Consider the following 72,018-nt stretch of genomic DNA (forward strand, 5'->3'; position numbering starts at 1 on the left):
ATGAACTTAATGATTCAATTATGACAAAAATATTCTCAAGTGCAATAGAAATTAAAAATAAATGCATAGGTAGTTATGTTTGCTACAAAAAGTACTTACCTAAAATGTTGTTAATTACGTCCTTCCGAACAGAATTGCTTCTGCCAGATCCTCTTTCATTGAAGCCCTTAAATCTGATTTAATTATGTTCAGTGCGGAGAAGAGTCTCTCTCTCCACGCTGACCTGGGTGGGTGGTATGGCTGTTACTATCATAGCTGGCAATTATACTATTTCAGTTTGCAGGGATGACGGGGAATTATAGACCAGTTAGCCTGAAATCGGTGCTGGGAAAGATGCTGGAGTCAAATATTATAGTAGTAACTAGACTGAGTGGAACCTGTTGGGTCCCATGTTCACACGGAAGGTCTGGGCTCCCAACGCAATATTCCACCTTTCCACAAATTCCAATAATGGTGGCCAGTGGGAGGGGGGGGGGGGGGATTTCTGGAGCACTAGTATGGGTGTTGTGGGCTGAAGGGACTGGTTTCCAGAGGGCTAGTATGGGCTTTGTGGGCCAAATAACTGGGAGACAGTTGCCAGTGATGTGCTGTGCCGCCTTCACCACTCTGTGTAGTGATTTGCGGCTGTGGGCAGAACAGTTCCCGCACCAGACTGTGATGTAGCCCGTCAGCAGGCTCTCGATGGTGCAACTGTGAACGTTTGTGAGGATGCTGGCGTTCATGCCAAACTTCCTCAGTCTTCTAGGGAAAAATAACCTTTGGCGGGTTTTCTTCGTTATTGTGTCCGTATGCAGTGACCAAGAGAGGTCATCAGTGATGTGCACACCGAGGAACTTGAAGCTACTGACGCTTTCAACCTCAGCATCACCGATGTGGATGGGGAGGTGTCCACTCCGCTGCTGTCTCCTGTAGTCAACGATCATCTCTTTAGTTTAGCTGACATTGAGAGAGAGGTTATTTTCCTGATACCAGCTGTTTAGTGTCTTTTCCTCCTCTTTATAGTCCATCGCATTATTGTCTGTGTTGGGGTCCAGGATGGTCATGTCGACAGCAAACTTTAGGATGATGTTTGAGCTGTGCTTAGCAGTACAGTCGTGCGTGAAGCGGGAGTACAGGAGAGGACTGAGCACACACCCCTGTGGTGCAACTATGTTGAGGATCAGTGAGGAAGAGTTGTGGATGCCAATTCTCACAACCTGGGGCATGCCCGTCAGGAAGTCGAATATCCAGCCGCATATGGGGGTCTCCAGTCCAAGATCAAGGAGCTTGGGGACGAGTTTTGAAGGAATGATAGTGTTGAATGCTGAGCTGTAGTCAATGAAGAGCATTCTCACATATGTATTCCCATTGGCCAGGTGGATGAGCGCAGTGTGAGTTGCCATGGCGATGGCATCGTCCGTGGCCCTGTTTGGTCTATACACAAACTGTAGAGCTGTCAGGCAGAGAGGAGCAGATGTGAGTTTTGACTCGAATCACTTCATGATGACTAATGTCAGTGCGACAGGACGGTAGTCATTTAAACAGGAGATTAATGGTTTCTTTGGAACATGAACAATGGAGGATGCTTTGAACGGGGTGGGAACCACAGACTGACTCGATAGCCTGAAAGCCAGCTAGCTAGACAGATAACGAGCTGGCTCGTTTGCTACAGGTCGTAATGACTAAATGTTTGGAAAGGCAAATGCCTGGGCGGGTATATGGTACAGAATTATATGGGGAGGTGTCTAGCTGGCGTTCGGGCAAGATGGCTGGTCGGCTGGCTGGCTAATTGTCTAGATGACTAGATGGATCGACGGGTTAATGGATAGATAACCTGGTATGTATTTATCTAGCTACATAGACAGCTGGATGGACATAAATGCTGGAGAAACTCAGCGGATGAGGCAGCATCTTTGGAGCGAAGGTATGGGTGACGTTTCGGGTCGAGACCCTTCTTCAGACTGATGGGATGGGGGGGGGGGGCGGGAAGAATAAAGGAAGTGGCAGAGATAGTGGGCTGTGAGCTGGGAAGTGTAGGGGAAAGAGGGAGAAAGCAAGGACTACCTGAATTTAGAGAAGTCAGAGGAGGCCCAGGTCAGAAAGGTCGCATTCGGAATGGGAGGCGGAGGGGGAGTTGAAGTGCCGAGCCACCGGGAGAACAGGTTGATTAATGCAAACTGATCGGAGGTTTTGGGCGAAGCGATCGTCAACCCTATGCTTGGTCACAGCGATGTAGAGCAGCTGACACCTAGAGCAGCAGATGCAATAGATGAGGTCGGAGGAGGTGCAGGTGAACCTCTGCCACACCTGGAAAGACTGCTTAGCTAGAAAGCCTGATAGATAGAAAGATACATAGCTAGATTGCTAGATTGTTTATAGCTAGATAGAACAAATAGCAAATAGCTACCTTAATAGCTAAATATGAAAATAACTGGATATCTATAAGCTAGTGTACAGTTCCGTTCACCTCTATCGCAGTGTGGGCATGTACCTCAGGTTCACCACTATCGCAGTGTGGGCATGTACCTCAGGTTCACCACTATCCCAGTGTGGGCATGTACCTCAGGTTCACCACTATCCCAGTGTGGGCATGTACTTCAGGTTCACCTCTATCCCAGTGTGGGCATGTAGCTCAGAGAGATATGACCATGGCGGATTTGAAATTAAGACATAAATACATATTAAACACGGCAATCATCGACGTGATGGTTCCCACTACGTTTCGTCAATATCATGGCGTTTAATGCTTACAATTAATAAGCTAAGGCATTCGTAACTAATTTCGATGCAGGCTGTCGTTGTGTGAGACTCAGAGCTCAGTGTTTGTGTGCAAGCTCCTGCCTGTCCACGGGACGGATTCCAACATCGACATTCCTTAGAACAGGGAGCGGCTTTTCTGCTGAAAACAAATCCAACCGGTTCGGCAACACAGTGTTATTCAGCTGTAAATAAAATTGTTTTAAATATGTTCTTTCACATTCCTGAAGGACTGACTTGGTGCCATTAACCACGTTTATTAGAGAGAGTAAATTTACGATGGGCGATTTCTTTAAATTTCCGCAGTAATGCGGTTCTATGTCGTGTTACAGGTGAGGGATGTTTGAGCTGAAACTTGTACTGCGGTGGCAGCACCATTCACACACAGGGCAGTGCTGACAACCTCCCAGTGCATGGGGCGGATCGGATTCACAGCTTGGGATTCGTTGAAGTAAAACAAAGACACCAGCCCTATTGGTGCGAATGGAATAGTAAAGACAGAAGTTATGAGAACTACACGGAAATCCAGGCAGAAAATACATGCGATGTTGAGGTAAGGTTTGTCGTTGATGTTGCTGCCGATGTGTCCCCGTTTGGCCCGCTCCCCTTCGTGCCGCTTTCTGATCTGTACTAGACCAGTGGCCCGGTAGCTCTGTGAGGATGGATGGAACCGGGACTGTTGTAGTCCACCTTTACCTCGGGCAAGAGTAAATTCTAATTAACCCTTCCTGCTACTGAGAATGCAGGGACTGATCCGGATTTTAACATAACCGGTAGGAATTCTGTCTGCGGCATCCCAGGCAACATTCCCAGTGTCTTTCTGCCCGCTGTTCCTCTCCGTAGACAGCAGTCAGCCAAGACTGGGTCTCCCCCGGCTCCCACCGACACCTTACAGATCAGCCACTGGACACCGTGAGACTAGGATCACTGGAATTTAACCCATTCTGGTCCAGCGGCATTTCCCAATTATACTGTAATGCCCAGCTGACCAGGTTGAGACCCGGCTCCTACAGTTTCCCGAAGATGAGAGGAGACCGAATTGTTCAGCTCATGGTCGGTGAACACGTTCCGCGGGCCTATTGTCGGTCTTCATCCCGCACCCGAGAAATCTGATCGAGATTACTCGACCGAAACTAAACCAACCTACAAAGAGAAACGCGTTCTCTGATTCATCAGAACAGTTCATGGATGTGGCTTTAGCTGGTATCTGACGTGAACACTGAGGGAGAAGTGAACCGCGATAGATTCACGTTAATGAGACCATAAAAAAATGGAGAAAAAAAACAATAAAAATAAAAATGGAAGAAGATTGCTGTTCGCTTAAAGTGTATCCATGTAGCAATATTTCCTCGCGCGGGTCGACACGTCTAAACTGACCTCTGGAGAGGAGAGTTTTGTCACCAGACCTCACATAATAAATAACCATAATGAGTGACAGCGGGTAGGAGAACGACGGATATTTTCCCAGGAATGCCGCAAACAGAATTCCTGCAGGTTATATTTAAATCCTATCCATGTTACTGTATTCCTACCAGCAGAAAGGGTTAACATGAATTTAAAAATAACTTTTGCACACGATATATTAGTATTGGTCTTGGTTTCAGCAGCAAGACCGCTCCCTGTTCTGAGGAATGTGAGGGTTGGGATCCACGCTGTTGCCAGGCAGCTGCTTGCCCGCAGATACCGAGCGCTGCATCTCACAGAAAGAACAACCGCACCTCGCAAATCAATATTCACCTGACTAGCCGAATGAAGCAAAGAGGAAACAATTTTAAAACATATCCGTGCGCAGTCAAGACATCGTTGTGGAATTAAGGTGAGACTATCGCAGCTCAGATTTATGTCTGGTGTTTGTTTCCAATCAATATTTAAAACATAAATACCAAATATCAGCGGCCCAGGCATCAGTAGCGTGAGGTTATAATTGTGCTTGCACTGGTGACATGTATGTTGATGGTGCTGTCTGTTACAACGGGATGATTCTCCGCACCTTTACTCAGGATTAAGGGCACGGCACTGTGGCTGGGAAAGAAGAGAGGTTTACGTGGATAGGTCAATGGCAGTAAATAACATGGTGTTTGTAGCAAAGTGGGAATATTGGAATGTGTTTTGGGAGTCACGGTTCAATTATAATCATATACTCCGTCAGTTAATAATGTATCCAAAAGTGGATGCAGAACTCACTTCATTGTTCCACTTCTGAAACCACCCGATAATTAAATTAAATTGCCACTTCCTCACTGCAACTTCTCGCTCCCGTCTAAAACCTGGATGCTTCTAACATAACGTAAAGCAGACAGACAATGAAGAGTTTATAAAGCTCCGTGAGTAATTGGCAGAGGAATTAAACATTCACTTTCTATCGTTTTTCAGGCAAAAAAATGTAATCATTTTCCAGGTTTCTGAGGAGATAAGTGTAGAATGGCAACTCTGGAATTAGTTAGTGCGTTGAAGTTGGACTTTCAGATGGCTCGGTCGGACGTTGTGTGAGCCCAAATAGTCTATGACCTTGGAAGGACGGGTTGATTGGATCAGATATTGTGTGTGTGGGTTCGCCTGGTAGCGTTTTCCTTCACATTCAATTGTTGCTTGATGGTTATCTTAATATTGTTGATTCCAGAATCACAGAAATTTGGAACGCTTGTCCTCATCATGGCTGAAGATGCAGATTGGGGAGGGGATTCAGTGACATCTACATCAAGTAAACAGAAAGGTTTGTAGAGTCTTCTGTGAAATATAAATGTTACCATGACAATGGGTGTGGAGCTTTTGCAAATACTTAGGTTAATAAAAGAAATGCAAATAGGGAAGAGGCTGAGCACAGAACATTTGCATCTGCAGGGACAGCACAGTCTCGTGTGGACGGATGCAGGTAATGTGTGATACATCGCTACATTACAAAAGTTAAGTCAGAATTTCAGTGACCAGAATCATGGGTCATGCTGCGTAGAAATGGGCATTTTACCCACGATGGATCTGTCAGCCGCCAATCGCTCTATACTCTCACCAACGTCTGCAGATAGTAAGCATTTTTTATCTAGATTCATCACATCATTGTTTTGTAAGAAGGAACTGCAGATGCTGGTCTAAACAGAAGATAGATGCAAAAAACTGAATTAACCGCGGGACAGGCAGCATATCTGGAGAGAAGGAATGGGTGACGTTTCGGGTCAAGAATAAGGGTCTCGACCCGAAACATCACCTATTCCTTCTCTACAGAGATACTGCCTGTCCAGCTTTTTTTTGTCTATCTATTCTTTCTAAGCGTTCCATTCAATAACTAAAAAAGTTACATCGAGTTGTGAATATAGCTAGATCATCAGGCAAATCAACATCCCTCCCATTGACTCTATCTACACTTCCCGCTGCCTTGGCGAGGCCACCGGTATTATGAAGGATGAGCCTCACGCCGATCACCCCCTCTTGTCCCTTCTCCCACCAGGCAAGAGATATACGTGTGGAAACACATGCCTCCAGATTCATTGAGAGTTCCTTCCTGGCTATAATCAGACAACTGAACCACCCACTCACCAGTTAGCGAATGGTTCCATCCGCCCAATGGAAGACCACCGGACTATCATTAATCGCACTTTACTGGAATTAATTTACACTGAATGCCACTCCCATTGTCTTGTAGAGTGCCTTGTGGCTGACTAGATTTATTGTATAGTATTTTCTCTATCTCGTTAGTAAGCGACAAAAACATGTTTCATTGTACCCTGGTACACGTGACAACATCAAACTAAAGTATCCCATTTCGCATCACTCCTAGGTTTGTTGCCAACTACCCATCAACAATTTGAATGCTTAACCAGGTGCTGCCAAAATAATGTGAGAGTACTGCCTCCACTATCTCAGGTGGTGTGTCCCAATGTGGCAATCGTCTGGTGAAATATTCTTCTCAAGAGATCACCCAATAAACCCCTGACCTAAATCTATGCCCCCCCCCCCCCCCCCCCCCCCCCCCCCCCCCCCCCCCCCCCCAGGTCGTGGACCCGTCTGCAATACAGAAAAATATGTTTTTGCCATCGAGTTTTCTCATTGCTTTTAATGATCGCTGCATGTCCGCCACAACTTAAATGAACACGAATTCAAGCACTCCAGTCTCTGTTGATAATTGAAATATTCATTTCCGAGCAATACCCTGATGGATCTCCTCTGCATCCTTCCCAATGTATGGAGATCAGAATTGCACGCATTCCTCCAACTTAAGACGTAATCAACTGCGTATACATTTGTACATATAAAAAGTGCTTCCCTGCACTTGCATTCTATGCTGCAGCTAATGACAAGAATGCTAAATGTTGTCTCTGTGTGTGCTGCTGACGTATGGATCTATGGATTTGTACTGGTGTTTCTCAGTGGACTCTGGGCCCTTGTCGATCATGGTGAATATCCTGGTTTTATGTGTCCCTCCAACGTGATTAAATTAAAAATGTCATTTCTCCGCCTAGCATGTTGACTAATCATCAACACATACTGGTTCAAATCCAGTTGCGGCGGTAGAAGTGTATAGTCAAGTGATCACAATGTTGGCAGATAACTAAAGGGCCAAAATCAGGAATACTTAGAACAAAATTATCAAGTTATCTCAAAATAACAAGCATTCAAATTGTAATGGCAATTTCTTTATTTTCCAATGTCCAACTTTCCGTTGCCATTACGACACCGGCAGGTATGGGTGATCTTAAGCAGATTAAAATGACGACCCTTCCACTCGTTATTTCCAGAAAACAAAGAACATTGATTCTTTAATCAAGTAGTTGTACAAACAAAGAGATGATTCATACCAGGTACACCTAATTCTTGTACAATAACTTTTCGTTCTTTCTCCGCTGTTCTTTCCCCTCTGGTAAGAACCGTGTACTCTCCGTCTCCTGTGACCGATCTGATGTGGTCACTCCCTGGCGATGTTATATGTAACGTCCTTCTAAGCATAAATAGCCCGCCCCAAAGTGTTTAAAATAATACTGCTAGAAATATCTAGACAAAATAATGTAATTTGCCAACAGCAGCTAGCCTAAATCTAAATGGCTCCGACACACATTTTATTTTGAATACCTGGAGATATAATAGCACCAGATTCCAAGGCAGTTTCTTCCACACCGAATTAGTGAACGAACCGCTCAGAAGCTAGGAATGTATTCATGTGCTCTCATTTTACCGTTTAATTGCACTATGCTGCATTGTGTGAATGTTGTTTTGTACTATTATACAATTATCACGATGCCTTGCTGTTGCAGCACCAGTATTAGATAGCATTTATTCACATAAATAAGGAATAATATTACATCGTTTCATCAGACTGGTGTTGCTGTGTGTCGCGAGACAGATGCTCAGCCTCTGTTCTTTAGTGTTTAGAGGAATGAGAGGTGACCTGAATGAAATGTCCATAGATTTGATGTATTCCGGGTGTTATGTTATGCTGCATGTAAGAATTTAATTGTTCCATTGTACGTGTGAGAATGTAACACTCATGACTACTTGTTTTCCCCCTAAGTGAAGAGTCCAGTTCTACGGCTCAGAATCTGTGACTGGGATGGTGGTCGGTGTGTTTCTGGGTGGCTTGTTTCTGACTCGGAGGAACGGTAGAACAATTAATGCCCAGCTCTACCCATGTGTAAATGAGCTGGGGGTTCCTGTCTTCATCACTCTGTTTACCTATGGTACCTCCAGCCCCCAGCTACCGATGGTCATTTGCGGTTTCAATAAATTGAGGACAGCGTAAGCCAATTATTCGACTCACAGTGCATTTGCCGGTTGCGCACGAGTTCATCGGTCAGATCCCACCTTCTGGTAACCAGTCTTCAAGCACACATTTTAGTGTATAGGTTTCTTCAAATGTAATTTTGGCTGAGTTCAAGATCTGTACTGATCCTGTGGTGGGAGAAATGTTTCACCAGGGCTACAATCTTTCAGCTAATTCCTGTATCATCGTGCTACCATGTATTCGACCGAATTGCTCAGGGAAACTGCTCCTCCTCCTCCTTTTGTCCCTCATCTCATTACTCTACACAGCTCAAATGATGCTCTCGTGAAATTTAGTTCTTCTAATAATTTATCAATGTTCCTAATACAGTTAAAAATGCCCACACTTATTCCAATGAACCACCTAACAGCCCGTGACTTTCGCAATCGTAACCTTTGTTGGAATTAGAAATGTGTGGTAAATGTTTGAGTTGTGTTAATGTGTTGGAACAGCATTTGTTTTATTTGAGCGGAAGTCATGAGCAGCCAGCCAATTCCACCTATGACATGTGAGTAGGTCTGTTGGGGGAGAGAGTTCACCATTTGGACTCATCGTTATTTTAAAGTAGAGGTGGTGTGCAACCTAAATGGGAACTTGAGGTTGTGTTTTCCAGTTTGATTTCACACCTGCAGCCTGCGAGTCTTTATATCAGATTTGCAACATCTGCGGGTCTTTGTTCCAGACCTGCAACAGCCGTGGGTATTTCAGGTTTGCAGCATCTGCTGGTCTTTATTTCAGGTCTGCAGGTTCTGCAGGTCTTTATTTCAGATGTGCAGCATCTACGGGTTTGATAGAACTGCAGATGCTGGAAAAATCGAAGGTAGACAAAAATGTTGGAGAAACTCAGCGGGTGAGGCAGCATGGATGGAATAAGCGACATTTCTGGTAGAGACCCTTCTTCAGACTGATGTGGGGGTGGGAGGCAGAAAGAAGAGGCGGAGACAGTAGGCTGTGGGAGAGCTGGGAAGGATAGCGGAAGGAGGGAGAAGCAAGGACTACCTGAAATTGGAGGTCATTGTTCATATCACTGGGGTGTAAACTACTCAAGCAACATATGAGGAGCTGCTCCTTCAATTTGTGGTGGGACTCACTCTGGCCAAGAGGAGGCACAGGACAGAAATATCCCACCACTGGCCACATTTTCCATCTCCTCCACTCTCGGCTTTCCGCAGGGATGACTCCCTTCGTAACTCCCTGGTCAATTCGTCCCTTCCCACCCAAACCACCCCCTCCCCTGGTGCTTTCCCTTGCAACCACAGGAAATGCTACACTCACACTTTACCTTCCACCTCGACTCCATCCAAGGACCCAAGCAGTCTTTCCAGTCTTTCCAGAGGTTCACCTGCACCTCCTCCAACCTCATATATTGCATCCACTGCTCTAGGTGTCGGCTGCTCTACATCGGTGAGACCAAGCGTAGGCTTGGCGATCGCTTCGCCCAACACCTCCACTCACTTCGTATTAACAAACCTGATCTCCAGGTGGCTCAGCACTTCTACACCCCCTCCCATTCTGAATTCGACCTTTCTGCCTGGGCCTGTCCATGGTCAGAGTGAGTCCCACCGCAAATTGGAGCATCGCCTCATATTTCGCTTGGGTAGCTTACACCCCAGGGGAACGAATATTGACCTCCAATTTCAGGATGTCCTTGCTCCTTCGCTCCTTCTCCTCCCCTTTCCAGCAAAGATTATAGAGGAGATCCTCTATTGCTTCCCAGCTCTCACACAGCCCACGTGTCTCCGCCTCTTCTTTTCTTTTTCCTGCATCCCCCCCAACATCAGTGTCGACCTGACGGGTCTCGACCTGAAACGTCGCCTATTCCTTCGCTCCATCGACGCCGCCTCACCCGCTAAATTTCTCCAGTATTGTCCTGGTGGGAGACCGCTATTCGGAGTCAAAGCAAATGTCCCAGTTTATTTTACAGTTACAAAATGGCGGAATGTTCAGGTTACTATTTCATAATGAAACAGTGATCTTCTTATTTCCGGTTTCAGTTAATTTTGCTGATAAAACGTCCTCAATTGCCACAATAAAGGCTTTTCTAAGCCTTCTGTAAGGAGAGTTACACATGTTTATCGCCCTCTGGTCACAGCTAAGACTGAGTGATCCTCGGTGAAGTTGCAGCAGAATGATAGTAAGATGATAGGATACTGTGATGTTTTCAGATTTGCAACACAGAATGCATTTTGTACATATCCGTTCTCATTTCATTATTCAAATAAGTTGGGACTATTGGGTATGTGAGTGGTAATATGAAATTTACACAAATCTGTTGACCACCGCAGAATGACTGGTGATTTGCAAACAGTTTTTTTGGCATGTAATTTTAAAAAAATATTGCTATTCCAGAACATCTGAAGAGAAAAGAAAATGCCGACATGGTAGCAACACTCAGCAGTTTGAGCAACATTTGATACAGTCCCAGTTCAGATAATGGATCATATACACTTGCACTTCCACTGTTTTCTGCATGCACTATTTTAATCAATAAAGTAAATACATTGTCTTTATTACACAGGTAACAAATGGTAGTCAATTATACTTGGCCAGATTACTCGCAACGGTAAGATAAACAAATATGTTTGATTTAGATGCTAGTGGTTGTTTAAAGGCAGAAAGATATCACCTGTCCACGGTTGGGATAGCTCAGGACCAGAAGTAGTACCATTTAATGCAGAATTGTATCTTTCAGCTATGATAATAGAGAATGCCTGCAAGATAGCAAAGGATAATCCCTGCTTGTTGAGGATGAATTAGTTGGAGAGCTGAGTGCTGAGAGGAACAGATGTTGTGTCAACAATTCAGTTTTTCAATAAGCAACTGTACAGTGACATTCTTTTAGCACATATTACACATTCAGGCTTCGCCATTTTCAATATCCAAATCAGATCCGCCTGCGAGCTCGATGCCCTGGTGCAGTTCCTGTGAACAGACCTCCCCCTCCTCATCTATCTTTGTGTCCCGCGGGGCGCTCAACCTACCTTGAAGGGCTGTAGGCATGAACCCAGTTCACCCTCCTACTGGGCCACTCCTAGCGCCTGATGTCTCCAGCACTCTCCCGGTAACGCCGTCCGATGAACCTTTGTGCGGGTTTGGGCTGCGTCCTGTGGATATGAGACGGATGATTCTCCTGTGAAGTGGTGGTGGTACTGCAGATATCATCTGACATCATGGATACCATGCAGAGTGCAGTCCTGGGATATAATCCTTCTATTCTGGAATGGAAACTCCAGGGATGTGGTGGAATGTGCCATGGGAGCGGTGGGGCCTACAATTTCAAGTAGAGGTGGGATGCTTGTAGGTTATTTCCTGTTCCAGTTAGTGGGGAATAGGGCAATGGGTAACATGGGGGTATGGAAGCTTTTATCCTGGATGGCAAGGTTGTGGTGAGAATAGGGCCAGCATAGTGTGACAGTAATTCACCACCAGTGGGTATTTTTCCTCTTTCTGTTGAAGTGTCCAAACAGGTGAGGCGTGGATGTTGGGGATTGACCGAGTTTGGTCTGGAATAGTGACACGGTGATCAGGGAGTTTGACAACTTCAGGTTCTGGCACAACTGATAAATTGCTGCCTTGGATACATCAGACAAAGTTTTATGGATGACAGGGCAGATATGAAGAGCTAGGTAGTCTATTCCTGCTTTTATTTTTTGCTAATTTGCAGGGGTATACCTTGTTTGGATGGGGTGTTTTCCACATCTCTGCTGCACTGTAATGCTGTGTGTTGGTTCACAAGGCAATGTCTTCCTTCACATTCAATTGTCACCTGATTGTTCTGTTAATATTGTTTATTCCAGAGCTACAGTGTTTGTGATCGTCTGTCGACATCATGGCTGAAGGTGGTAACTGGGGAGGTGATTCAGTGGCCTCTACATCAAAGAAACAAAAAGGTTTGTGAACCTTCTGTGACATATATATGATGCCCTGACAGTGGGTGTACACCTGATGCAAGAAATGAGGTTCACACAGAAGTGGCAATAGGGAAGGGGGTGAGCCCAGAGAGTTGACATCTACAGGGACAACACTGTCACACGTGGACGGATGCAGGAATTGTCTGATAAATCGGCACTCTTTTTGGAAACAAATGAGTTGAGTTGCCGCAAAAGTTAAGGCAGAATATCACAATCCATAATCAGATTCTGCGCAGGAATGAGCGTTTGACCCATTTGCCACTTGTCAATTTATTTGCACTAATCTCATTTCTCAGCACTTGGCCTGTCGTCTACAATCCATTTGCAGTTCTAATGGACATCCAGGTGCTCCTACAATGTTGTGATAGAGTACCTGCCTCCAACACCACCCCAGACAGTGTGTCCCTGACTGCAGCCATCACTACTGAAAGATTCTTCCTGGAAGATCATCCTCTAAACCTCATGGTCCCCGAATTAAATGAATGCCCCTAGTGCTAACCGCCTCTGCTGTGGAGAAAACTATTTTTGCGTTTGACTCTATTTTTCTCATAGTATTCTGTACCTCTGCCTGTTCACCCCAGCTTCAATGAAGACGACTTAAATCACTCCAGTCTCTGCTGATAATTGAAATATTCATTTCCGAGCAATATCCCGATGAATAGTAAGATTAAACGAGAACTTACCAGTTTGAAGTTTGATCTGTATTTTGTGAGGAGTTATGATGAGGGATTACGTGAAGAAGCCGCTTGGCGCATGCGTGTCATTCTTCAGAGCAGCGGTGTGAGATCACAGATAAATGTATAGCCTAAACATAGTAAAATTAGGGAAGGTAGCTGTTAAGTATATGATCAGGGTGGGAGCGGAGGGCACGTAATCCCTCATCGTAACTCCTCATAAAATACAGATCAAACTTCAAACTGGTAAGTCCTCGTTTAATCTTACTATTTTACTTCGGAGTCACTTGAGTGACTACGTGAAGATTTTAAAGCTCTGTTGCCATGGAACGAGTCCATGCATCACTTCTGCCTTGGCTGTGGGAGGAATTGTGTTAACATAATTTGGACATGAATTCGACATTGAAATCATTAAATGTTTAACACAGGTTTATAACCCCTTTTTATGGGTTTAAATTAATTTACAGAACTTAACTTGTTTCTGCAAACGTTCCAGGTCTCATTACTGTTTTATTACAAAATAATTGGAATGTTTCCCCTCCAGATCACCATAAAAAAAAACCCAGAGAGATTGCCAGCTTTCTCTCTGTGAACAATGATCTATGCTGAGAAGGGAAATAAAATGGTAATTGCTGCTTTAGTCAAGTCATCTTTAATATTATCCGAGCGTTTCCTGGGGGCACCACAGATAGTGATCCCACTTGATTCATTTGGCAACAAACGCTGAACAATGACGAAAGGTCTACAGTGGTTTGTGGAGGTGGAAAGGAAGAAGCATTTATAAGGGGGGAGATAGAAAGAGAGAAGGAGGAGAGAAAGAGAGGAGGGCGAGAGAGGGGTGGGGGGGGAGAGGGGTAGGGGAGAGAGGGGTAGGGGGAGAGAGAGAGAGGGGGCAGAGAGAGAAGAAGGGGGGTGACGGGAGCATTCCCACAAAAGCCATAAATGACAGGACAATCTCAAAACCAAGCACCAAATTGTAAGCGAAGATGTGCATCCCTCGGGACAGTCCCCGCTCTCCCACGGCCACCCTCACGGCCCCCTCACCCCCCCCCCCCCCCCCCCCCCCCCCCCCCCCCACCCTCATAGTGATGTGATGGACGCGGGGGGTCTGGACCAATTGCTGACAGGGCGCCCCCCCGGCAGCGTCATGTCCGGTATTGGACGTTTATGTTGGTCTGTAGGCGATGCCGCCTTTCGTGTAGGTGATGTTTCGTCAGAGCAGCCATTCAGTGAGTTTGCTTTTAGGCGACCCATGCTTTTGGTTAGTAGGCGTTTCGTCTTCGTACTCTTTCGTTTTTTTGGCGTTTCGGCCTTGTTTCCATTCGGTTCTTTGGCTTCGACTTCTTTGCTTCGGCTTCTCGTCCGTCAGCGCCAGGTCCGCACACGAAATGTTAAACTGGGTTGATGGGACTAGCTTAGATGAGGCGTTTTGGTTAGGTTGAATGAAATGGCTTGTTTTCCTGCTCTGTTTCTAAGACGACATTAACTTCCACTTGGCCCTGAATGTCAGCTCAGATTGCTGCCAGATATTCCTAACCTGTGGTTTTCTCAATATGAAATTGCTCTGTAACGGGCAATTAATATTGTTTTTCAGGTGGGAAATTAATTCAAGTGGGCAAGGTCTTCAAAAGGCTTTGGCCAGGCACCTCATCAAAAGAAGATGGTCAGAACACAGGAACAACGACAGAAAAGCAAAGTCGGATTGAGTGCAGAACGTCAATGGAATGTGAACCCGCCGAAGAGGAAAGGGAACAATGTCAGTCCCGAGGGCAAGGAATAGGAGACGGGGTTCACGGCCCTGGAACTGACCCAAGTGGCAAAATCCACCATGACCGAGATTCATCTAACAAGGAATCATCGAGTCTCATCCAAGGAGCAGGTGAGTGAAATGGGAGGGGAGGGGATGCTGCAGAATGGTGAAGACTGTAGGAACAGGGAAGAGAAAAAAATAAAGGACCAAGGGCGAGGGGGAACAGGAGAGAGAAATAGTGGTGGAGGAGTGTTATTCTGACTGGGTTCGTGACCAATAGTATCCTGTCAGGTTCTGGAACCTTTGCAAATAGTGAACATGTCTTTGATTTGAACAAAAATGTAGGTGGTCGTGTTAGTCAGTTCACAAACAACATAACTATTTGCAGCATTGTGGTTAAGGAGAAAGCTGAGTAAATGTTCCATCAGTATACACATCAGTTGGAAATATGATCTGAGTTAAGGCAGACAAAGACTAGATTGTTTTGGCTGGAGGCCTAATAGAAGTATAGAATACAAGACCAAGTGCAGACCTGTTGGGGCTGTTCCCCGAACGTGCGGTAGGGGATGGGGAGAAGGGAGGAGCGGGGCGTTAGAAGGGAGGAAGAGGAGGGGGGTGTACCGGGAGGAGGGGGACAGAGAGGGGGACCGGGAAGGAGGGGACGGTGGGGGGAAAGGGAAAGGAGGGGGAGGGAGACAGAGGGGGAGAGGGTGGGGGGAATGCAGGGGGAAAGGTGGAAGGGAGTGGGAGTGGTGGGGGGAAGGGAGGGGGGGAGGGATGTGGGAGAGAGATGGGGGGGATGCTCCTGGACGCATTTCCCACGTGTTTAGTTACCAGGGAGACCAGCAGTTGCTGTGACATCCCACACATGAACGTCGCATCATTCCACCTGCCTCTTGACGGCACTGAAATAAGAACCAACAAGCTCAACAATCTCACGCAACAGGCTACACAGCTGGTTCAACAGACTGGACCTTTATCTCCTGCCCCCTCTTCTCAGACTCCTTGCCGAAGACTCACAACTGCCCTGTACACAGCACTTTACCCCCACACAGCCTCTCTCCCAACATAACTAGTCCCAACAGGCTGCTTCACTGCATCTTGCCTTTTTATTAATTGCTCAATCAGCCAATTTCTTCTTCTTTCGTGTGGCGTGCACAGCCTAAAGTTGTTGGACAACTTGTTCTATTTGATCTTCCGTTTGTACACATCGAGTTGATTGCATTAGTCGAAACAGGGCGGACCACGTGAAGGTTGCAGTCTCCCATCCCCAGCCAATGTCGATGCTCCAAACAATCCACGTGCCATATTTTCAAGTGCTCTAAACTGCCAAGTCCTTTTATCCATGGTCATTCTGGAGGGGGAGGGTGAGCAGCCAGTTGTCGTGGTGTACATTGGCACCAACGATATAGGTAAAAAAACGGATTAGGCCCTACAAGGTGAATTTAGGGAGCTAGGTGATAAACTTAAAATAGGACCTCAAAGGTAATAATCTCTGGATTACTACCAGTGCCACGGACTAGTCAGAGTAGAAATAGGAGGATATTGCAGGTGAATACGTGGCTTGAAAAATGGTGCAAAGGGGAGGGATTCAAATCTCTAGGGCATTTGGAACCAGTTCTGGGGGAGGTGGGACCAGTACAAACAGGACAGTCTGCACCTGGGCTGGAATGGAACCAATGTCCTTGGGAGTGTTTGCTAGTGCTGTCAGGGAGGATTTAAACTAATGTGGCAGGGGGATGGGTGCAAGAGCATAGAGGCATAGGGGCGTAAAATTAGGGTAGAAGCAATAGGTAGCAAGCTGAAAAGTAAAAGTGACAGGCAGACAAATCCAGGGCAAAAATCAAAAAGGGCCACTTTTCAACATAATTGTATTAGGGGTTGAGTTGTAAAAACAAGCCTGAGGGCTTTGTGTCTCAATGCAAGGAACATTCGTAATAAGATGGATGAGTTGAATGTGCAGCTAGTTATTAATTAATATGATATAGTTGGGATCACGGAGACATGGCACCAGGGTGACCAAGGCTGGGAGCTGAACATCCAGGGATATTCAATATTCAGGAGGGATAGACAGAAAGGGAAAGGAGGTGGGGTAGCGTTGCTGGCTAGAGAGGAGATTAACGCAATAGAAAGGAAGGACATTAGCTTGGAGGATGTGGAATTGATATGGGTAGAGCTGCGAAACACTAATGAGCAGGAAACGTTAGTGGGAGTTATGTCCAGGCCACCTAACAGTAGTAGTGGAGTTGGGGATGGCATCAAACCGGAAATTAGAAATGCTTGCAACAAAGGTAAAACAGTTATAATGGGTGACTTCAATCTACATATAGATTCCTTGGGCAAGAGTGACCATAATATGGTTGAGTTCTTCATTAGGATGGAGAGTGACATTGTTAATTCAGAAATAAGGGTCCTGAACTTAAAGAAAGGTAACTTTGAGGGTATGAGACGTGAATTCGCCAAGATAGATTGGCAATTGATTCTTAAAGGATTTGAAATGCAATAGAAGATATTTAAAGACTGCATGGATGAACGACAATTGTTCATCCCAGTTTGGCAAAAGAATAAATCGGGGAAGGTAGTGCATCCGTGGATCACAAGGGAAATCAGGGATAGTATCAAAACAAAAGATGAACCATACAAATTAGCTAGAAAAAGCAGCCTACCAGGGGACTGGGAGGACAAAGGGCTTAATTAGGAAAGGGAAAATAAATGATGAAAGAACACTGGCAGGGAACATAAAAACTGCCAGTAAACCTTTTTATAGATATGTGAAGAGGAAAAGATTAGTTAAAACAAATGTAGGTCCCTTGCAGTTGGAAACGGGTGAATTGATCATAGGGAACAAAGACGTGGCAGACCAATTGAATTGGTTCTGTCGTCACTAAGGAAGACATAAATAATCTGCCGGAAATAGCGGGGGTCAAATGAGATGGAGGAACTGAGTGAAATCCAGGTTAGCTGGGAAGTGGTGTTAGGTAAATAGAATGGATTAAAGGCCGATAATTCCCCAGAGCCAGATAAGTTGCATCCCAGAGTACTTAAGGAAGTAGGCCCAGATGTAGTGGACGCATTAGTGATAATTTTTCAAAACTCTTTAGATTCTGGAGTGGTTCCTGAGGATTGGAGGGTAGCTAATGTAACCCCACTTTGTAAAAAGGGAGGGAGAGAGAAAATGGGGAATTACAGACCAGTTAGTCTAACATCAGGTGTGGGGAAAATGCTGGTGTCAGTTATTAAGGATGGGGTCGCAGCACATTTGGAAAGTGGTGAATTCATTGGACAAAGTCAGCATGGATTTATGAAAGGTAAATCATGTCTGACGAATCTTATAGAATTTTTCGAGGATGTAACTAGTAGAGTGGATAAGGGAGAACCAGTGGATGTGTTATATCTGGACTTTCAGAAGGCTTACGACAAGGTCCCACACAAGAGATTAGTATGCAAACTTAAAGCACACGGCATTGGGGGTTCAGTATTGATGTGGATAGAGAACTGGCTGGCAGACAGGAAGCAAAGCGTTGGAGTAAACGGGTCCTTGTCAGAATGGCATGCAGTGACTAGTGGGGTACCGCATGGCTCAATGCTGAGACCACAGCTATTTACAATATATATTAATGAACTGGATGATGGAATTGAATGCAACATCTCCAAGTTTGCGGATGACACGAAGCTGGGGGGCAGTGTTAGCTGTGAGGAGGATGCTAGGAGAATGCAAGGTGACTTGCATAGGTTGGGTGATTGGGCAAATGCATGGCAGATGCAGTATAATGTGGATAAATCTGAGGTTATCCACTTTGGAGGCAAAAACAGGAACGTAGACTATTATCTGAACGGTGGCCGATCAGGAAAAGGGGAGATGCAACGAGACCTGGATGTCATGGTACACCAGTCATTGAACGTAGGCATGCAGGTGCAGCAGGCAGTGAAGAAAGTGAATGGTATGTTAGCATTCATAGCAAAAGGATTTGAGTGTAAGAGCAGGGAGGTTCTACTGCAGTTGTACAGGGTCTTGGTGAGACCACACCTGGAATATTGCGTACAGTTTTGGTCTCCTAATTTGAGGAAAGACACTATTGCCATAGAGGGAGTACAGAGAAGGTTCACCAGACTGATTACTGGGATGGCAGTACTTTCACATGAAGAAAGACTGGATAAACTCGGCTTGTACTCTCTAGAATTTAGAAGATTGAAGGGGGGATCTTATATAAACTTACAAAATTCTTAAGAGGTTGGACAGGCTAGATGCAGGAAGATTATTCCCGATGTTGGGGAAGTCCAGAACTAGGGGTCACAGTTTAAGGATAAGAGGGAAATATTTTAGGACCGTGATGAGAAAAAGATTTTTCACACAGAGAGTGGTGAATCTGTGGAATTCTCTGCCACAGAAGGTAGTTGAGGCCAGTTCATTGGCTATATTTAAGAGAGTTAGATGTGGCCCTTGTGGCAGGTATGGGATACTGAGTTTGATGATCAGCCATGATCATATTGAATGGCGGTGCAAGCTCGAAGGGCCGATTGGCCTACTCCTCCACCTATTTTCAATGTTTCTATGTCATTAATATAGGTTGTAAAACTGGGAGACCCAGCACTGGCCTTTGCTGCATCGGTCTAGTTATTGACCCATTTATCCAAGTGAATGGGCTGCCAGGCAAGTGGTCAGTGTTATTCTGGATGGTGTAGGAGCTGCAACATCTCTTGACGTGTCCCTTGTGCTCCTTGGGGAAAGGTGTGAATGTGAAGAAGCGAGTCGCTCGGTGCAAGATTCCAATACTGTTACACCACCAGGCCACAGGATGGAAATGGCTGATTCAGTTTAGTTTCTGGTTCAATCCGAACATTTCACGCTCCCCCCAAACCTACCCGCTCCGACCCCCAACACCGGGAAATTGATCGTGGTGGATAGTGGTTCACAGTTCACCTGGATATCTTTTCATTCTTCTCAATCATTGTCTAATCCCACTATTATTATTCGGGTTACTGCAGAGCAGCAGAATATGGTAACACCTATCCACACCACGGCTGAAGTTGGAAACAGGACTGCGGCTCCAGTGACCTCAACAACAAGGACGGACACAGGTGTGTTGCAGAATTCTTCACGATATAAATTTTGGCTTCATATCTGGTTTGCATCTAATACATGGTCCATAGGTCAGAAGGATAGTGGATTTAGGAAGGCACTGAGAAAAAGAGGATGTTAACATCTGCAGGCAGTAGTTGAAAGGACAGAGGGAGTGATCGTAGAGGCGATGAATCATCCTCATTGAAGATTCAGATGTGCATTAATGCAATGACTGGGGCGAGGCTTTCTGAGAGAGTGAAGAGTATAAGATGGTGCATGAATCGTGGCGACTCTTGTGTTTGGACTCTGTGTAGTCTGCACTGTTGGAGTTATTATGGCCCAAGTTGTGCCTCAGAATCATAGAGGCACCCGGCCTGGAACACGGCTCTTCAGCCCCACCTTGGACACGTCACACAACATGGCCGATCTACTGTAGTCCCACAAGCCGGCGTAAGGCCCATGTCCCTCTAAACCTATCCTATCCATGTACTGATTTTACCATAAAATCCCCGACCCCACCTGAAACCTATGTCATTTGTTTCTTGATTCTTCTCCTCTGGGTAAAAGACTGTGTATTAATCTATGATATATAATAGATCGTGTATCTACTCCTCTCCTGATCCTCATGTATAGGAGGATAGTCACTGAACTTGTGAACACATGACAAAGTATCATTGAAGCCTGGGAGCATGAGGCCACAGAGAGTGGAGCGATGGTGATGGGTGGGACACACTTGGTTGAAGGAGAGCAATTGCAAGGCATTTCCATTATCCATGAGTAAACTGGGTGGTTCATGCATGTGGAAGATAATCCTAGGGAGATTAGCTGGCATCAACTACAGTGTTGCCTCAGGTGATAAGTGCATCTGCACCTCTTCATCAGTGCATTTGTCTACTGTGTTTTTGCTGTGATTTGTTCCCTGTCTGAACACCGGCTATGGAGATGATCACAGTCCCCCAGTGCCCACCCTTCGCAGGTCACACACAGTCCCATCCCCCTGGGGCCCATGCTCCCTGGGTCACACACTGCCCCATCCCCCTGGGGCCCATGCTCCCTGTGTCACACACTGTCCCATCCCCCTGGGCCCATGGGTCACACACTGTCCCATCCCCCTGGGGCCCATGCTCCCTGGGTCACACACTGCCCCATCCCCCTGGGGCCCATGCTCCCTGTGTCACACACTGTCCCATCCCCCTGGGGCCCATGCTCCCTGGGTCACACACTGTCCCCATCCCCCTGGGGCCCATGTTACCTGGGTCACACACTGTCCCATCCCCCTGGGGCCCATGCTCCCTGGGTCACACACTGCCCCATCCCCCTGGGGCCCATGCTACCTGTGTCACACACTGTCCCATCCCCCTGGGGCCCAGGCTCCCTGGGTCACACACTGTCCAAACTGCCTCATCCCCTGGGTCACACACTGTCCCATCCCCCTGGGGCCCATGTTCCCTGGGTCACACACTGTCCCATCCACCTGGGGCCCATGCTCCCTGGGTCACACACACTGCCCCACCCCCCTGGGGCCCATGCTCCCTGTGTCACACACTGTCCCATCCCGGGTCACACACTGTCACATCCCCCTGGGGCCCATGCTCCCTGTGTCACACACTGTACCATCCCCCTGGGGCCCTTGCTCCCTGTGTCACACACTGTCCCATCTCCCTGTGGCCCATGTTCCCTGGGTCACACACACCGTCACATCCTCCCTCGGTCAGACGCTATCCAACCCTCCCCTGCTCACACGCTGCCGTAAGCTGGCAGAGAGGAGCGGCAACACAAAGCCTGGCAAGTGAGATGGATATTATTGAGGAGGTATTTGCATAGGTAGGTGGTTGAACAAAGGCTAGAGATGAAAAAAACAAGGTGTTAGGCGGAAAGATTGAGTGTTGGAGATTATGAAATTAAAGAAAGGAATATAGGAGGCAGGAAATGGGGAGCGGAGAAATCGGCGCTAGACAGTGGAGGGAGTGGGAGGAAATAAGGTGGATGTGTGGTTTGGATTGTTACATAAAATTGGAGAATTCAATGTTCATGCCATTGGATTGTAGGCTACCCAAGCGGAATTTGAGATGCTGTTCCTCCAGTGAGCACGTGTCCAAGGACAGAGAGGTTGCTATGGGAATGGGAAGAGAGTTACAATGGTTGGCAATTGGTCAGACAGAGCATCGACTCGGCGACTGTTCATCCGCCAAGACCTACCGGATTTTCCGTTTACTAACCATTTTTACTCCTCGCGCAGATTTTGCAACTTTTCACACTTGTCTTTTCATCTCTGGCCTTTGTCCAATTATCTTTTAATTTCAAAATAGACTTTATTCAGGTAATAAATATACAATACATAAATCGTGCGAAAAATTCATCTGACATTTCCGGGGGCTATACAAATTATTCAGTAGTCTACATACATTGCTCAAGTTTCGCAAATTTGTCCCCCACCCTTGTCACTCATGTGGCCCACTGGCTTGGAATCCCTTCCCTTTTGTCCAATTATCAGCCTATCAAAAACTCCCCTCACCTGTATCCACCTTACTTACCAGGCTTTGACCTGTCCCTCCTCTTGTCCACATTTCTCCCCACTCACAGCCACCACAATCAGCCTGAAGAAAGGTCCAGACTTGAAACGTCACCTATCCATGTTCTCCAGAGATGATGGTTGGCCCACTGAGTTCCTCCAGCACATTGTCTTATTCCGATATTCTGTTTTGATCATTCTAATTAGGGGGCTGGAACAGTCAGGATGAGGGTTGCTGTTGTAGCGGGAGACAAGGGGACTGGTTCAGATGGTGTTTAGTTTCTCTCTTTGAATATACAGATCTAACGTCTACATTCTCTGAGCTCCTGACACAGTGGAACGACTACCAATTGTTCCAACTGATAAATTTCTATCGGGAGAGACTGAAACCGGCGATTGAAGAAGTGGTTGAAAGTCTCGGCCTCATGATGAGGCAGGAGGGATGTTTCAGTGAACAAGAACACGGGGTAAGTGGAAGGAACACGGTGACTTGTTTCCTGTCACAGAACTGACGGCATCGAGGGGGGAAGAGTGACCAATGTCAGTCCCACACACCTCGCACTCCCTGGGTTGAACAGCGCAATGGAGACACTGATCTCTGATCAGTTTGCGTCCTGTAGATCTGGTATCAGGAATACAACCTGTGACCTGGGGATTTGTGAGAATTGTCCATTCTGATCCAGCTGTTCTTGCTACACATGAATCTGAGCACAACGGTCAGGAAGCAGTAAACTTGTAAACCTGAATCAGAAACAATAATACTTTTCAAGTGTCATCAGTTTCATTGATCACATTTAGTTCAGTTCATGAAACCACAGAGGACATTGGGCAGAAACACAAGGAACTGCTGATCCTGGTTTACAAAATAACACACAATGTGCTGCACAAAATAACTCTGTTTTTGGAGATGCTGTCTGACCTGCTGAATTATTCTAAGACATTGAACTGTTCGCTTATCATTCAATTGATAAATAAAATAAACAAAAGTACATTTGCTAAAATCTACAATATAAACAAACGTCAGTTATTTACACATCTGTGGGAAGAGAAGCTGAGTTAATGTGCAGTGAAAGGGGATGAGCTGCAGGAAATGTACAAGAGAGGGATGTCTTTGATCGGGTAAAACTGGGGCAGGTATAGAAATAAAAAAGTTATCTGATCAATGAGTGAATGTGGGCTCAGAGGGTAAGAATGTAGATGAAAGAACATAATAGCTTCAAACTACAGAGCAGGAAGAAATGCAGGTTGGACTGGACACGTCCATTCCCAGTGGGATACAGTCCATGTGAGGCCAAAAGGAATTGGATTAATTTCACATCAATTTCAACACAGCCATCATTGACCTGAATGGCCTGTTCCAGTGCTGTACACTGCTGTGTTCTCGGACACTGCCAGGTGTGAAGTGAGTTTCACACTGTCAGGACTCTGGGAGTACACGGTTTTTCAGCAGTGTCATGGGTGGACGAAGAGGCGGTTCAATGCCTGGCATTATGCTCAAAACTACCGGAATAGTAAGATTAAACGAGAACTTACCAGTTTGAAGCTTGATCTTTATTTTATGAGGAGGAACGTTGAGGGAGTACGTGAAGAACCCCGCTTACGACGCATGCATGTCATCCTTCAAAGCAGCGGTGTGAGGTCACAGATACACTATAATGACCTAAGATAGTAAGATTATTAAAGAGATACCAGTTTAAGATATGACCATACGAGGGTGGGAGCGGAGGGCATGTATCAAGTTCCTCCTCATAAAGTAAAGATCAAACTTCAAACTGGTAAGTTCTCGTTTAATCTTACTATTTTACTTCCGAGTCACGTGAGTGACTACGTGAAGATTTCAAAGCTCCATGACCTTATGCCGTGGAACAGTCCATGCTCCACAACTGCCTTGGTAGTTTAGGAGAAATTGTTAATGATATTCAAAACATTCATACCAATTATTTAACGTAAATGATAAATATTAACGTATTAATTCAAATCATAACCCTTGTATTCTTCAGGGATAAATTATCATACAGAACTTAATTTTTTTCCCGAAAACGTTCCTAACTGGTTTGTTATAAAATTTCTGAAACGTTTTCTCCGACGACCATCCTGCAGTCCTCAGGATTTGGTCCATGGATACATCAAGGCGTTTTGCTGCGAATGTAGCTGCAGCCCTCGTGGAGTGAGATTTAAATATGTTAGTGTCCACTCCCGCCTTTCTTAACCCATATTCCAGCCACCGCGAAATGGTCTGAGTTGACACTCTACGGTACGGTTTCTTATGGCTGATTAAAAAAGCCATTTCCTTGCCTCTGATAGCCTTTGTCCTTTCAATGTATAACAAAACGCGCTTCACTATACAGAGGCGTTCGTCCTCCGGGTAGGCCATAAATTCTATGACCTGCCCCGCTGATCCTGGTCTATTTTGTTTAATAAGGTCCTGAATCACAAAAAAACAAACTTCCTGCCGCCATAGTCAAGCCACCCAGTCTTAATATTTGCAATAACTGGACCCTTTGCGCTGTGACCAGCGCCATCAGCATTACCATTTTCCTAGTTAGTTTGTCCAGAGTTAATGCTGTAGCCGGCGACCAATTCCTTAGCATGGTCAGGACCACACTTACATCCCAGATTTGGTTATATCTTGTTTTGGGTGGCTTGGTGTTAAAGATGCATCTCAAAAGTTTAACTACCAGAGGATGTGATCACACAGACTGTCTTTCTGTTCCTTGCCACAAATAACTTGACAATGCACTTCTGGCACTAATCACAGTGTTGTAACTAAGTCCTTCATAGTGCAGGCTGGTGAGAAAACTCTAGCACCGCCGGAACATCCTTATTTCTGTGGTCCAGATTGTTTTTATGGCAGTAATTAGTCCATTTTCTAATATGACCTAAATACTGTTTTTGTGTAGACCTTCTTTGTGCTGCAGTGATCATGTCTACAGTTCTTTTTGATAGCCCAATGTCCCGTAACGGGTCTTTTAGAGTCTACAACCCAATAAATCAATATTTTCTATGGCGTGGGTGGCTATCCTGAGTTACTGGATGCACCAGCAACTTAGGACTATGTCTTAAAGTTATACATGGTTCCAGCACCATGTCCTGTATCACGGAGAACCATGGTTGGGTAAGCCAATCAGGTACTTTGAGAATCCCCCCTTAGTACCCCATTGATTAGTCAGAAAAGGAGGAAATGCATAAATGAACCATTTCCCCCAGTGCAGTGAGAATGCATCTGTAGCTTCTGCCCCAGGATCTGGTTCCCATGATACTTACCTCGGTAATTGGTGATTTAACCTGGATGCAAAAATCAATATCCGGCCTTCCATACTTTACTGTGATTTCAGCAAATACCGTTCTATCCAACATCCATTCAGTATTTTCAATAATTGTTCGTGACCTGGTGTCTGCCACTGAATTAGTATCCCTGGTAGATACGTAGCCGATAACCAAATATTCCTTTGGACACACCATTGCCAAATTGAGTTTGACGATTCATCACAAGATGTTGATATATTTCCACCCATATGATTTATATATGCCACCACTGAGGTGTTATCTATCTGCAATCTAACATGCTGCTGTTTCATTCCTGAGCAATACGATTTTAGCCCATAAAACGCACTTAACATTTCTAAGTAATTTATACCCTTAGTGTTAAGTAGGTTAGCTTCTTGTATATTCCATCTCCCCCACAGCTCGAGATGGTATCAGTTGCACACCAACCAATTGCACTGGCATCTGTTTGTAATACCACAGACGGGTTGTCAATAACTACTGGGTTGGAGCAATACTTAACATTGTGTTACCACCATTGTAATTCTTTTATGGCTTCAAGTGTTAGCTCCATTGGCCATCAAAATGGCCTCTACTAATTTTGAGTGCTCTAATCCTTTTGTAACTCTGTGGCTTTTCCTATTGGTAAAGTCATTAACATATTAAATGTGTTAATGGTGTCAATTTTGACTTAATTGAATGGATAATGAATCCCAGCTCTTCAAACAATTGTTTTGTGGCAACCACTGCCTGACATGCCAATTAAAAAGTTATTCCCACAATAAGTATAGCATCCAACTATGCCATTACTCTATGATTTTGTTGTTACGGCAATGCCAAAGATGGTTTAAGAATTTTACCTCTGATGAGTATTGTATAGTAAGCATCTTTAAGATCAATACTTGCCATAAAGTAGCCTGCTGAAACTAACTCTTTAGCAGTGCTAAAAGTATCCATTTTAAAATGAACATATTGCACAACATTGTTAAGCGTTGATAAACCAACAATAATACGGCAACCCCCATCTTTCTTATCTCTAATAAATATGTTTGAGACAAATTCCTGTTGTTCAGGTTTGGTTTGTTCAATTACCCCTTTAGTGAATAATCTTTGTAGTTCTATGTGAGCTTTAGCTTGTTCCAATTTAGTAAGCATGTATATTCTGTCCGGTGTATGTTGTACTGGAGGGTTTTGTTTGTGTATAACTCTATCAGATATCCCGTAATACTGCTAAGGATATATCTGTCCATAGTTATATTACACCATGCTTCCAAATGAAGTTGCAATGTCCCTCCAACTTCCGTGCTCCCAATAAATTCTGGAGCCCCAGATTCACCTACCTCCATGGTTATCGGTGAATCGAGTTATTTTCTTGGTTTCATTCGTGGTTGTGGAGGGCCTTGAGGTTTAGGTTGGGGTAGATGCTGAAGTAGAGGCTTTCGCATCTTCCACAGTGGTCGTCCTGGGCCAAACCCTAAAAAGGACGCTGCTGCTGGGTACCTCTGGCCTCTCTCCAATTCTTTGTACTATTATTATAAAAACGACCTTTCTTAGGAGGCCCATAAGGTTGATATCTTTTCCCCAGATATCCTTTGGATGCTCTAATCAGCCCCAAAGTCTTAGCCTCCTCATCCAAATCTTTAACCTGTTTGGACAGGTCTCCTCCAAATAACAGGGTTTTGGGGTCTTATAGGCCTTTGCTTACATAGTATAGCGAACCTAGGGTCTAGAGCTGGCTGAATGGCCCTTTTTCTAATATTATTTAGTTCAAACTGCACGTTGCAAAATAGTGCAAAAGCATCCTTGTGGTCACTAGTCATGTCCACCTTTTCTAACGTGCGGGCCAAGGCTGTTATGCCCACCGTGAGACCTTTCAGGGCATTTTGGATTTTAATATCCTGACTCCTAATGGCCTGCCCAACATGTCTTCAAATGCACCGGTTGACACTGGCTACATTAAGAGCACCACAATTTCCCGGGGGTAAATGCCTTGCCAACACCTCAGCAAAAGTATTAGCTTGAAGTTGATGGGTGGACATATATTCAATACTGAGAGCCATCCTGTCCTCGAGATCCTTCCCAGTTTGTTCCTGCTGGAAGTACTAGCCCACCATGTCCAGCAGGTTGTTTTTCTCCCCTTCAATAGGGGAAGGTGGCTCCATCTCCTGCTCAGATTCTGACCCAGTCAGACCTTCAATACCCTCCTCAGAGGAGTCTGATATGTCATGCAGCCCTTTTTGGGAAACTGCTGTGGGACATATTTTGCCCACTGTGGCTATCCTCCATATCCCGGAGCCTGCCACTCTGGAGAATTTCCTCCAGCAACCGCTCCAGCCGACTTCCATGCTCTCGGGCACTAGTCGATCGCGGGTGCTTTAATATATCGGACCGCTCCTGCCGACCTTGGTGCTCTCGGGCACTATGCCTACGTCGGTCCCCATGCCTACGGGCACTGGTCGCTCCCGGCCGCCCGATATACTCATGCCGCTCCTCACGGTCCCGGTACTCACGGGCACCTCTACCCGTTTGGGGTGGAGTTTGGCACTTGCTCCCTTATGGGAGATGCTGGTGCCGACATTCGTTGCTGCCTGCTGCTGGTCAGTAAACGACAGCGACATCTGTAGCTCTGTGCTGACGTCCGTAGCTGGCTGCCTGCTGCTGTTCAGAAACCGGCAGCGACGTCTATGGCTCTGTGCTGACGTCCGTTGCTGGCTGCCTGCTGCTGTTCAGAAACGGCAGCGACGTCTATAAAGAAAAGGTAAGGAACATTTTTCTTACCTGTGCTGGTTCTCAGCCTGCCGTTTGGGAGGAACGTCCTTCCTCCCGCAGCCCCACGGACCCCGTAGCGTAGGTCCTTGGGCTGTTGTCCGAGATGTCGGGCTGACGGCTACGGTGTACTCCTGTCGGCGTTCTTTCCCCGGCCAGCTGAAGTTGCACCAACTCCAGCTAAGGGACTATCTTGCTAGTGGCCGTTTGCTGGCTACCTGCTGCTTGCAGATTCCACCCTTGCCAGCTTTAAACAGCCTGCCTGTAGGAAAAAGTAAGGAAATAAACGACGTTCCCGTACCTTTCTATTGCAGGTTCGAAAAACCCTGCCGTTTGGGAGGAACGTCCTTCCTCCCAACAATGACGAGTTGCAATGCGTGTAGCGATATGGCACTCATGCGTCGTAAGCGGGGTTCTTCACGTAGTCACTCACGTGACTCCGAAGTAAAATATACCATCACTGAACAGCTAATTCCCTCCCCATTAGCCTTGTCTCATTCACTTCTCCATATATTCATTGTTGTTCTTCACAGAATATCGCTGAGCTCGTGGTAAAGAGAAACCGCAGAGACAGTTCCACACTCTTCGTCAGTCTGGTGATGGAGAAGGGTAACCGTGCCCGGCGGGTGATGTGGGAATCATTTGTGAAAATGCAGAATGAATTACCAAAGCTGAACAAAATACTGAAAGAAATCCAGGAGCTCGGTACGGTAAATCAACACTGAACTGAATATCACATTGAAACACTGGAGGTAACCATGTTATTCAAGTCTGGTTTAATGAATGTTCGTTGGTTTCAACAGGTCCTGATCCACATGAATACATAAACATCCTCAGAGGTTTATCTGTATTACCCTCTCATATGGAAGGTGAGTGTTTGAATGTACAGTTCGCACCAATGACTTGTTGGAATTGATGTAATACTGAAATTGTTCAGAGCTTTTCAGAATCGGAAATCAGAAGATCAAAGGCTCAGCAATTGTTGGACACGGGAATTCACTATGGATTGCTTCTATATCTGTAGATGCAGGTTAAGCTTAGTTTAGTGTATTGTCACATGTACTGAAGTACGTTGAAAAGCTTTTGTTGCGTTCGGCACGGGCTAGAAGGGTCGAGATGGCCTGTTTCCGTGCTGTAATTGTTATATGGTTTGTTATAAGGTAATAATTTAGTCAGCAGAAAGACAATACGTGATTATAATCGAGCCATTTACAGAATAGATAAACTATGAGGGAATAACGTTTAGTGCAAGGTAAAACGAGGAAAGTTCGATCCAGGATAGTCCGAGCGTAACCGAAGAGGTAGTTCGTAGTTCCCAGATCACTCGATCTCTGACATACACTGGAACTATTATACTGCATTATTTCAACTCCTCCTCACCTTTCACCCCACCAGCCGTCACATACAACAAATCATCCTCCGCCATTTCCGCCACCTCCAACGTGACCCCACCACTCGCCACATCTTCCCATCTCCCCCATGTCTGCCTTCCGCAAAGACCGCTCCCTCCGCAACTCCCTTGTCAATTCTTCCCTTCCCTCCCGTACCACCCCCTCCCCGGGCACTTTCCGTTGCAACCGCAAGAAATGCCACACCTGTCCCTTCACCTCCCCCCTCGACTCCGTTCAAGGACCCAAGCAGTCGTTCCAGGTGCGACGAAAAGTTCACCTGCATCTCTTCCAACCTCATCTACTGCATCCGCTGCTCTAGATGTCAGCTGATCTACATCGGTGAGACTACGCAGAGGTTGGGCGATCGTTTCGCCGAACCCTCCGCTCCTCCGCAAGAACCTACCGGTGGCTCACCACTCAACTCCCCTCCATTCCCAATCCGCCTCCTCTCTCTCATGGGTCTCCCAATCCGACCTCTCTTTCCCCTGAAATCTCCTCCAACAGCGCTCATATTCCGCCTGCTGAGCCCCGTCGCCTCTCCTTCATAGAACAGCACCGATCCCCAAGCATTGGGAGCAGAGTCCGTAGACATTGGCATGAACATTGAATACTCCGCCAATTTTGCTAGCCCCTGAGCCCTGCTCAAGGGCTCCCCTCTCCTTCCCCCCCTCGATATCTTGAACTCCAAGCCCACTGCCCTCTCCTCCTCCCTCCTTCACCCCCTCTCTCCCGACTTCCCCTCCACCCACCCCCCTTTATCATCTCTCAGGCTCCCTCTCACGGTATTCCTGCCAGAAATGACACACTCTCCTCCCCCTTCTGAAGTCCTGAGTCTCGACTATTTTTCTCAAGACCCAATCTCTCCAGTCCTGAGTCCCAACATTGTCTACACTGCATTATTTGTTCCCTCCATCCTCGTTTGACCCTTTCTCCCCTTAGGATGCCTTCCACTATGTACAAAGACTCTTCTCTTCAACTCCTGCCAGGCGTCTGTGAATCTCTTTCTACACTTGATCTTCCTCCACATCTTTAACCCCACATCAGGTCCATGGAAGAGTCTTCCTATACCACACTGTGTAAACCACAATCTCACTCCATAGAGTCGAGACACTCTGTGAAATCCTCACACTCTTCATAGGGTCTCCGATGTGTAACCCCACACACTCCTTAGATAGATCCTCTGACACACTGTGTAGACCCCACACACTCCTGGATAGAGTCCTGACATCTCCCCACTGTGTAACCCCACAACACTCTCTCCTCTGACACACTGTCCCCACACACTCCTGGATAGAGTCCTGACACACTGTGTAACCCCACACATCTTTCTGGATAGAGTCCCTGACACCTCTGTTTTCCCACACACTGGATTTCTCTCTCTTGACACACTCTATCCCACACACTCCTGGATAGAGTCCTCTTCGTCACTCTCGTAACCCCACACACTCCTGGATAGAGTCCTGACACACTGCTGTGTAACCCTCACCACTCTCCGCTGGATAGAGTCCCTGACACACTGTGTAACCCCACACACTCCTGGATAGAGTCCCTGACACACTGTGAACCCCCACACACTCCTGGATAGAGTCCTGACACACACTGTGTAACCCCACACACTCTCTGGATCTCTGAGTCCTGACACACTGTGTAACCCCACACACACTCTCTCGCGAGTCCCCTGACACACTGTGTAACCCACACACTCCTGGATAGAGTCCTGAACACTGTGTATCTCTCCACACACTCTCTGGATAGATTCCTCTCACATGTGTAACCCCACACACTCTCTGGATAGAGTCTCTCTCACTCTGTGTCTCTCCTCTGTCACACTCCTGTAGAGTCCCTGTCTCTCACTTTGTAACTTCCTCCACTCTCTTCTCCTCTCTCTAGAGTCTCTGACTCACTGTGTAACCTCGCACTTTTTCTCCTTACTGCACAGTAACCCCCACAGCTCCTTCTTGTGTGAACCCCACACACTCCTTGAAGGGAGTCCTGACACATTCTGTAATCTTGAATGTTGAGTTTTGAGTTGAGCCATCTAACAGTGTCCCCATTATCTGCCGTTTCCCGTGCAAGATGTTCAACACAAACACAAGGAGACTCTGCGAGCACAGACTGAAACACTGAGCGTGAACACGATCCAGATGAAGGAGAAGGTTAAGGTTTTCCAGTTGCTTGATCGATACGCTGAGCTCACAATCATCTCCACTGTTCGAGATCGGACACTGGTGGAACATGAGCTGCTGGCAAGAGGTCGGGATCATGAAGAGTGGAGAGAGAAATGTCTCCGGAGAGAATTGGAAAAAATCAGGACAGATCAATTGTTCCAGAGCAGCTTTACCCGGAGTAAATCCCGATCTGGGTGTACAGCATCAGTGGTCGGAGTCGCGGGGATCGGAAAAACAACATTGGTGCAAAAGATTGTTCATGACTGGGCCACGGGGAAAATATACCAACACTTCCAATTTGTCTTCAGTTTCAAATTCCGAGATTTGAACACTATTAACTGCAGAATAACCCTGAGGGAACTGATTCTGGATCAGTATCCTTACTTTAAGAATATCCTGGGAGAAGTCTTGAAGAACCCAGAGGGATTGCTGTTTATATTCGATGGTTTGGATGAATTCAAGGGTAGAATCGATTTTTCTGACAGTCGGAGAGATACAGAACCTAAGCATCAGTGCCCAGATCCCGAGTGGTGGTGTGAAGTGTCTGACATTGTGTACAGTTTAGTCCAGCACAAGCTTCTCCCAGGGTGTTCAGTGCTAGTGACCACCCGCCCCACTGCGTTACATTTACTGGAAAAGGCAGAGATCACTGTCTCGGCTGAAATTCTGGGATTTGTTGGTGAGGAACGGAAAGAATATTTCACCAGGCATTTTGAAGATCAGACGGTGGCAGCAGCTGTTTTCAAACATGTGAAGGAGAACGAGATCCTGTACACCATGAGCTACAACCCCTCCTACTGCTGGATCCTCGGCCTGACACTGGGCCCCTTCTTCACACAAACACACCGGGACCCGCAGCGGGTTCCCAAGACCATCACCCAACTATATTGCTGCTTTATTTACAACATCCTGAAAAACCACGGCCGTGAGATTGAGAACCTTCGTGAGGTGTTACTGAGGGTTGGTCAGATGGCCTTCACTGGAGTGTCCGAGAAGAACATTGTGTTCACAGATGGAGATTTGATCAAATACAATCTGCAGCCTTCCCAGTTCCTGTCCGGGTTCCTGATGGAACTTTTGGAGAGAGAGGATTCAGCCCGGAGCGTGGTGTACACCTTCCCCCACCTCACTATCCAAGAGTTTGTAGCCGCACTCGCACAATTCCTGACTGTAGATCCCGACGATATCATGAAATTCCTGTCTGAAGCTCACAGCACAACAGACGGGCGATTTGAAGTATTTCTCCGTTTTGTCGCTGGTCTCTCCTCCCCACGGGCAGCTCGGGTCCTGGAGGAGTTTCTGGGTCCATTTCCTAATGAAACAACCTGCCGAGTAATTGACTGGGTGAAGGAGGAGGTTAAACGGCAGGCTGGAAACAAAGGGGGCGACGATGGTAAACGGAGGCTCCTGAACACGATGCACTACCTGTTTGAATCTCAGAATCCTGCACTGACTCAGCAGACACTGGGATCTGTGGAAACACTTTCATTCCGTGGACTGGAATTGACCCCAATTGACTGTGCGGTCCTGTCTCATGTCATCAGGCCCTGTGATACAATGAAACACCTCGATCTGTGGAACTGCCGCATTCAGTGTGAAGGTCTCCAGCGGCTGGGACCGGCTCTGCAGAAGTGTCAGCACTTGGGGTAACTGGCCGTTTGATGCTAACACTGAACTCTAAAATTGTTTCACTATTTGGTTCTTCCGTCCAGCACCCCTTCTATGGGGCCGGACGCCAATGTGCACGAGGGGCACCCGTCCTATTTACCGTACCCCAGGTTGGCGGTGAACCATTCCTTCACCCCTCCCCCCCCCCCCCCCACCCTTCCCCCCCCCCCCCCCCACACCCCGCCCCCCTCCCCCCCCCCCCCCCCCCCCCCCCCCCACCCACCCCCCCCAGAACGGGTCAACGTGTGTTGTAGCCGTTCTCTGCCCTTTGGGGAACAGAAGTTGTCTATCTCACCTGGGATTCAGTGACCTGGGAGATTTCGGAGTGAAACTGGTGTCTGCGGCTCTGAGGAACGCGGACTGAAAAATACAGAGACTGGAGTAAATCCAAAACTGTGAGAGGTTGTGTTTACAGTCACTGGATGTGTGGCACTGAATATTAATATGACCAGTAATTGTGTCACTGATAAACACTGGGGATTTGCACCGTCTCCTGTCTCTCTGTGTCCCTCACCCTCACTCTCTCTCATTTCCAGGCTGGAAAATGTCGGTCTCACAGATTCTGGAGCCGAAGTTCTCGTCTCCGCTCTCAGTACAAACCGAACGGTGACGATGCTGGAGCTGGGATACAACTCCCTCACCGATGAATCTGTTCCCGCTCTCCGCCGCCTCGTACTGAACCTCCCGAGTCTGAAGCTGATTTGGTGAGTGTTTGTATTAATGTTTAATGTGACAGTCTTAGAATAAAGGGGAGGCCATTTAAGACTGAGGTGAGAAAAAACTTTTTCACCCAGAGTGTTGTGAATTTGTGGAAATCCCTGCCACAGCGGGCAGTGGAGGCCAAGTCACTGGATGGATTTAAGAGAGAGTTAGACAGAGCTCTGGGGGCTCGTGGAATCAAGGGAAATGGGGAGCAGGCAGGCACGGGAAATTGATTGGGGACGATCAGCCATGATCACAATGAATGGCGTTGCTGGCTCGAAAGGCTGAATGGCCTCCTCCTGCACCTATTTTCCATGTTTCTATGCTTCTATAAAATAGAAAATAGAAACATAGAAAAATAGAAAATAGATGCAGGAGGAGGCCATTCGGCCCTTCGAGCGAGCACCACCATTGTGATCATGGCTGATCGTCCCCCATCAATAACCCATGCCGGCGTTTTCCCCATATCCCTTGACTCCAATAGTTCCTAGAGCTCTATCTAACTCTCTCTTAAATCCATCCAGTGACTTGGCCTCCACTGCCCCACATTGGGAACATTTTTCCTGCATCTAGCTTGTTCTGTCATTTTATGCTCCTAATATCCTCTTCACAGTTTAGACTGCCACCCAGCTTTGTGTCATCCGCAAACTTGCTAGTGTTGCTCCTAATTCCCTCTTACAAATCATTAATATATATGGTAAACTGCTGCAGCCCCAATACCGAGCCTTGCGGCACTCCACTCGCCACTGCCCGCCATTCTGAAAATGACCCGTTCACTCCTACTCTTTGCTTCCGGTATGCCAACTAATTTTCTATCCATGTCAACACCCAACCTCCAATACCATGTGCTCTAATTTTAGTCACCAGTCTCCCGTGCGGGACCTTATCAAAGGCTTTCTGAATGTCTAGATACACTAAATCCACTGGCACCCCTTCATCCATTTTACTTGTCACATCCTCAAAAAATTCCAGAAGATTAGACAAGCATGAGTTCGCTTTCGTACACCCATGTTGACTTGGACCAATCCTTTTACTGCTATCCAAATGCCTCATTATTATCTCTTTAATAATTGACTCCAGCATCTTTCCCACCACCGAAGTCATGCTAACTGGTCTGTAATTCCCCGTTTTCGCTCTCGCTCCTTTCTTGAAAAGTGGGATAACATTAGCTCCACATGAACTGATCCTGAGTCTATTGAACATTGGAAAATGATCACGGATGCGTCCACTATTTCTAGAGCCACCTCCCCGAGGACCCTGGGATACACACCATCAGGCTCATGGGATTTATCAGCATTGAGTCCCTTTAGCCTACCCACTATTATTTATCGCCTAATGAAAATGTATTTTAGTTCCTTTACCCCCGTAGATCACGGTCCTCCAGTACATCCAGTACATCTGTGGGATTGTTTGTGTCTTCCTTAGTGAAGACAGATCCGAAGTACCTATTGATATCAGGGGATCCGCGGGCTTCTCCTGTGATTTTGTACTGTAAGTGTTGTTGAAATATTAACCCCAGTTCCTGTTATTGACACAGTTTGTTAATCTGATTATTTCCTCTTCATTCCTCAACCTGTTTCAGGCTGTGGGGGAATAAATTCAGTGCAGATGGACGGAACCAGCTGAGTAGTCTTCCGAGAATCAGACCCGGACTAAGACTGACCGTGTGAACATCTCTAGTGTGAACGTCACCGCCCTGGGGACCGGAATATTGTTGGCCGATTCACCGCACTCCCCTTGAAACGGCCGCCCTCCCCTCGAAACGGCCGGCGCGCCGGGATTAAACACCAACGGTTCCCGGGCGGGCTGTGTCATAGAAACATAGAAATATAGAAAATATGTGCATGAGTAGGCCATTCGGCCCTTCGAGCCAGCACCGCCATTCATTGTGATCATGGCTGATCATCCCCTATCAATAACCCGTGCCTACCTTCTCCACATATCCTTTGACTCCACTCGCCCCTAGAGCTCTATCTAACTCTCTCTTAAATCCATCCAGTGACGGCCTCCACCGCCCTCTGTGGCAGGGAATTGCATAAATTCACAACTCTCTGGGTGAAAACGTTTTTTTTTTCTCACCTCTTAAATTACCTTCCCTTTATTCTAAGACGGTGGCCCCTGGATCGTGACTCACCCAACATTGGGAACATTTCCCCTGCATCTTGCTTCTCCAGTCCTTTTATAATTTTATATGTTTCTATAAGATGGGCCCCTCATCCTTCTAAACTCCAGTGAATACAAGCCTAGTCTTTTCATTCTTTCCTCATATGACAGTCCCGCCATCCCAGGGATCAATCTCGTGAACCTATGCGCTGCACTGATTCAATCACAAGGATGTCCTTCCTCAAATTAAGAGACCAAAATTGTACACACTATTCCAGATGTGGCCTCACCAGATCCCTATATAAACTGCGTCGTCAGAGGCGGCACTGCCTGCCGTCACGTCACCCGGATTCGCGGTGCTGCTGCTGGTGCCGGATATCCGGTACTGCCCCCAGTCGGAGACATGTGAATTGCAGCCGGACCTGATGTCATCATTAGCGGCCCCCCGATCTTGGTGCGGAACGATGGTGACAACAGCTACAATGTTCAAACTGTTCATTCACACAACGATGTCTGTTACTGCTTTATCATCTGTAAATCATATGTGAATTGTTTATTACATTTTAATATTTGTAAAGTTTATTGATGTATAGCCTACTAATATTTGCAAAACTCAATAAACACTTGTCAATTCTGGATCCCTGTCGAATTGCTGATCACTTGAGCAGAAATAGGTGATCTTCCCTTCTGCATCCATTCTTTATTCACTCCGTTCACACCCTCCATTCCCAAACCTTTCTCCGCTGCTTTCTCTCTCCGTTTACCCTCGCGTATTCTCCCCCCTTCTTCTACTCTACCATGAATAACCATCTGTCTCCCCGTACCTTCACACTCCCTCCTGCACCAACCCCCCTATTACCCCCTACTGCCCCCTCTCCTGTACCCCACCTCTTGCATCCCACCACCTGCACCCTCCTTCTGCACCCCTCTCCTGCTGCCACCCATTCTGCACCATCCTTCCTATACCCCCTACAGCCTTCCTCTGCTCCCCATCTCACACTCCCTCCTGCTCTCCCCTCCTCACCCGCTCGTCCTCAGCCCGTGTGTCAAATTCCCCTCCTGCTTTGCCTTCGTGCTACCCCTCCTCGTACCCCTCATTCCCTCCCCATTCGCTCCCTTAATTCCGTCCCACTCATTCCCTCCCCCTCATTCCCCACCGATAATTCCCACCCGCTCATTCCCTGCCCCTCATCCTCCCTCATTCATCCCTCCTCATTCCCTCCCACTAATTCCTTCCCCCTCATTCCCTCCCCATTCCGTCTCCCTCATTCCCTTCCCCTCATTCGCTCCCCCCATTCCCTCCCCCTCATTCCCTCCCACTAATTCCTTCCCCCTCATTCCCTTCCCCGCATTCCCTTCCCCTCCTTCCCACTCATTCCTTCACCCTCATTCCCTCTCGCTCTCCTCTCCCCATCATCTTCACCCCCCCCATTCTCTCCCCTCTCACATTCAACCCCCATATCCCTCCCTCATTCCCTTCCCTCCCTCATTCTCCCCTCACATTCTCTCCCCCCCCCCCCCCTCCCCACCCCGCCGTTCCATCCTGGATACCAGCATATATAGCAGGATGACTGGATGGCAGAAGCCAAAGAGTGGCAAGTAAGGAATCTTTTTCATGTTGGCTGCCAGTGACTAGTTGAGTTCCGCAGGGCTCGGTGCCGGGGCGCTACTCTTCACGTTGTATATTAATGACTTGAACGAGGGGATTGAAGGCTTCGTGGCAAAGTGATACGAAAATAGCTGGAGGTGTAGGTAGTGTAGAGAGAGCAAGGACTCCGTAGAAGGACTTGGACAAGGTGGGAGATTGGGCAGATAAGTGGCAAATGGAATATAGAGCGCACGGTGTGGAGTCGTGCATTCTGGTAGTAGGAATAAAGGTGTATACTATTTTTTAAATAGGTCGAATATCCAGAAATCGCATATACAATGAACTTGGGTGTGAGATACAGGGAGAGATTGTGAAAACTAGGTATCTATTCCATGGAGCGCAGGAGGATGATGGGAGATCAAAAAGAGGTGTACAAAATCATGGGAGCAATAGATCGCGTAAATGCCCAGAGCCTTTTGCCCAGTCGGGGAATCGATGACCAGAGGACATCGGTACAATGTGAAGGGGAAATCCGAGGGGTAACCTTTTCACACAATGGTAGTGGGCGAATGGAACAAACTGCCGGAGGAGGTAGCTGACGAAGAGACTATCCCATCTATTAATACACATTTGGATAGGTACATGGATAGAACAGGTTTGGAGGGATATGGACCAAGCGCAGGCAAGTGGGATTATTGTAGCTGGGGCATTGCTGGCCTGTGTGGGTGAGTTGGGCCGTAGGGCCTGTTTCCACACTGTATCACTCTGTGACTAGTGTAGCTGGGAGATTGTTGGCCGGTGTGGGCAAGTTGGGCCGAAGGGCCTGTTTCCGCAATGTATCACTCTAAGACTCTATTGGGGCAGGTTCCCAAAAAAGTTCATCAGCAAGTTGAATCAGTAGTAAAGAAAGCAAACTCAATGTAGGTTAACATTTATTTCAAGATGGGTTGTGTGCAAGCAAATAGGAATATAACTAGATTAAGTGGGACCCGTTGGGTCCCAGCATCACACGGGAGGGCTGGACACCCAACACAACATTCCACCTCACCACCAATTCCAATATTGCTGGCCAGTGGGGGGGGGTACTTTCTGTTGCGCTAGTATGAGTGTTGTGGGCCAAAGGTACTGGTTTCCAGAGGGCTAGTGTGGAGTTTGTGGGCCGAATGGATTTTTGGGCTGGCAGCTCAGTCACTGAGGGCTGGCAGTACAATTACTAAGGCCTGGCAGTACAATCACTCGGACCTGGCAGGCAGTCTGGTGGCTGAGAAACTGCCAGAAATTCTGAACAAAACAAGTGACAGACTGTAAGAGAGAAGGGGGAAGAGGGTGGACTGAATGGATTATTGAGCTGGCAGTTCAGTCACTTACAGCTGGGGGGCTGGCAGTTCACGAACTCACGGCTCGTGGGCTGGCAGTGCAGTCACTCACGCCTGGTACGCTGGCAGTTCACTCAGTCACCCCATCTACCTTCAGCCCACCCCCCCCCCCCACACTCTGCTCCTTGCCATTTTCCTCCCACCCACACATTCAGTGCATCTCCCCACAATCTCCCCCAATGCACACTTAGTGGCTCTCCCACTAAGCAGCCATTCCTGCCTATTAGGTTCCTATTGCGATGAAGAATATGCAGGCATCAAAAGTGCAAAAAGGATTTATTAAAGTTTTAAATCTGAATGACTCTTAAAATATAAGAACAATTTAAATGTTAAAGATGAGAATTAATTAAAGTTGTTTCTTGTTGTGTCTCTTGTGTTCTGCTGCTCACTGCCTCGTGATGACTATTTCCCGGTGATTAAAAAAGAGACAATTTTAATATAGAGAAATTCAGAGGTCTAATTTTAAGAAAGAAAATCTGAGAATTTATCTCAGAAGTCATCATTCAACAAAGCACGTTTTTAATGACAACATTCTTGGTCGATGTTCCATCCTTCAGGAAACCTTTGACATTTCCCGTAATCTTTCCACCAAAAGGCTTAATGTTGCTGCAGACATCTTGAAGAGTTCTGTCCACAACTTCAAAGCTTTCTCTCCTAATCATCACTAACAATGACTTTCACTTGCCTCATGAAATGTGCCGTCTTAGAGTCCTTCTCGATGTTGCACAATGTATCCTCGGCAACTTGGATGGGTATCTTGAATCTAGAATGTGCAGTTCTTCCACCTGGCATTAACGCAGCTGCTATCCCAGAAGATGCTACAGCAATAGCCACATCACCTTGACCTCTAACTTTTCCTGACATGGTGTCGAAAAAGCAGCCTAAAGACAATTTCAGTTGTTAATGAACACTGAAGATTTTGTGCAAAATATTTTATTGAGGTGGGGGCTGTCAGGGTGGGGTGGGGGGTGGCAAATGTCGTGCAACCAAGGGAGGGGCGCAGCTTCAGGCGGGGTTCTCGTGAGCTGATGAGAAGGGGGGGGGGGGGGTGTCAGCATGCAGGGGATGTGGGCGGCATCAGTAGGGGGTGCGTCCTATAGCCGGGTGGAGGGCAGCATCCTGAGATGGGTGATTCAGTGGAGGGGGGGGGGGGGGGGGGGGAAGTGAGCGATTCACTCATGACCTCTGGACTCACTCACTGCCTTGGGATTAATTCATGGCCTTTGAACTGACTGATTCTCACAGCTTGTGGACTGACTGATGCCCGACTTCTCGAGTCACCTCCGACTTTTGTAAACTGAAAACTGTAACATGTGCATTGAGGAACAGCTTCTTCCTGACAGCCATCACGCTATTAAACAAACAAATAAGCTCTGAACTACGAAATACTATATTAGTTGTTCTATTGGTTGATCACACACACACTCCACCTCACACAGACTCACACTCACAGACCCATTCACACTCACATACACTAATTCACACATACACATACTCATTTACACACACATTCACACTCATTTGCACACACATTCTCACACACACACACAGACACAGTCACACACACAGAGTCATACACACACACATTCACACACACACACAGACTCATTCACACACACACACACAAACTCAATGACACACATTCACGCACAGACTAATTTACACACACGGACTCATTCACACACACGGACTCATTCACACGCACACACACAGACTCATACACACACACATACACAGACTCATTCATACACACACACACAGACTCATTCACTCAAACACACAGACTCATTCACACAAACACCCAGACTCATTCACACAGACACAGACGCATCCTCCACCTCAAGACGCCGCCCTCTGGGTGGCAAACATCGTGCAGCTAAGGGAGAGGCACAACTTCAGGCGGGGGATCTCGTGAGCTGATGAGAAGGGGGAGGGTGTCCTCATGCAGGGGATATGGGCGGCTTCAGTAGGGGGTACATCCTAAAGCCAGGCGGAGGGCAGCGTCTTGAGGTGGGCGATGTCAATGGAGGGGGGGGGGGGGGGGGGTGGCGAGTGACTTACTGATGACCTTTGGACTCACTCACTGCCTTGGGATTAACTCATGGCATTTGGACTGACTGACTCTCACGGCTTGTGGCCTGACTGATGCCCGACTTCTGTAGTCACGTCCGACTTGTAAACTGAAAACTGTAACATCTACATCGAGGAACAGCTTCTTCCTGACAGCCATCACGCTATTAAACTTAACAAATAAGCTCTGAATTACGAAAGACTATTATTTGTACTATTTGTTGATCACACACACCCTCCACCTCACACAGACTCACGCACACACACACACACGCACACACACAGACTGAGTCACACACACTGACTCACTCACACACACACACACATATACACACAAACTCATATAAACACACACTCATTCACACACACAGAGACTTATACACACACTCATATACACGCACTTAGACTCATATACACACAGTCATATACACACCGAGTCATATACACACACGCACTCAGACTCATTCACATACACATATTCACACACATACTCATTCACACACACACATACTCATTCGCATACACATATTCACACACAGACTCATTCACACACACACACAGACTCATTCACACTCATTCACACACACACAGACTCATTCACACACACATCTACACACACGCACACAGTCATTCACACACACACACCTATACACACACACACAGTCATTCACACTCACACACAGCCTCATTCACACACACGCTCACACACACAGAAACTAATTCACACACAGGACTCATTCACACACACATTCATTTACACACGCATACACGGACTCATTCACACACACACAGACTCATTCACATACACACACACAAATTAATTCACACTCACACACAAACTCATTCACACTCACACACATTCACAAACACACTCATTCACACACACATTCATTCACACACAGACTCACATTCACACACAGACATTCACACACACACAGACTCATTCGCACACACAGACGCATTTACACACACCGACACATTTACACACACAGAGACTCATCCACACACACTCATTTACACACACATACACAGGCTGATTCGCACACACACACGCAGACTCACTCACACAGACGCATTCGCACATGCACACACATACACAGGCTCAATCCCACACACATTCAAACACACACACACAGACTCATTCCACTCATTTCCACACACTCATTCACACACGCAGACTCATTCACACACACACACATACACACACAGACTCATTCACACTCACACTTACACACACACACACTCATTCACACAGATTAATTCCAACACACACACACTCGCTCACAGACTCATTCACACACATTCACACACACACACAGATACTCATTCACGCACGCAGACTCATCCACACACGCAGCCTCATTCTCACACACAGACTCATTCACACTCTCACACACACGCAGTTTCACTCACATACACACACATAGATACTCATTCGCACACACATTCTCACACACACGCATACACATTCACACTCACACACAGACTCGTTCCTACACACACACAGACTCATTCACGCACACATATACACATACTGTCTTTCACACCCACACACACATATACACACAGTCATTCACACTCACACACAGCCTCATTCACACACACATTCACACACACACAGCCAAATTCACACACAGAGACGCATTCACACACACATTCATTTACACACACATACACGGACTCATTCACATACACACACACAAATTCATTCACACTCACACAGACTCATTCACACTCACACACAGACTCATTCACAAACACAATCATTCACGCAGATTCTTTCACACACACAGACTCACATTCACACACAAACTCATTCACACACATACACGCACTCATTTACACACACGCAGACTCATTCACACAAACACAGAGACTCATTCACACAAACACAGAGACTCATTCACACACACTCATTTACACACACATACACAGACTGATTCGCATATACCCAAACATACACAGTCATTCACACTCACACACACTCATGCACGCACACATTCATGCACACAGAGACTCATTCACACACACACACACAGACTCAATCGCACACACATTTATTTACACACACTTACACAGACTCATTCACACACATTCTCACGCACACACGCAGACTCATTCACACCCACATTCTCACACACACACAGGGTCACACACACATATTCATTCACACACACACAGATATTCACACAGTCACACACGCACTGCTGCTGCTGTAACACAATGCTGACTTTAAATAACATCTAATAAACACACACACACACACACACACACACACATACACACACACACACACAACTAAAATGCCAAGTAACCTCAGAACGTGTTGAATATAGTGTGTAAAACGAATCATTAAAGTCTGCTGTAGAGGCTGTGGTTGAAACACAATGCTGCTTTCAAACAACACAAACAAACACACACACACACACACACACACACACACACACACACACACACACACTCTCACACACATACACTGATACATACACACATACACACACACACACTGATACATACACACACACACAATACTAAAATGCCAAGTAACTTCAGAACATGTTGAATATACAGTGTGTAAAATGAATCTTCAAAGCCTGCTGTAGAGTGTGAAACACAATGCTGCTTTTAAATGACGTCTAACAAACACACACTTACCATAGAGAAAGCAGCCAGCTCTGTTGAATTATTCAGCAGCGCCTGCACTCTGTGTCTTCTGCAGTCAGCGCCATCTTGTCACCGACCAGAAATGACGGCATCGAAGCCGTCTTGTTGATAACCGGAAATGACGTCATCGTCGCCATCTTCCCGATAACTGGAAATGATGTCATCGACGACATCTTACCGATAACCGGAAATGGCGTAATCGGCGCCATCTTGCAACCCAGCCACAATCGCAAAATGAGCGCCAATTTTAAACATAAACACAGTTCTGATCAAATAAAAAAGTGTATTCATGCTTTATCCATCTGAAAACGTTTGCAACCATTTTAAAACCCAAGAGAAACAAATTTGCAAACTCTTTACAACAAATGCATTTCATTTTCTATAAACATTCATGTTGGAGGCAATATAGACAAATTTGAAAACGTTTTACGACAAATGCATTTCATTTTCTATAAACATTCATTTCAAAGACAATAGAGACAAATTTGCAAACTCTTTACAACAAATACTAAAATTCCAAGTAACTTCAGACCACGGAAAACAAAATACATATCAATTGGCTGAAAACGCACATGGAGGGGACTCACCGTGGAGTAGAGCCGCAGCTCAGAGAGCCGTGACACTTTCGCTTCGTGGGTGCGGCAGATATTGATTGAGGCAGAACACTTTCGGGTTTTATAGTACCTCCCCCTGCCGCCAGCCGGGGCAGCAGAGAGAATGGGGAATTATGTGAAAACATTAATATCTCTGTCATTTTTTATCGACGGGAAAATGCTCGACACACATGCGGCAGAGGGGGGCACTGAGCGAGGTGGCCAAAAATGACGGCCGTAGGTGGCGGCGTTCTCTCGAAAATCGCAGCGCAGTCGGCCAAAAGTGATCAAGAAAAGAGATTTAGTAATATAGATATAATATTAAAACTGTGTGTGTGTGTTTCTGCCTGACATGTGGTGTCCGCCTTTGTTTCGTTGCTACGCCAACACCAGACGCAGATACGCCGAGATTTTTTCCATTTCGGCAGAGATTTCACTTTCATTCCAAGTCCTGATTAAATTTCGTCGTCCCCGTCCCCGTCCCCGTCCCCGCCCCCGCCCCCGCCCCCGCCCCCGCCCCCGCCGCCATAAACGGCTGCTGGCGCTCGCCTCTCGCCTCTCGCCTCAAATACGCCATTTAAAAACAGCAGCACTGCTGAGTGGTCGAATCTTGTTGTCCATCACTCCGACTACGCCTTCATGATGGACAACGAAGCCATTTACGACTTGTGTGTGCGGAACCATCGAGCCATCCACCTACACCAACCTCAACCGCCTGATCGCGCAGATCGTGTCGTCCATCACCGCCTCACTGGCTTCGACGGGGCCCTCAACGCGGACCTGACTGAGTTCCAAACCAACCTGGTCCCCTACCCGCGTATCCACTTCCCACTCGCCACCTACGCGCCCCTGATATCGGCCGAGAAAGCTGACCACGAGCAATTATCGGTCGCCGAAACCACCAACGCCTGCTTCGAGCCGGCCAACCAGATGGTGAAGTGCGACCCCCGCCAGGGCAAGTACATGGCGTGTTGCATGTTGTACCGCGGGGACGTGGTGCCCGAGGACGTCAACGGCTCCATCGCCACCGTCAAGAGCAAGCGCAGCATCCAGTTCGTGGACTGGTGCCCGACCGGGTTCAAGGTGATTGAAGGTTTTGAGACTAAATTCTGTATATCCGGTGGAGGAGGGACATTGGCTGTATATGTCCGCTACCTCAGGTAAACGACGCATCTAGAAATGATAAATAGGTCACTGTATTCATGGACAATAATTGGTGAGTACCTCCCCCTCTCTCCCCACTGTGCCCTCCCTACTGAACACCCCAACGCTATGTAGTCATCCCATGGGAATGTTCTAACCGGGTCCCAACATTTGCAGGAGACATCCTGTCCTGATGCGGGCGCTTGGGATGAAGGAGAGTGGGTGGATTTGAAGTAATTTACGAGCATGAAGACGATGGGCCGAAGTACCTCTTTCTGCAGGGTAATCGGTCAGTAAAAATACTCCAGGTAACATTGAGCTTCGGATAGGGGCGGAAGTAAAGAATTGGGTTCATCACTTAATTGCCACGTTCCCCTTTCCAGCGCCCTCGCCCGGGGAACAGCAGCTCTTCAATTCTTACAGAACATGGGGTTTACACTTCGAAGGGGTTGGGACGACCCAAAATAGTAAAATAGTAAGATTAAACGAGAACTTACCGGTTTGAAGTTTGATCTTTATTTTATGAGGAGTTAGGTCGAGGGACTACGTGAAGAGACCCAGTCCAGGCGCACACGCGTCCATCTTCAAAGCAGCGGTGTGAAAGCACAGATGATAGTTACCGTAGCTTAATAGTAAGCTACGTGAGACGACCAAAACTTACCTTTGATCTTGATTAGGGTGGGAGCGGAGGGCACCAAGTCCCTCAACGTAACTCCTCATAAAATAAAGATCAATCTTCAAACTGGTAAGTTCTCGTTTAAGCTTACTGTTTTACTTCGGAGTCACATGAGTGACTACGCGAAGGTTTTAAAGCTTCGGTGATTTCAGGCCATAGATTTAATCCAGGCGTCTCACTGCGTTTGATTGACTCCATATGAGTGAAAAACAGTCAATAACATGCAACCATAACATTGATGTAATCAGTTAATGGTATTTATTTATCATAAAACATGTTGTGTCCCCTCTTTTATCACTGGGGAACATTCAATGCTGAATCCAAAACAGTACCACCAAATACACCAGGGTGTGCAATTTCTTTATGGTAATACTTGGGAAACATTCTTTCATTTGCCCATCCTGCGGCCGCGAGGATATGGTCTATTGGAATGTTCAAATCCTTGGCCGCCGATGTTGCCAGTTTGTCAGTATCAATTCCTGCATCCACTAGCACTTGCTTCAGCCATCTGAGAAAGTTTGTACTGACACTTTCTTATGTGTTTGGTTATCACTGATAAATAATGCCTATTCTGCACCTCTTAGGTCCTTGATGGCCGCAATGTAACATTTTAAATGTGTCACTACACATAGTCTTGGATCCGTAGGATATGCTGTAAAAAACAATTTACACCCCGTGACTCCTGGTCTGCTCCGTTTTAGTAAATCATAGACATAGAATGTGATTTTGTCTGTTGTCATTCTCATTCAGTCTATACGTAATGTGTGTAATGTCTGTACTCTTTGTGCTGAAACTAATGCCATTAACATGACTACTTTCATGGTAATTTTGTCCAAAGACAAATTTGTAATGGGACTCCATTCCCGAAGTAACATGTATACATCCCTCACATTCCAGATTTCTGTGTATCTGGGTCTGGCAGGTTTAACATTGAGGATTCCCTTCATGTATCTACAGACCAAGGTTTGTGATTCTAGAACCTGTTGTTCAGATGCTCTACATAAATATGTCGATAGGGCACTCCTTGCAGTGCTGATCGCACTATAAGTTAAATTTACATCAAAATGTAATGTTGACAGAAATTCTAAAACAACTGAAATGTCTGCAGTGTGGTATGAAATGTGTGGTCTTGAGTAAAACGCCTCCCATTTCTTAATGTAAGAAATCTACTGTTTCTGAGTACTATCCCTCCAGGCTCCTGCAATTACACCCATAGTGCGATTTGATAGTCCTTTTCCGACATATGGCCTTTTTAGAATCTGCAAATCAACACGATCATATATGGATGAAAATCACCAGTTACAGGGTGCACGAGTAGGTTTTCTTGTCTTGGAATGTGCATTAGAGGTTCTGTCACCATTTTTAACACTAGTGAATACCATGGTTGTGTAGGCCAATCTGGGACCACCGATATGCCTGAAGCATCATCCTGCTTGATCTTCTGTAGACATCTACTAATGAGACAAAAGGGAGGAAATGCATATAAAAACAATCCACCCCAATTTATCGAGAATGCACCCAGCGCTGTTGCACCTAGATCTGGTTCCCATGAAACATATTGAGGTAATTGATGGTTCAGTCTGGATGCAAACAAGTCAATTTCTGGCTTTCCAATCTTTTGAACAAGGTTATTGAAAATGTCACGATTTAACATCCACTCTGTATTGTCATTAAATGTTCGTGACCTATTGTCCGCAATTATATTGAATTTACCTGGGAGGTAAATTCCCGATAGCCAAAGGTTTCTAGTCAACCTGAACCTGCACATGCAGATTTTGCGCATTAGAGCAAAGAGCTTTAAGCCCATGAAATGTTCTTAACAATTTTAGATAGTTAATTCCATGTGCTTCGAGCAAAGGTTCCCAACCTAGCGCACTTGCATCAGTCTGTAGAATGATAGCTGGTGATTCAACCAGAATATTTCTGGAAGCATAAGGATCACTCTTAATCCACCATTGTATATCATCAATTGCCGTTTTTTGATAGTTGCATGGGCCTATCAAAATGCCCCAAATGTATTTTTAATGCTTGGACCATTGCTCGCTGCAGTTGCTGATGATGCAGTGGACCAAAGTGTACAGCTGTAAAGGAAGCAGCCAATTTTCCAAGCAGTCTTGCCACTTGCCTAATGGGTGGTTGATGTTCTGTAATTAGTTTGATACAACCCTCAATTAGCTGCAGTTTTTTTTGTCCTTGGGTAAAGTCATTATCATGTGTTCTAAATTAATAGTGAACCCCATGTAATCAATTGTTTTGTTTGGAGACAGTCTAGATGTTTCTGGATGTATGTGAAAGCCCAAATTTTGAAATGTGAGTTTGACTTCTGATACTGATGCTTTTGTTGTAGCTTCAGTCGCCCACATTTAAAATGTCATCCAAATAATCCATTATCAAATGGCCCTAGGCCCTTAACAATGTTAAAATTGGTTTTAACAATTTTGTAAACAGTCTAGGTGCTGAGGTTGAACTATCAGTCAATACTTTGAATTGCCACATTTGATTCATTCAGTTAGATTTCAAATATCTGCGATCAGTCCAATGCACAGCCATAGAGTAATATGTATCTTGCAGATCTGGTCAAGTCAAGTTTATCAAGTCAAGTTTATTCATCACACACACATACGAGATGTGCAGTGAAATGAGAAGTGGCAATGCTCGCGGATATTTGTGCAAAAGGACAACCAAACAAACTATAAACACAATCACATAATCCTTTACATATTACATATTGTGGGCAGAAGGAAAAATGTTCAATAAAGTTAGTCCCTGGTGAGATACGAGTTGACAGTCCGAATGGCCTCTGGGAAGAAACTGCTTCTCAACCTCTCAGTTCTCACAGCATGGCAACGGAGGCGTTTGCCTGGCCGTAGCAGCTACAATAGTCCGTTGCAGGGGTATCCTGTGATTTTATTAGCTCTGGAGCTGCACTATGCTTGCCATATAGCATTATGTTGAAATTAGCTGCAAAGCATTACTAAATGTCTCCATTTTGCAATGTTTATACTGTACAAAAGGGTTAAGACTTGTTAGACCTAGAATGATTCTACAGCCACCATCCTTTTTTGGTCTAGAAAAAAAACTAGATATAAATTGGTGGTTTTGATAGATTGTTTTCTCAATAACTCCTTTTTTTACTCAAAATGTCAAGTACTGCTTGAATGTTTCTATTCTCTTCTTGAGCGAAAACATGTATTCTTTTAGGAACATGTTGAGTTGGAGGATTTAAATGTGGGTAGAATTCAATTCTGAGCCCCATAATACTGCACAGTAGAAATGCATCGGATGTTATGTTCTGCGATTTGTTTAGGAAGAATTGTAACCTTCCCCCAATTTGTGAGTGTGACACATCTGATATGTTTATTTCAGAACCATATGATTAATTGTCAGTATCTGGATATTCCTCCTCATACTGGGGTATACCTGGTAAATCTTCTTCAGGTATTTCATGCGCTGGCTCTCTGATAGGCCTACGCTTAATCAACCCTTTTTGGGGTATTACAGGTTCTTCAATAGAACCATATTCTGGCAGCCCTTTTTTGGATGCTGCTTCATAGCTGGCTCTCCTGTAGACCAACTTCTGTATTGTCTTTCAGACATTTCTGGTGCTGACTCATTGCTAGTCCAACACATATATTCGTCTTCATAAGGCATTTCTGGCGCTGGCGAACTTGTAGGCCAATGTTTCCCAGGACCTCTCCTGGGTGTTCCATTCGCTGGCTCTCCTGTAGGCTCGCGGTTGGTGTACTCCTTGTGGAGTTTGCCTTTATAAATCATTTTCCCCATGAGGAATTTCAACTTTGAAACCCGGTCTAACATGACCTCCGGTTCCGACTCATCTGAGTCCACTGGCCTGTTTGTTTTCTTCTTGGCCTTACACCCAGTGGGTGTTTCAACTGAACGTTTCTCTCCCGCTTTGGCAGTCGCTGGTTTTTCTACAACCGACTTTTTAACAGGGCAACCGCTACTCTCAGACATTCTGTCCTCTTGAGTTCTAACTGCGGTGTGCTTCCATTTACTTTTCCCACTTTTCTCCATAATTAGACTTGCCTGATTTTCCAGCGCACAGTCTCCACGGAAGAAAAATGGCCTGAAAGGGAAAGTAAAAATACATACCTTCAGATTTTCTTTCACTCATCGCTTGGAGAGCTCTGCTCCTCCCAACGCGGTAGCAGTCGCTATGCGTCTGACAATATGACGCGTGTGCGCCAGGACGGGGTCTCTTCACCTAGTCACTCACGTGACTCCGAAGTAAAGTCAATAATCTATCTATCTCTGCCTTAAAACAAATAATTTGAGTATTTTTGTCATTAACATTTCCGCTCTGAAATATAGCAACTGTCTTGCTGGTGTTAAAATCTTCAGCGAAATACAAAGTGCTGGGGAAGTTAATGGGCAAGGCAGCATCTACGGAGAAACATGAGGAGGGACCTCATTGAAACATGCAGAATAGTGAAAGGCTTGGAGAGGGTCGATGTGGAGAGGATGGTTCCACTACTGGGGCTGTCTAGCACTAGAGGTCATCCCGTATTGGCATGGGAAACAACACAAATAAGGGATATATTGGATAGAATTTGTTCAATCTTGTTTTTGAATAATATAATCTATGTAAAATGTTAAATTGAATTAGATTATGTCTTACATTAATCGAACATTTGTGAATATATATCAAGTACTTTTCCCATGTAACCTTCGTAATTTATATCATTAATTACCGTGCCCACTCTTCTCTAAGTACATCTGTCGATGGTAGGTCTATATTTAAAATACTATTATATACATATGATATTAATTTTTGAGAGTCAGCTTTAATATTCATTGCTTACTCCAATAAGTCAGGAGTTATTTTTTGATATCCTTGTATGTATTTTTTCATGAAATCGCAAATCTGAAGATATTTAAAATATTGGTTATTTTTCAATTTAAATAACCATATAACCATATAACAATTACAGCACGGAAACAGGCCATCTCGGCCCTACAAGTCCGTGCCGAACAACATTTTCCCTTAGGCCCACTTGCCTGCACTCATACCATAACCCTCCATTCCCTTCTCATCCATATGCCTATCCAATTTATTTTTAAATGATACCAACGAACCTGCCTCCACCACTTCCACTAGAAGCTCATTCCACACCGCTACCACTATCTGAGTAAAGAAGTCCCCCCTCATGTTACCCCTAAACTTCTGTCCCTTAATTCGGAAGTCATGTCTTCTTGTTTGAATCTTCCCTATTCTCAAAGGGAAAAGCTGATCCACATCAACTCCCTCTCATCATTTTAAAGACCTCTATCAAGTCCCCCCTTGACCTTCTGCTCTCCAGAGAATAAAGACCTAACTTATTCAACATTTCTCTGTAACTTAGTTGTTTAAACCCAGGCAACATCCTAGTATATCTCCTCTGTACTCTCTCTAATTTGTTGACATCCTTCCTATAAGTCGGCTACCAAAATTGTACACCATACTCCAGATTTGGTCTCACCAATGCCTTGTACAATTTTAACATTACATCACAGCTTCTATACTCAATGCTTTGATTTATAAAGGCTAGCATACCAAAAGCTTTCTTTACCACCCTATCTATATGAGATTCCACCTTCAAGGAACTTTGCACGGTTATTCCCAGATCCCTCTGTTCAACTGTATTCTTCAATTCCTACCATTTACCATGTACATCCTATTTTGATTTGTCCTGCCAAGGTGTAGCACCTCACATTTATCAGCATTAAACTCCATCTGCCATCTTTCAGCCCATTCTTCCAAATGGCCTAAATCACTCTGTAGACTTTGGAAATCCTCTTGATTATCCACAACTATCTTGTTATCATCTGCATACTTACTAATCCAATTTACCACACCTTCATCCAGATCATTGATGTACAGGACAAACAACAAAGGACCCAACACCGATCCATGAGGCACCCCACTAGTCACCTGCCTCCAACCCGTCAAACAACCATCCACAATTACCCTCTGGCTTCTCCCATTCAGCCACTGTTGAATCATTCTTGCTACTCCTGCATTTATACCCAACAGTTGAACCTTCTTAACCAACCTTCCACGAGGAACCTTGTCAAAGGCCTTACTAAAGTCCATATAGACAACATCCACTGCTTTACCCGTAAATTTCCCTACTAACCTCTTCAAAACAATTCAAGAAGATTAGTCAAACATGACCTTCCGGGCACAAATCCATGTTGACTGTTCCTAATCAGACCCTGTTTATCCAGATGCATATATATATTATCTCCAAGTATCTTTTCCATTAATTTGCCCACCACCGCAGTCAAACTAACAGGCCTGTAATTGCTAGGTTTTCTCTTAGAACCCTTTTTAAACAATGGAACAACATGCGCAGTACGCCAATCCTCGGGGACTATTCCCGTTTCTAATGACATTTGAAATATTTCTATCATAGCCCCGGTTATTTCTACACTAACTTCCCTCAATGTCCTAGGGAATATCCTGTCAGGACCTGGAGACTTATCCACTTTTATATTTTTTTAAAGCGTCAGTTTTTCTTTTACTTTGAAACTCATAGTATCCATAGCTACTCTACTAGTTTCCCTTACCTCACATAATTCAATATCCTTCTCCTTGGTGAATATCGAAGAAAATAAATTGTTCAATATCTCCCCCATCTCTTTTGGCTCTGCAGATAGCTGTCCACTCTGTCTCTCCAATGGACCAATGTTATCCCTCGTTATCCTTTTGCTATTAATATAGCTGTAGAAACCCTTTGGATTTACTTTCACCTTACTTGCCAAAGCAACCTCATGTCTTCTTTTAGCTTTTCTAATTTATTTCTTAAGATTCGTTTTACATTCCTTATACTCCTCAAGCACCTCATTTATTTCATGCTGCCTATAATTATTGTAGATCTCCCTCTTTTTCCGAACAAGATGTCCAATTTCCCTTGAAAACCAGGGCTCTTTCCAATTTTTACTGTTTCCTTTCAACCGAACAGGAACATAAAGATTCTGTACTGTTAAAATTTCCCCTTTAAATGTCCTCCATTTCTCTTCTACATCTTTCCCATAAAACAAAATGTCCCAGTTCACTCATTTTAAATCATTTCGCATCTCATCAAAGTTAGCCTTTCTCCAATCAAAAATCTCAACCCTAGCTCCAGTTCTGACCCTCTCCATAATTATATTGAAACTAATGGTATTGTGATCACTGGACCCGAAGTGCTCCCCAACGCATACCTCCGCCACCTGTCCCGTCTCATTTCCTAACAGGAGGTCCAACACTGCCCCTCCTCTAGTAGGTACCTCTATGTATTGCTGCAAAAAAAACTAGCCTGCACACATTTTACAAACTCCAAACCATTCAGCCCATTTACCGAATGTGTTTCCCAGTCTATGTGTGGAAAGTTGAAATCTCCCACAATCACTACTTTGTGTTTACTACTAATATCTGCTATCTCCTTACATATTTGTTCTTCCAATTCTCGATCCCCATTTGGCGGTCTATAATACACCGCTATAAGTGTTGCTACCCCTTTCCCACTTCTCAGTTCCACCCAATTTGTATTGTAATTGTTGCAATGACAGTAGGTTTCCCATTTCATACATATCCCCGATCCTTTTAATTCAAAAACTTTCCCATTGGTCATATTTTATCAATAAGAGATGGTTTAAATACAGGGTTATTCGCTATTGGCATTAATAATGATAAGTTTCTTAATTTTAAAGATAATTGTTTCCAAATTCTTATTGTATCATGTATAATTGGGTTCTTCTTATATATTATGTTGTTCAGTTTTTTGGGGGAGATGAGGATCGTTCCTATATTACAAGAACAATCCTCTTTCTCCATTTTTATCCATTCTGTCTGTTGGGTAGAACTGTCCAGCCAATAAATTATATTCTTAATATGCACTGCCCAATAATAATACCTAAAGTTCGGGAGTGAAAGTCCCCCGACATCTTTTGGTTTACATAAGTGTGTTTTTTTAATTCTATGTGATCTATAATCCCAAATAAAGTCAGTAATATTAGAGTCTAATTTTTTTTGTTAAGTATTTTGGTATATATACAGGTATAGATTGAAATATGTATAATAATTGTGGTACGAATATCATTTTTATAGCATATATTGTACCTAATAATGATAAAGGGAGTGTTTTCCAACACAGCATATTAAGTTTATTTAATAAAGGTATAAAATTAGTGTTGAATAATGCTTTATATTTTCTAGTAATCTGAATATCAAGTATTAACTTTTTCTGTTGCAATTTTAAAGGGGAACTTCAGTAAGTGTAGATTCTTGATGTTTTAATGTCACGATTTAACTTTTATTACAATTTATTCTATATCCAGAAATGGACCCGAATTCCTCTGTTAAATGTAATACATTTGGTATGCTCGTTTGTGACTTTGTAATATATATAAAATATATTGTCTGCATATAATGAATTTTTATTCTTTGAGTCCCTGGTATTATAGCCTGAATATTCGGATGAATTCTTATACTTTCAGCCAAAGGTACTATCATAAGGGCAAATAGCAGGGGTGATAACGCACATCCCCGCCTATTACCCCTTGATAATTGACGTTTTTGAGATAATATATTGTTAGTTAATATTCTTGCCATCGGTTTATCATACAATAATTTCACTCATGTAATAAAATTCTCTCCCATATTAAATTTTTGCAGTTCTTTATATAAGTACTGGCACTCTACCTGATCAAATGCTTTCTCTGCGTCCAGAGAAATAATTGATATATCTTCTTCCTCTACTTTATGTCAGTACATTATATTAAACAGGCGTCTCAAATTATTAAATGAGTATCTTTTGGGCATAAACCCCATTTGATCAGGGTTCATCAATTTACTAATATATTTGCTTAATCTTCTTGCTAAAGTCTTTGCTAAAATCGCCTGATCGGTATTTAAAAGTGATATAGCTCTATATGAGCCCAGATCATCAAAATCTTTATCTTTTTTTGGAATAAGCGTAATGGCTGATTCTGCTAATGTTTCAGGTAGTTTATTTTCATTAAAAGAGTAATAATATAAATTAAATAAGTAAGGAGTCGTTATTTCATGACTGTTTAAATAAAATTAATTACTAAAGCCATCTGGTCCCGAGGCGCCTTACCTTTTTTCAATAATTCTATTGTTTCACTTATTCCTTCGATTGGAATTTGAGCTCCAAGTTCCTCTTATTCCAAAAGGTCAAGTTTTGGAAGATTAGTTATCTATTTTTTTAAATTTTACTATCTTCTATTTTAGTTTTAGATGTGTATAAATGTTGATAAAATTGAGCAAATCGGTTATTAATATCTGTAGGTAGTATTAGTAATTCACCTTTCTCTGATTTAATTTTAATTATAATAGTTTCCTTTTCTTGTTTTTTACCTGGTACCTGGTGTATCATTTGTATCAAAAAAAAAAGTTTAATTTGTTGTTGTAAATATTGATGGCCTTGTAAGTCATTTAAAATATGCGTTATAAACCTCCAAAAATAATTTTTACCCGGCATTCCCTCGAATTGTACTGAAAATGTCACCGGAGAGTGATCTGAAATACTACTAATGTGATATGTTGGATTAAATGTAGATGGCATTAATTTCATATCCACTAAAAATAATCAATTCTTGAATACGTTTTATGTACCGAAGAGTAAAACGAGTATTCCCTTCAAGCTTGATTAGCAGATCTCCATACATCTATTATATTAGTATGTTTTATATATGTATTTAGAAGTTCACTAGTCTTATATTTTAAATTACTCCTCCTTTGTTTTGCTGATTTGTCCAGATATAAATCTAAAACACAGTTGTAATCCCCCCCCCCCCCCCCTATTATCACATTTTGGTAATTAAACTCTGATATTATATCTATAATTTTATAAAATAATTGGGGGTTGTCAAAATTCGGAGCGTAAATATTTATCATAGTTAGTGGGGTTGCATAAATTTCTCCTGAAACTATAACATACCTCCCCTCTTTATCTGATATGGTATTCTTTAATTTAAAAGGTATACCTTTTTGAATAAGTATAGCCGTACCTCTAGATTTAGAAGTAAATGAGGAGTAGTATATTTGACCTATCCACTTCGCCTTTAATCGCATTTGTGTTTGTTGTTTCATGTGAGTTTCCTGCAAGAACATTATGTCGTTTTTCAAAGATTTTAGTTGAGCAAAAATATTACCCCGCTTAATTGCTCGGCATAATTAACGGTATAAAATGATTTTCCTTCCACAATTGCTATACCTATTTCAATCAATTCCTATATACATCCCAAACATTTTTTTTTCAAGTTGACTCCATAGTGACAACTTTTATTTGGAATTATAAGAACCATAGAATAAACAAAAAACACTTATGCAAATCTAAGACCAAAGGAGGATTAGTTTTACCAATTTTTGAAAATTTTACGTTTGGGCAGTCAATGTGAAAAATATGAACTTTTGGTTGGAAGATATGGATCAACAACCAGACTGGTTAAAGATGGAAAAGGAAGACAGTTTGCCTTTTGAAATTGGTCCGATTCTGTCAGCTCCCACAAAATTGAATTAAAAAAATCTATAGTGAAAACCCTATAATATTCGAATTTGGAAAGCAATGGAAAGAAGACATTAAAATTGGATAATGTATCACTTTCTCTCCCCATTGCAAATAATCCCTCATTTAAACCCTCAGTGTTGGATAAAGTGTTTGTACAATGGGAAAATCATGGAATTAAAAATATGGGACATCTTTATAGAAATGGTATTTTACTCTCGTTTCAGGAGTTACAACAGAATTACGGATTCCATTCAAATAATTGTTTTAGATATTTACAACTTAAAGATTATGTTAAAACACATACACGAGAATACACAACTAGAGAACCAGATATTCTAGATGAATGTTTGAATAAATACCCGAACAGTCAAATTAATATCTCACATTTATAATATATTATTAGACAGTGAGAATCCGCTGACAGAATTATACAGACAAGCATGGGAAAAGGAATCAGTTCAACCTATAACGAAAAATATTTGGGACGAAAGCCTACAACATATACACCAATGTTCGTTATATACCAGACACTCTTTAATACAATTTAAAGTACTGTATAGACTGCATTATTCTAAAACAAAATTAAATAGAATTGTTCCTAATATCTTTCCTATCTGCGATAAATGTCAATGCCAAACGGCTAACTTCACCCATACTTTTGTTAACTGTATTAAAATTAAAAAATACTGGATGGATTATTTTAAAATAATCTCTGTAGTCATTAATATCCAAATGGATCCCGACCACAAATTAATATTTGGCATATCAGAACATTACCTAAAACTCACAATAAACCAAAGACATTTCCTTGATTACAGTATATTAATTGTGAACAAATTGATATTAAAATTTTTGGAAAGGCCCAACAACCCCCACAATCAAGATGTGGATTATGGAGATGTCGGAGATCTTACATTTGGAAAAAAATAGATATGTCTCAATTGACAAAGCAGAATTATTTATTAGAATATGATATCCATTTATAGATTACTTGAAGGGGTAGATCGGACTGGCACGGAGGCCGGACTGAAGGCTGAACCCAGGACTAGATGAATAGTTATGTTCTTTGACGTACGGACCTATCTCCCAAGTTGTATTATTGAGTTTATTCTATTTCTCTAATTTATTTATTTATTCAATCATTTATTTATTTATTTATGCATTCATTTATCTATCTATCTATCTATCTATCTCTTTCTTTCTTCCTTTCTTCTATTTCTCTAATTTATTTAGTTATTCAAACATTTATTTATTTATTAATTAATTCATACATCTATCTATCTATCTCTCTCTTTCTTTCTTTCTTTCTTCTATTTCTCTAATTTATTTATTTATCCATTCATTTATTTATTTATGCATACATACATTCATCTATCTATCTATTTATTTATTTCTTCCTTCTATTTCTCTAATTTAATCATTTATTTCTTTATTTATTTATTCATACATCTATCTACCTATCTCTTTCTTTCTTTCTTTCTTTCTTTCGTCTATTTCTCTAATTTATTTATTTATAATTTGTTTCTTTTTTCCGTTCATTTGTCTTTCTTTCTTTCTTACTTTTTTTCTTCTTCATTTCTTCATTTTCTTTCTTTCTTCTTCTTTTCTTTTCATTTCTCTAATTTCTTCTTTATTTCTTTTTTCTCTCTCTCTCTTCCTTCCTTTCTACCTTCTTTTTTCTCCTTTATTTTCTTTCTTTTCTTTTTTTTTTCTCCCTATCTTTGTTCCTTTTTCTTTATTTCTTTTCTTCTTTCTCTCTCTCTCTGTTCCTTCTCTTCTCTTTCTTTCTTTCTTTCTTTCTTTTTTCTCTTTCTTTTTTTTCTTTCTTTCGTTTCTTGCTAATTTTTTTTTTTTCTTGATTCTTTCTTTCTTTCATTTCTTCCTTTTCGTTTCTTTTTTTTCTTTTTTGTGTTTTTCTTTCTTTTCTTTAATCTTTCTTTCTTTTTGTTCTTTTTTTTTCTTTTTTGTTCTTTCTTCATTTTCTCTAATTTTTTCTTTTCTTTCTTCTTTCCTTTCGTCTTTCATTTCTCTTCCTTTCTTTCTTTCTTTCTTTCTTTCTTTCTTTCTTTCTTTCTTTCTTTCTTTCTTTCTTTCTTTCTTTCTTTCTTTCTTTCTTTCTTTCTTTCTTTCTTTCTTTCTTTCTTTCTTTCTTTTCTTTCTTTTCTTTCTTTCTTTCTTTTTTTCTTTTTTTTTTCTTTCTTTCTTTCTTTCTTTTTTTCTTTTTTTCTTTTTTTTCTTTTTCTTTTTCTTTTTTTCTCCCAGCTACTTTGGTAACTGGGTCCCTGGAAACCTGGATGCCTAATATGCAACCGCTAAACAAAGTCTGTACCGGTTTGGATCACAGATTATGGATTGGTAGATGCCTCTAATAAAAATGTATTACAATAAAAAAAAGTCTAATTAGTAAATATCTAAAAAAGTGTGAATTAGGTAAATTATATTTATTGGAGAGTTGTTCGAAAGACATAAAACAACCCTCCACAAACAAATCACGAAAATATACTAAACCCTTCTTCTTCCATAACAGAAAGGCTCGGTCAGTACTAGAAGGTTGCAAGAGAAAATTAGATATGATCGGTGTTATAAGATAAAATCATTCAGTCCAAAAAACTGACGAAATGTATGTCTTATTCTCGGGTTAGTCGTACATTTATTCAATCTCATAATTGTAAAGGTAACAAGGCCCCTAGAATAGAAGCCAATGATAGCCATTGTATAGAATCACGTTCAAGATTCATCCATGCTGGGCATTCATCTTTTAAATCTTTTGTCCAAAACGTTAAATAACAGACATTATCTGCCCAATAGTAGAATCTAAGGTTCGGCAATGCCAAACCACCGTCTTTTAAAAAAAATTTCTGTAAGTATTTTTTATTAAGTGTGGAATTTTTATTCTGCCATTTATATGAAGAATTTTTGGAATCAATAATATCAAAGAAAGATTTGGCAATAAAAATTGGTATCGTCTGAAATAAATAAAAAATATTAGGTAAGATAAACATTTTAATAGCATTGATTCGGCCAATTAAAGATATGGAGATTGGTGAACAATTAGTAAACTGTTGTTTGATATGATAAAGGCGTAAATTTTACTTTAAATAATTACTTGTGTTTCTTGGTAGTCTTAATACCTAAATAAGTAAAACCTTCAGTAGTCTAAGTGGAAACTGTCCATAATTCAAAACTAGATTGCTCAGCTCACTCTGGCTAAAATTTAATTGATAACCAGAGACACTGCTAAATTGATTAACCAGTGCTACTATTGCCGGAATAGATTTCTCAAGGTTAGAAATGAATAATAACAGATCATCTGCATAAACCATATAACCATATACCAGTTACAGCACGGAAGCAGGCCATCTCGGCCGTACAAGTCCGTGCCGAACAACTTGTTTCCCGTGGTCCCACCTGCCTGCACTCATACCATAACCCTCTATTCCCTTCTCATCCATATGCCTATCCAATTTATTTTTAAATGATACCAACGAACCTGCCTCCACCACTTCCACTGGAAGCTCACTCCACACCGCTACCACGCTCTGAGTAAAGAAGTTCCCCCTCATGTTACCCCTAAACGTCTGTCCCTTAATTCTGAAGTCATGTCCTCTTGTTTGAATCTTCCCTATTCTCAAATGGAAAAGCTTGTCCACATCAACTCTGTCTATCCCTCTCATCATTTTAAAGACCTCTATCAAGTCCCCCCTTAACCTTCTGCGTTCCAGAGAATAAAGACCTAACTTATTCAACCTTTCCCTGTAACATAGTTGTTTAATCCCAGGCAACATTCTAGTAAATCTCCTCTGCTCTCTCTCTATTTTGTTGACATCCTTCCTATAATTGGGCGACCAGAATTATACACCATACTCCAGATTTGGTCTCACCAATGCCTTGTATAATTTTAACATTATACCCCAGCTTCTATACTCAATGCTCTGATTTATAAAGGCTAGCACAGCAAAAGCTTTCTTTACCACCCTATCTATATGAGATTCCACCTTCAAGGAACTATGCACGGTTATTCCCAGATCCCTCTGTTCAACTGTATTCTTCAATTCCCTACCATTTACCATGTACGTCCTATTTTGATTTGTCCTGCCAAGGTGTAGCACCTCACATTTATCAGCATTAAACTCCATCTGCCATCTTTCAGACCATTCTTCCAAATGGCCTAAATCACTCTGTAGACTTTGGAAATCCTCTTGATTATCCACAACTATCTTGTTATCATCTGCATACTTACTAATCCAATTTATCACACCTTCGTCGAGATCATTGATGCACATGACAAACAACAAAGGACCCAACACAGATCCCTGAGGCACCGCACTAGTCACCTGCCTCCAACCCGACAAACAACCATCCACCATTACCCTCTGGCTTCTCCCATTCAGCCACTGCTGAATCCATCTTGCTACTCCTGCATTTATACCCAACAGTTGAACCTTCTTAACCGACCTTCCATGAGATAGCTCATGTATCTTATTCCCGCGGACAATACCAAATATATTGCAGCGAGACCTGGGTGTCATGGTACACCAGTCATTGAAGGTAGGCATGCAGGTGCAGCAGGCAGTAAAGAAAGCGAATGGTATGTTAGCTTTCATTGCAAAGGGATTTGAGTATAGGAGCAGGGAGGTTCTACTGCAGTTGTACAGGGTCTTGGTGAAACCACACCTGGAGTATTGCGTACAGTTTTGGTCTCCAAATCTGAGGAAGGACATTATTGCCATAGAGGGAGTGCAGAGACGGTTCACCAGACTGATTCCTGGGATGTCAGGACTGTCTTATGAAGAAAGACTGGATAGACTTGGCTTATACTCTCTATAATTTAGGAGATTGAGAGGGGATCTTATAGAAACTTACAAAATTCTTAAGGGTTGGATAGGCTAGATGCAGGAAGATTGTTCCCGATGTTAGGGAAGTCCATGACAGGGGGCCACAGCTTAAGGATAAGGGGGAAATCCTTTAAAACCGAGATGAGAAGAACTTTTTTCATACGGAGAGTGGTGAATCTCTGGAACTCTCTGCCACAGAGGGTAGTTGAGGCCAGTTCATTGGCTATATTTAAGAGGGAGTGAGATGTGGCCATTGTGGCTAAGGGGATCAGGGGGTGTGGAGAGAAGGCAGGTACGGGATACTGAGTTGGATGATCAGCCATGATCATATTGAATGGCGGTGCAGGCTCGAAGGGCCGAATGGCCTACTCCTGCACCTAATTTCTATGTTTCTATTATGGGATTCTCTAATAGCGCTTATTCTGATAATCCATTTCCTGAAAATTTTTAAAAACCAAGGCAATTTGGCACATAATTTACAACCAATCCATTTTCTGAATGTTGTTAAAAGCCAAGGCAATTTGGGAAACACTCTACAATCACATCGAGAGGACGCACCGTCGAGTTGATGTGCGTTCAGTGTTCGCAGCTCAGAGAGCTGTGACCCTCTCGTTTCCTCCATCTCGCAGAGGCTGAGTCCTCCCGTTGCTGCCAGCGGGGGCAGCAGAGAGAATGGCCCCATTTTTTAAAAAACATTAATAACTCTCTGATTTTTCATCTAGGGGAAAATTCCCCCGGTCCAGTCCGCCAGAGGGGGACTCTGACCAAGGTGGCCAAATATGACGGCCGGAAGTGGCGGCGTCATTTCGAAAATCAAGAAACATAAAGTCGGAATGTGGTCAAGATCATAGTTTTTGTAATATAAATTACTGTAATAAACTATTTACATGTGATTTACTAATGATAAAGCAGTAACATACATTGCTGTGTGAATGAAGTTTGAACAATGCTGCTGTTGTCTCCATCAATTCGCATCAGGAGCGGGGGCCGCTGATGATGACGTCACATCCGGGATCCTGCAGGTCCAGCTGCAATTCCACTGTCCCCCACCGGGGGGCAGCACCGGGTATACCGCACCAGCAGCAGCGCCGCGTATCCGGGTCACGTGACTGCAGGCAGGGCCGCCTCTGACGTCACCGCCCACCCGACCCTGGAACCATTGGAGTTTAATCCCGGAGCGTGGCTATTTAAAGGGGAGGGCGGCCGCATAAAGGGGAGGGCGGCCGCATAAAAGGTGAGGGCGGCCGCATAAAGGGGAGGGCAGCGAAACGGCCAACAATATTCTGGTCACCAGGGTGGTGACGTTCACACCCAGAGATGTTCACACGGCCACATGCAGTCCGGGTCTGGGTTCCTGCAGCGACCCCAGTTCCTTCTCCCCAGTCGGACCGAACCGATTCCCCACCAGCCTGAAACAGAAGAGGAATGAAGAGAAAATAAATAGATTAAACAACAGTGTCAATACCAGGGACAGGGGTTAATATTTCAACAGCATTTACAGAACAAAATCACAGGAGAAGCCCGCGGATCCCCATTAAACATTAACACAAACACTCACAAGATCAGCTCCAGTCTCGGGAGTGTCTGTATGAGGCGGCAGAGAGCGGGTACACATCGGTCTGTGAGGGAGTTGTTCCCCAGTTGCAGCTCCGTCAGTGAGGGATTTGCACTGAGAGCGGAGACGAGATCCTCGGCTCCAGAATCTGTGAGACCGACATTGTTCAGCCTGCAGATGAGAGAGAGTGAGGATGAGGGACATAGAGAGACAGGAGACGGTGCAAATCCCCAGTGTTTATCAGTGACACAATTACGGATCATATTAATGCTCCGTGTCAGACACCCAGTGACTGTAAACACAATCTCTCGCAGTCTGGGACTTGGTACCTGGACGTAGCGTCGCAGGACAAGAAGCCGAAGCAAATACATATAACCGAACGGAAACAAAGCCGAAACGCCAAATAACCGAAAAGGGGGGGGGGGGTCGCCTAAAAGCCAACAAACCGAAAGGGGGGGAGGCCTAAAAGCATAAGTCTGTGGGGCGGGGTCCTGGGGTCAGGGTGGGGGCGAATCACCCGGTGTGGGTGTCGGGGGTGAATCACCCTGTGTGTGGGTTGCGGGCTGGGGGTCGGTGTGGTTAATCTTCCTGGTGTGGGATTTGGGGTCCGATGGCGGTGCAGAGTCAGTGACTCTGGGTGGGCGGGGGGACCAGCCTGTCGCACACCTCTGCTCCAACCAGCGCTACTGACACACAGCCCGTCACAGCGCGGTCGCACGAGGGGGGAACGAGGCGGAGGGCATAGGCCGTGGCCGAGTGGGGGCTGTCCCGAGGGATGCGCTCCTTCAGCCGCTTACAACTTGGTGCTCGGGATCAGAGTGCCTAGTCATCTATGGCTTGTGTGGGAAAATGACCCCCCACCCTCCCGTCTCCACCAGCCAGTGATGGGATGGGTCCCGGACCAATCGCTGACAAGTCCCGCCCCCCCCCCCCCCCCCCCCCCCCCCCCCCCCCCCCCCCCCCCCCCCCCCCCCCCCCCCCCCCCCCCCCCCCCCCCACCCCCCCCCCCCCCAGGCGACGTCATATCCGTTATTTGACTTTTCGGCAGATCAGCCATTCAGTGAGTTGGCTTGTAGGCAACTCAGCCTTTCGGTGAGATGGCGTTTCGGCAGAGCGTCCTTTCGGTGAGTTTTAGACATCCCACCATTTTGGTTAGTTGGCTTTTAGGCATCCCTTCATTTTGGTTAGTTGGTGTTTCGGCTTTATTTCGTTCGGTTATTTGGCTTCCATTTCTTTCTTTGCTTCTGCTTCTCGTCCTTCTACGCCACGTCCGCACACGCTGGGACTTACCCCAGTCTCTGTATTTTACAGTTGAAGCTTCTCAGAGCCGCAGAAACCAGTTTTACTCCGGAATCTCCCAGCGCATTGTCCCCAATGTTCAGCTCCGTCAGTGAGCAGTTTGTACTGAGAGCGGAGGCAAGATCATCAGCTGCAGAATCTGTGAGACCGACATTGTCCAGCCTGGAGATGAGAGAGAGTGAGGGACACAGAGAGACAGGAGATGGTGTAAATCCCCAGTGTTTATCAGTTGCACAATTACTGATCATATTAATGTTCAGTGTCAGACACCCAGTGAGTGTAAACACAATCTCTCAGTCTGGGACTTACCACAGTCTCTGTATTTTACAGTCCGGGTTCCACAGAGCCGCAAACACCAGTTTCACTCCGGAATCTCTGAGGTTATTCCCACTTAGTTCCAGGTCTGTCAGTGAGCAGTTTGCACTGAGAGTGGAGGCGAAATGATTGGCTCCAGTATCTGTGAGACCGACATTGTCCAGCCTGGAGATGAGAGAGAGTGAGGGTGAGAGACACAGGGAGACAGGAGACGGTGCAAATCCCCAGTGTTTATCAGCGACACAATTACTGATCATATTAATGTTCAGTGTCAGACACCCAGTGAGTGCAAACACAATCTCTCACAGTGTGGGACTTACCCCAGTCTCTGTAGTTTACAGTCCGGGTTCCACAAAGCCACAGACATCAGTTTCACTCCGGAATCTCCGAGGTTATTCCCACTCAGCTCCAGGTCTGTCAGTGAGCAGTTTGTACTGAGAGCGGAGGCGAAATGCTTGGCTCCAGTATCTGTGAGACCGACATCATCCAGCCTGGAGATGAGAGAGAATGAGGGTGAGGATGTAACTAGTAGTGTGGATAGGAGAGAACCAGTGGATGTGGTGTATCTGGACTTCCAGAAGGCTTTCGACAAGGTCCCACATAAGAGATTAGTATACAAACTTAAAGTACACGGCATTGGGGGTTCAGTATTGATGTGGATAGAGAACTGGCTGGCAAACAGGAAGCAAAGAGTAGGAGTAAACGGGTCCTTTTCACAATGGCAGGCAGTGACTAGTGGGGTACCGCAAGGCTCAGTGCTGGGACCCCAGTTTGTTACAATATATATTAATGATCTGGATGAGGGAATTGAAGGCAATATCTCCAAGTTTGCGGATGACACTAAGCTGGGGGGCAGTGTTAGCTGTGAGGACGATGCTAGGAGACTGCAAGGTGACTTGGATAGGCTGGGTGAGTGGGCAAATGTTTGGCAGATGCAGTATAATGTGGATAAATGTGAGGTTATCCATTTTGGTGGAAAAAACAGGAAAGCAGACTATTACCTAAATGGTGGCCGACTAGCAAAAGGGGAGATGCAGCGAGACCTGGGTGTCATGGTACACCAGTCATTGAAAGTAGGCATGCAGGTGCAGCAGGCAGTGAAGAAAGCGAATGGTATGTTAGCTTTCATAACAAAAAGGATTTGAGTATAGGAGCAGGGAGGTTCTACTGCAGTTGTATAGGGTCTTGGTGAGACCACACCTGGAGTATTGCGTACAGTTTTGGTTTCCAATTCTGAGGAAGGACATTATTGCCATAGAGGGAGTGCAGAGACGGTTCACCAGACTGATTCCTGGGATGTCAGGACTGTCTTATGAAGAAAGACTGGATAGACTTGGTTTATACTCTCTCAAGAATTTAGGAGATTGAGAGGGGATCTTATAGAAACTTACAAAATTCTTAAGGGGTTGGACAGGCTAGATGCAGGAAGATTGCTCCCGATGTTAGGGAAGTCCAGGACACGGGGTCACAGCTTAAGGATAAGGGGGAAATCCTTTAAAACCGAGATGAGAAGAACTTTTTTCACACAGAGAGTGGTGAATCTCTGGAACTCTCTGCCGCAGAGGGTAGTCGAGGCCAGTTCATTGGCTATATTTAAGAGGGAGTTAGATGTGGCCCTTGTGGCTAAGGGGATCAGGGGGAATGGAGAGAAAGGCAGGTACGGGCGCCGAGTTGGATGATCAGCCATGATCATATTGAATGGCGGTGCAGGCTCAAAGGGCCGAATGGCCTACTCCTGCACCTAATTTCTATGCTTCTATGAGACACAGATAGACAGGAGACGGTGCAAATTCCCAGTGTTTATCAGTGACACAATTAACACACTGACCATATTAATGTTCTGTGTCTAACACCCAGTGAGTGTAAACACAATCTCTCACAGTCAGGGACTTACCCCAGTTTCTGTATTTTACAGTCCGGGTTCCTCAGAGCCGCAGACACCAGTTTCACTCCGGAATTTCCCAGGTCGTTGTCTCCCAGTCTAAACACAAACAGACAGAGTAAGAAACAAACTGATACAAACACGGGGCTGAGATAACTTCTCCAAAACTGATATTTCTGGAAGCCCCTCAGCAAATGATTGAATAAATCTCTGTGGTTGTGGTGTTCTCTTTCCCCGTTAACCGGGAAATGTTCCCTGTACAGAGAAATGTGTTGCAACACACGTAGACGGTTGCAACACACGACGTGACGCCTGGAGGGGGAACCACCGGCGATCTGGGTGGGGGGGGGGGGGGGGGGGGGGGGGGTATTGAACCACCGGAGACCAGGGGGGAGAGGGGACAGAGTCAACCACCGGCAACCTGGGCGAGGGGGGGAATGAGGCAGCAGAATCAATCAATGCCAACTCGGACAGCGTAAAATAGGAGTGGTGCCGTGCCGTGCTGGACGGAAAACAAAATAGTGAACCAATTTTACAGTTCTGTATTAACGTCAAATGGGCAATTACCTCAAATGCTGACACTTGTGCAGAGCCGGTCCCAGCTGAATGCGGCAGTCCCCCAGATCGAGGTGTTTGATTGTATCACAGAATCTGATGGCACGAGACAGGACCGCACAGTCCATCGGGGTCAGTCCCAGTCCATGGAATGAAAGTGTTTCCACAGATCCCAGTATCTGCTGAGCCAGTGCAGGATTCTGAGACTCAAACAGGTAGTGCATCGTGTTCAGGAGGCTCCGTTTACCAGCTTCACTCCATGTGTTTCCAGCCTGCCGTTTAACCTCCTCCTTCACCCAGTCAATTACTCGGCAGATTGTTTCATTAGGAAATGGACCCAGAAACTCCTCCAGGACCCGAGCTGACCGTGGGGAGGAGAGACCAGCGACAAATCGGAGAAATACTTCAAATCGCCCGTCTGTCGTGCTGTGGGCTTCAGACAGGAATTTCACGATATTCCTGGGATCTACAGTCAGGAATTGTGTAAGTGCGGCTACAAACTCTTGGATGGTGAGGTGCGGGAAGGTGTACACCACGCTCCGGGCTGAATCCTCTCTCTCCAAAAGTTCTATCAGGAACCCGGACAGAAACTGGGAAGGCTGCAGATTGTATTTGGTCAAATCTTCATCTGTGAACACAATGTTCTTCTTGGACACTCCAGTGAAGGCCATCTGACCAACCCTCAGTAACACCTCACGGAGGTTTTCAATCTCACGGCCATGGTTTTTCAGGATGTTGCAAATAAAGTAGCAATATAATTGGGTGATGGTCTTGGGAACTCGCTGCGGGTCCCGGTGTGTTTGTGTGAAGAAGGGGCCCAATGTCAGGCCGAGGATCCAGCAGTAGGAGGGGTTGTAGCTCATGGTGTACAGGATCTCGTTCTCCTTCACATGTTTGAAAACAGCTGCTGCCACTGTCTGATCTTCAAAATACCTGGTGAAATATTCCTTCAGTTCCTCACCAACAAATCCCAGGATTTCAGCCCAGACACTGATCTCTGCCTTTTCCAGTAAATGTAATGCAGTGGGGCGGGTGGTCACTAGCACTGAACACCCTGGGAGCAGCTTATGCTGGATTAAACTGTACACAATGTCAGACACTTCACACCGCAACTCGGGATCTGGGCACTGGTGCTTAGGTTCTGTATCTCTCCGACTGTCAGCAAAATCGATTCTGCCCTTGAATTCATCCAAACCATCGAATATAAACAGCAATCCCTGTGGGTTCTTCCAGACCTCTCCCAGGATATTCCCAAAGTAAGGATACCGTTCCAGAATCAGTTCCCTCAGGGTTACTCTGCAGTTAGTAATGTTCAAATCCCGGAATTTGAAACTGAAGACAAACTGGAAGTGTTGGTATATTTTCCCCGTGGCCCAGTCATGAACAATCTTTTGCACCATTGTTGTTTTTCCAATCCCCGGGACTCCGGCCACTGATGCTGAACTCCCAGATTGGGATTTCCTCCGGGTAAAGCTGCTCTGGAACAACTGATCTGTCCTAATTTTTTCGAGGTTTCCCCGGAGACATTTTTCTCTCCACTCTTCATGGTCCCGGCCTCTTGCCAGCAGCTCATGTTCTAGCAGTGTCCGATCTCGAACAGTGGAGATGATTGTGAGCTCAGCGTATCGATCAAGCAACGGGAAAACCTTAACCTTCTCCTTCATCAGGATCGTGTTCACACTCAGCGTTTCAGTCTGTGCTCGCAGAGTCTCCTTGTGTTCCTGTTGAACATCTTGCACGGGAAAAGGCAGATAATGGACACAATGTTAGATGGCTCAACTCAAAACTCACCATTCAAGATTACAAGTGTAAAGGGACTTAGTCTGACACACTGTAACCTTTACTAGAGTCTTTATTATAGCACATGGTACACACGTCCCAGCACTGGCTGCACCCAGCCTTCAGGCGTACAGGGACAAAATGGGAGGAGGAGAGGGGAGGAGATCATAGTTATACTGATATGAGAGGGCGTGTTAATGGTGATGAGGTAGCTACATTATAGGTTGCATGCATAAACCATCTACAACAAGAATGAGTTAAATGCCCTTCAATTACATTTACAGATTTCAGTGGAGTAAGGAAATACCTGGTTACAGACAAGCGAGGTGACAGCGAATCACGGCTAAGAAAAATCACCAGCCAAGCAGATTGTGATATTAACTGCGCTGTGAAAGTGAGATTGTTCCCCGGGCAGTTCACTGGTCCCTCCATGTCCTGTAGTAGATTCTCCCGACAAGCACACTGTTCCTTCTGGGTTTGAACACATACTTTGAAGAACCCAGTGTTGATCTGCTGGGCACAGACAGGGTAAAGGGCATTGGGTGTTCTGTCAGCGGCACATCTGGAGGGAAATACCCACCAGCTCAGGCAGCACATGTGGGGAGGGGGGAAATCAGGGTGCGAGGAAGGAGGTGGGCACAGAGGAGGAGCAGAAGGGGGGAGGAGAGAGAGGAGAGAGAGAGAAAAAAGGGGGCCGAGGGAGAAGGAATGGGTGCAGGGGTGGAAGGGCGAGAGGCAGGGGTGTATGGGAGGGGGAATGGGAGGGGAGAGGCAAGAGAGGGGAGGAGGAGGAGATTGGGAGTTGCTGAAGGGGAGAAAGAGCGAGTGGGGAGAGGGGGGGGGGGTGGAAGGGGAAAGGTGATGCTGATCATTGAAATGTATTGCGATTAATGTTGAGTCCAGAAGGCTGTCTGTCACGCATTGTACTGGGAGATGAGGTACTAATCTGTGATTCACGCTCGGTTTCTGTGGTGGACCAAAGACAGAGGGGACTGGGATGACCGGACGTGACAGTCAATTGTTCAGCGTCATCGGTGAAACTGCATGGAGCTTCAATTAGAAAGACATTTTGTTTCCCTGCATGGTTGGAAGCAAAGTGGGGAAATGACAGATGGGGAAAGGACAACTTAAAGCACACGGTATTGGGGGTTCAGTATTGATGTGGATAGAGAACTGGCTGGCAAACAGGGAGCAAAGAGTAGGAGTAAACGGGTCATTTTCAGAATGGCAGGCAGTGACTAGTGGGGTACCGCAAGGCTCAGTGCTGGGACCCCAGCTATTTACAATATATATTAATGATTTGGACGAGGAATTGAATTCACCATCTCCAAGTTTGCGGATGACACGAAGCTGGGGGGCAGTGTTAGCTGTGAGGAGGATGCTAGGAGGCTGCAAGCTGACTTGGATAGGCTGGGTGAGTGGGCAAATACATGGCAGATGTAGTATAATGTGGATAAATGTGAGGTATATCCACTTTGGTGGCAAAAACAGGAAAGTAGACTATTATCTGAATGGTGGCCGATTACGAAAAAGGAAGATGCAAGGAGACCTGGGTGTCATGGTACACCAGTCATTGAAAGTATGCATGCAGGTGCAGCAGGCAGTAAAGAAAGCCAATGGTTTTTTAGCATTCATAGCAAAAGGATTTGAGTATAGGAGCAGGGATGTTCTACTGCAGTTGTAACAGGATCTTGGTGAACCACCCCTTGATTATTTGTGCACCGTTTGGTCTCGAAATCTGAGTAAATACATTCTTTCCATAGAGGGAGTACAGAGAAGGTTTCACCAGACTGCTTCCTGGGATGTCAGTACTTTCCATATGAAGAAAGACTGGGCTAGACTCGGCTTGATACTCGCTAAGAATTTAGAAGATTGAGTGGTTGGGGGGGGGGGGGGGGGTCTATCGCAAAAGAACCTATAGCGAAACTTTACTTACAAAATGTTCATTAAGTGGGGTTGGCCAGGAGGCTAGATCAGGAAATTTTGTTCCGATGTTGGGGAGTCCCGGACAGGGGTCCCGTTTTAAGATAAAAGGTAATCCTAAGAGGGATGAATTTTGGGTAGTCCCAGGCCAAGGTGTCACAGTTTAAGAATAAAGGTAAAAGTTCCTAAAGGACAGAGATGAGAAAAACATTTTTCACACAGATAGTGGTGAATCTCTGGAATTCTCTGCCACAGAAGGTAGTTGAGGCCAGTTCATTGGCTATATTTAAGGAGGGAGTTAGATGTGCCCTTGTGGCTAAAGGGAATCAGGAGGTCTGCGAGAGGCAGTACGGAGACTGAGGTTGGATTATCAGCCATCAGCACCATGATCATATTGAATGGACGGCGCAGGCTCGAAATCCAAATGGCCTACTCCTGCACCTATTTTTCCTGTTTATTAATAATGTTCATGGAGAAATGAACATTAGAATGGAATGGATTTCTACATGAAAGCAGGCCATGGGAGTCAGTTAAGGAAGCAATGCATTCTTTTGAGGTTCAGAGTCAGGCATCAACCAAGTGTTGTGGGTTTCACCGACGGTGTTCAGGACGGTGCCAGGTTTGTGGGGGGGGTGGGCGTTAAACTTAAACAGTGGTGTCGAAACAAGAACACAGAGCCGATTTGTGGGGGTTTTACAAAATCAGGTAACAGCGTTTAGGGTTGGTAAGGGGGAAGTGCGACAGCGAGACCTGGGCGTCCTTGTACCCGTATTTGTACCCCGTCACTTTGAG

At 44.9% G+C, this 72,018-nt stretch overlaps 2 protein-coding genes and 1 pseudogene across 3 annotated transcripts; 2 read left to right on the forward strand and 1 right to left on the reverse strand.

The window, feature by feature from the left end:
- The first annotated feature begins 5,336 nt into the window (after positions 1-5,336).
- Positions 5,337-37,093, forward strand: LOC129693737 (NACHT, LRR and PYD domains-containing protein 3-like). Of its 2 annotated transcripts, XM_055630508.1 has the most exons (11): positions 5,338-5,449; positions 11,004-11,048; positions 12,283-12,375; positions 14,665-14,949; positions 19,807-19,899; positions 22,695-22,861; positions 28,958-29,129; positions 29,228-29,293; positions 31,892-33,629; positions 34,188-34,355; positions 35,936-37,093. In XM_055630508.1, the coding sequence occupies exons 3-11, from the start codon at positions 12,315-12,317 to the stop codon at positions 36,021-36,023; spliced, it is 2,838 nt and encodes a 945-aa protein (XP_055486483.1). In that variant the 5' UTR covers positions 5,338-5,449; positions 11,004-11,048; positions 12,283-12,314; the 3' UTR covers positions 36,024-37,093. The 2 variants fall into 2 exon arrangements, with proteins under 2 accessions (XP_055486484.1, XP_055486483.1); XM_055630509.1 differs by lacking the exon at positions 11,004-11,048 and having other exon boundaries at positions 5,337-5,449.
- Positions 37,094-44,344: 7,251 nt separating this feature from the next.
- Positions 44,345-45,911, forward strand: LOC129693738 (tubulin alpha chain-like; annotated as a pseudogene).
- A 17,328-nt stretch (positions 45,912-63,239) lies between these two features.
- LOC129693739 (NACHT, LRR and PYD domains-containing protein 14-like) lies at positions 63,240-69,290 on the reverse strand (the record flags this gene model as incomplete). Its single annotated transcript, XM_055630511.1, has 7 exons — positions 63,240-63,327; positions 63,477-63,644; positions 64,764-64,934; positions 65,082-65,252; positions 65,408-65,578; positions 66,982-67,068; positions 67,537-69,290. Coding segments are annotated over 7 exons (2,610 nt in total), but the record flags the coding sequence as incomplete, so codon positions are not given.
- Between the last annotated feature and the right edge of the window lie 2,728 nt (positions 69,291-72,018).

The sequence above is a fragment of the Leucoraja erinacea genome, unplaced genomic scaffold (genome assembly GCF_028641065.1).
Source record: "Leucoraja erinacea ecotype New England unplaced genomic scaffold, Leri_hhj_1 Leri_405S, whole genome shotgun sequence".
Classification (NCBI taxonomy): domain Eukaryota; kingdom Metazoa; phylum Chordata; class Chondrichthyes; order Rajiformes; family Rajidae; genus Leucoraja; species Leucoraja erinaceus.

What these genes read in the sequence shown, in the direction of transcription:
- LOC129693737 (XM_055630509.1), top strand. Translation starts at nt 12,315, where the DNA reads ATGGCTGAAGGTGGTAACTGGGGAGGTGATTCAGTGGCCTCTACATCA. An exon ending in TACATCAAAGAAACAAAAAG is followed by an intron (nt 12,376 to 14,664) that starts GTTTGTGAACCT and finishes ATTGTTTTTCAG; the next exon opens with GTGGGAAATTAATTCAAGTG. An exon ending in CCGAGTCTGAAGCTGATTTG is followed by an intron (nt 34,356 to 35,935) that starts GTGAGTGTTTGT and finishes AACCTGTTTCAG; the next exon opens with GCTGTGGGGGAATAAATTCA.